At 39.3% G+C, this 72,089-nt stretch overlaps 1 protein-coding gene across 4 annotated transcripts; it reads left to right on the forward strand.

The window, feature by feature from the left end:
* Nucleotides 1-6,675: 6,675 nt before the first annotated feature.
* Nucleotides 6,676-55,225, forward strand: TECRL (trans-2,3-enoyl-CoA reductase like). 4 transcript variants are annotated; one of them, XM_089531250.1, is made up of 12 exons: nucleotides 6,676-7,000; nucleotides 12,441-12,492; nucleotides 20,605-20,649; nucleotides 24,085-24,188; nucleotides 29,580-29,695; nucleotides 40,138-40,243; nucleotides 45,853-45,925; nucleotides 46,318-46,361; nucleotides 48,311-48,368; nucleotides 49,548-49,633; nucleotides 51,420-51,465; nucleotides 53,331-55,225. In XM_089531250.1, the coding sequence occupies exons 1-12, from the start codon at nucleotides 6,749-6,751 to the stop codon at nucleotides 53,456-53,458; spliced, it is 1,110 nt and encodes a 369-aa protein (XP_089387376.1). In that variant the 5' UTR covers nucleotides 6,676-6,748; the 3' UTR covers nucleotides 53,459-55,225. The 4 variants fall into 4 exon arrangements, with proteins under 4 accessions (XP_089387376.1, XP_089387375.1, XP_089387378.1 ...); XM_089531249.1 differs by lacking the exon at nucleotides 48,311-48,368 and adding an exon at nucleotides 48,985-49,096; XM_089531252.1 differs by lacking the exon at nucleotides 48,311-48,368 and adding an exon at nucleotides 48,985-49,096 and having other exon boundaries at nucleotides 53,784-55,225.
* The last annotated feature ends 16,864 nt before the right edge of the window (nucleotides 55,226-72,089 follow it).

Genomic DNA, 72,089 nt, shown 5'->3' on the forward strand with positions numbered 1-72,089 from the left:
ATGTTCTCTCCCATCACATGTTTGTCACTGAAGAATTGTTATACTATGATGTGATAGCTCTAATTCAGGAAGGTTTGGAACATATAGCACATTGTCTGAACTATGTCATCCAGGTCAGATAGCCAGCCAGTCAGGAGTAGTTTCTAAACAGAAGATTGATAAACCTCCATCTTTGCAAGATTGTCAGGTTCCTGACAGTCCCCAGTACAAATTTGCAGGTTTGGCATTACATTGCTTCCCCCCCCCCCCCCCCAAAGAAAACAATATGTAACATTAAAACAGAATATATAAAACATGTTTGTATTACAAAATACATTGTACTGTCTATAAAATATGCAGTGAAATGGAAAACATGCATTACAGACTCAGAATTAGTGTACACACATACCTGCCCATCTCCCCTATTTCAAATGTTCATCTGTCATAAAGGAGTGGGGCTATAAAGAATGCAGAGTAGTTCTTCGAATTCTATCCCAGTATTCAGATCTGTAGTCCAAGCAGCCCTGTCAAGGGGCATTTTACCTCACCGGTAGCTGAACAATAGTCCTGCAAGGTAGAATTGCCATCACCCACTTTTGACTAACTCCAATTATTAGTTAGTCAGTCTGGGCCTAGGAATAGCCGGATTTTAACAGAAATTCTCAGAGACTCTGGTAATATGGATTAAAGCCCTGTGAGCTTTAATCATATGAATATCCATAATTCAATTGCAGTAACCAAGGAGTCAGAGTTGAATTTACAATTGGGCCATCCATGATAATGTACCCCCCCCCCCCAAAAAAAAAAACCCCTCTATTAGTCAGCATACTTATTTACAGGGGCAAGAAGAAAGAAAAAATATTGTGCTATCAGAGAACTGAAAAGATTTAGGGAATCATTCAGAGGCCCTTTCTTTCACACTGTACAGATATAGCATTATGTTGTTGTGTGCCTTCAAGTTGTTTCTGACTTATAACAACCATAAGGCAACCCTGTCACAGGGTTTTCTGGGGCTGAGACTGTGTCACTCTTGCCCAAGATCACCCAGTGAGTTTCCATGGCCTATCAGAGAATTGTACCCTGATCTCCAGAGTAACAGTTTAGTGTTCAAACCACTACACCATGCTAGATCTTTATAGTACTAAATTCCTCTTTAACTGCTATGGTTCCATCATATGGAATCCTGGGACTTGCAGACTGTCAAATCCCAATTTTTTCTTGTAGTGATTTCTTGCCATTACTCAGCAAGGAGTTCATGGTCCTTACTAATGAGCATGACCTTGATAACACAGGTATTTGAGCATTACATTGTCTTAGAATAGCTTCTCAGATGATATGCAGTGGGCCCTCTCCTTACGTGGGGGATCCGTTCCGGGAAAATCCGCCTATGCTCAAGCCCCATAGGAAATAATGGGGCTCATGCATGTGGCGGAGCAGCACGTGTGCACCATGGGTGAGCATGCCATTGTTTCCCTCGCCAAGTGGCTTCTGCTTAAACTTGAAGCTGCGTAAAATGAGTCCACGCAAGGTGCAGATGTACTGTATACACGTTGTTGTTGTTGTTGTTTAAATGGGTAAAAACCATGGTTTCCCTTTCCGAATCACTTCAGGGATTCAAATTAAGTGGGAACCACATTGGTTTAAACCAGATCGAGATAGTGGGAACAACTCCAATAATTGACCCTACAGAAATATTTAAACAGGGAACCTTCTTTTCTCCAGGCTAAAATCCCTCTGCTCACTAAGTTGTTCCTCATAGGGCATGGTATCCAGACCCTTCACCATTTTAGTCACCCTAAAATCACATTGGCCTTTTTAGCTGCCGCATAGCACTGTTGACTCATGTTCAACTTGTGGTCTACTTGGACTACTAGATCCCTTTCACATGTAGTCTCCGTAAGCCAGGTGTCCCCCATCTTATATCTATGCATTTTGTTTTTCTGCCCTTACATTTTCCTGTGTTAAATATCATTTTGTTTGCTATGGCCCAGCTTTCCAGTTTATTCAGGTCATTTTGAATTTTGATTCTGTCCTCTGAGGTGTTAGCTACTCCTCCTAATTTGGTGCCATCTGCAAATTTGATAAGTATGCCCCTTATTCTGTCATTCAAGTCATTGATAAAGATGTCGAGTAGCACTGGGCCCAGGACAGAACCCTGTGGGACCCCACTGGTCACTTCTCTCCAGGATGAAGCAGAACCATTGTTGAGGGCTGCTTTCTAGCTTCAGGTTCTACCCTGCTGCTTCTCTCACTAAATTCAGAAGCACATGGTGGAGTTGACTGTTTTCCAGGTTGTCACAACCATTTAGTCATGGTATATACAGTATGGTAAGATTATGTTGATCGTTTACATCAGCATAATAGTCCATTTTGTACCCATTGCCATACACTTTTTGTAGGGGTACATGGGGTGGACAGGGAAGAAGACAGATAAAAATGTCACTATTAAGAGTACACACTTTGAAACTACTGTCATATGCTCTACATTCGTCTATATCTGAATAATACTTAGAAATTCTGCTTCCTGAATTTTGACTGGAGAAAATTGCTGGGGATACTGGGATACCCTCATGTCAGTTGTACTGGCTCACATTTTGTTTCTGATTCAAGGTGCTGGTTATTCATGTTCAAGCCCTAAGAGGCTAGGAAGCAAAGTACTTGAAGGATTATCTTTCCCCATGTAGACCTGCCCACCCTTTAAGACAAAGTAGGCAGCCTGCAGTTCTTTATGTTGTGGGACTACACTAGCCCTTATCCCTTATTATTGGCTGTAATGGCTAGAGCTAATAGGACATGCTGTCCAACAACATATGAACACTCACAAGTTCCCCACTGCTGCTTTAAGAACACTGTACCCATTGCATTGTTGAGAGGCAAGTTAGTGACCCCATTTAACAGAACTTTCTCAATGGCAATGCCTTAAAAATCTTCAATGGTTGCTTCTCCCCCTCACCTTGTACATAGGAGTTCAAAATTGTGTGTGTGTGTGTGTGTGTGTGTGTGTGTGTGTGAGAGAGAGAGAGAGAGAGAGAGAGAGAGAGAGACTCAATTGAATGACTGAATTTAGAAAAGAAAGAGATTGTGAAGGAAAGATTTCAAATTGCATCTGCATGCACCCAGTCCAGTTAATGACTCCAGGGGCTATATTTCAATGACAAAGGAAAGGTGACTCAGCTGCATGCTGTATATTTAATATACACTGTAATATAAGCCTTGCACATTTATCAAGTCACATTGTGAACTGCAGTTGCAAGCAATAAGGTACTGATAAACATATCAACAGATTGTTTAAGGATCAGTGTAAACACTCAAATATATTCTTAGTCATGCCAGAAAGAGATCTGAGGGAAATGTTTATGGTCCATTTATTCAGGCGCAAGAACTCAACATAAACCCCATTGTCATTATTATTAACATATTAAAGAGCTATGTTGGAGCACCTAGGAGATTGGGGGTGCCTTATGGGATTTTTTGCCATTTTGCCCTTGAGAAGCAGATTGCACTACCTATCCCTATGAAAGTTCCCTTACTCTCAAAATTGGTGGCATGAGAACTATAAAGCTCTTTTTCATAGTTGTTGTGCTGTTCTGTTTGGACCATTTTCCTTTTACCCAAGCTGCCATTCAGCCCATTGTGAGGCCAATGACAGCTGTTTGGACTCACTGCTTCTGAAACTGGACATCTACTCTAATGCCTAAATATGGCTCAAGTGTTTATCTGTGGAATGACACATACTTTAAACCCAGTTGTAACAGATCCATTTCCCAGCACCAGAAGATTGCACTCATTCAGAGATTTCCCCTATCGAGGTTTCCATACAGAAGGAAGCATCTTGCTTCTAAGAAGACGCTTGGAATGTGTGGGCACATAGCGACTGGTGATCTCCCATTGACAGGAGCAGTGAATAACAAGGATCTTTCAAGCAGGCAAAAAGTGACAGAGATCAAAAACAGAACACCATTTGTCCTAAAGAAGGGGGGGGAAAGAAAGAAAAGAATGTATACTATTAAGCAGTAGGCAAAAGCAGATAGTGATGATCCGTAAACTTCTGATATTACCAGGATGAAAAAAATCCAAAGCTCAGTGGTGTAACTATGAAAGGGGAGGGCATTGCCATGCCAATTTTTTTTGTCTCCCCATAAAATGTTCCTTCAGTCCCCAAATTTGTAGTATTGCAGACAGTAATACATTGCGAATTATGAACAACTACATGTTATATTTGCTGTCTGCCCATTCCCTTGGTAACTGTGCCTGCCCCCTTTTTTTTTCTATGCCTAAACTATATTTCTAAATGCTCAGCTGAGGTTTTAGGTTATAGCAATACTAGAAATAGGAGAAATTATTCTATAATACTAGAGTTAAGGAAAATTTCCTTTGTGGAGGGGAGAAATTATTGTGGGAGAAAAAAATTATTTTGCTCTCTCCCAGCAGTACCCCTGTAAACTGACCATTTTCAGATGAAATGTATTTATTTCATATCATATCATTTCATTTATATGCTGCCTTTCTTCCCAGAGGGGCCCAAGGTGGCAAAACATTTAGAATAATACTGAGTTTGTTTTGTTTGTTTGTTTTCCATAGGGAAGAATGAGCAAAAAGGGGACCCCAGGATTCTTCCTATATTTGTGGGATGAAATTAAGGATTGACTAAATGTTCTGGAGCAAGGAGAAAATTATCAAACAAATGGTGTAGATGAAAATTAACCAGAAAACCAGAAAATTGTGAGTAAAACTTCAACCAAGTTATTTTTTTTTAAATGCTATATTGTTGAAATTATTAAGAAAGAAGGGCTGGAAGGAGTATGGTTCAAGTGTAATGAAGGAGACAATGCACCCATCAAGAGGAAAATGTTCCTCTCGTCTGTTCTAATTATTGAATCATGCTGGCTCTTAATGTAGTTTGTGTAGTTTGTGTGGAATTGTTTTTTTTTTAAAAGACAAAATAGGGAGTTACTCCAAAAATCGTAAAGATTGCCATGGGATTTCTGTAAGTTTTAGCTGTTGTTTTTCCACTGGTTACTTCTTTTGTATTATCTGTGTTGTATATGAATGTGGTTAATGTAAGATAAGTGTAGAATAAAATAAAATAAAAAAGTAATATGAAAATGTACTGATTTCCATTTGACAGACGTTTTTATACAGTATGTAATAAGCTCACCGTGGGTTTGGGCTCAGGCAATACATACTGAATAGTTCAAAGAAGGGACAATTTTGTTCATTGCCAAGTCAATGGAAATGGAACTATTGTTTACCAGAACTTGTTTCTAAAATCAGTGGAGTTACACTTATCCCTCCACATTCACTGGGGTTAGGGCACAGAGCCCCCGTGAATGTGGAAAAACCTCAAATAACAAAAAACACTATGGCCTGTTACAGACTGCCAAAATAAAGCTGCTTCGGGTCTCTTTGGAGGTATGCTATTTAAATGATGCATGCATCCTAAGAATATGGAAGCTGCACCAAAGCTGCACTCCAGGGCTTAGGAATGGAGTGTGGCTTTGGCGCGACCTCCGGACTCTTAGGACCCATGCATCATTTAAATAGCATACCTCCAAAGAGACCCGAAGCAGCTTTATTTTGGCAGTCTGTAACAGGCCTATGTTTGTTTTTACATGCAAGAACATCGCTCTAGGAATTCCTAAGTCTTCCAGTGCAACTGTCTGGTAAACATCTGTCAGACACAGATGCTGGCGAATCGTCAGGAAGAAACTCTTCTAGAACATGGCCACATAGCCCGAAAACCCCACAAAAACTGACCATAGAATTGCACTGGAGGAGCTACAAATGCCCAGCAGAGTGTTCTCTCTAGGAATCACTAGGTCCTTTAGTGCAACGTTTGGTTAAAGTAGACCATTGAGTTGAGCTGGATGACCTAGAAATTCCTAGAGAGAAGATATTAATAAAATCCATAAATAATCAAATACGCAAAAGTCAAAGCCGTAAATGTGGAGGGATGAGTGTATATGTTCGTTGAGTATTTTGGCTGTATTTTACTTTGAACCATCTATCTGTGATACAGATGACAGCAGGAGATGCAACTAATTCCACATTTTCCATGTTGTGTTTGGGTCAGTACTCAAGTGTGAAGCCTTGATCCTAAATGAAGTAAATCTGTCCCACCCTCACCTCTCTATGCATGTTTGTGTCTAAAGTTGGGAAGGAAGAAGCCTTTCCTCTTTTGCTATTAAATGACAGGATGATTCAATTAAAATAGAAAGCCACCTACCTAAACTAGAATGCAATTAAAATAGAAAGCCACCCACCTACACTTTTGACATGGCAGAATATTTGACAGTGTTTGGCATTACATGACTGATTAATTCACTGGCATCCTAAAATTAGTATAGACATCTCTGCATTGAGAAACAACTGCCACATGGGTGACATCTGACTTGCATTTTCATAATTGGATCTGTTTGCACAACCGGTTTCTATAGATAATGATGACATTTCGTTGCATATCACTTCCTGAGAGCGTTTTTTTTAAAGGGTCTGGCTTGCAAATATATGGGAACCAAGATAAGGAACTAAACAGGACATGTTGTTTCAAACACCACGTTTAAAATAAAAAAGGGTAATGCAGCACATCACAATAGTTGGCTAAATATAGACACGGATTAGAAAGCCATTGTTCCAATCCTGCTATATAAAACTTAGACTCTCCAAATGGAATGCCACTTGACCTTTCATGTTCCATCAGTCAGTGCTTGTATTTAACTGATGCAAAAACAACAGAGTGTCCCTTGGAGGTATCCAGTTTTGACATGACATGCCCCAGTGTTTTGTCCCAGCCATGTTCAGGAAACGTAAGACCAGCACTCTGGAACACAAGAGAGACTTCCATGGATCTGCATTGACTGTGCCCCATAATGACATGAGAACGTTCTTCAGCTTGTCTCAGCTTGTACTCTCTGCTGGCCATCTGAGACCACCACCCGTTCAAAGACATTCAAAGATCACTTACTTTGAAGTGGAGATTCTTGATGCCCAAAGCAAGAAACAGATCTGTGTAGTGGACAAGGTATGTGTTTGTGTGTGTGTGTGTGTGTGTGTGTGTGTGTGTACACACACACGAAAGAGAGAGGATGAAAGAGAGATTTTGTAGCATGCTTTGGAATTCATCATTGTGCATTGTTGTCAGTAAAATATAAATTCCATGCAAAGTATTCAGTTTTCTGCTGTTCTTTACAAATAAAAAAGTGTTTTCATTTGCAAGGAGAATTTCAAGTGCTTTTAACTTATTTGTGTTCATGGATTGGCAGAATTAAATACCATTTGTCTGTGGTGTGCAGCTCATATCTTAAAACTAACTCAATTTTAGGCAAGACAGTTCCCCTCGTGGCATTTTTGAAAAGTCCACTTCAATGTGACATTACAAATTTTAGACAGAGTTGGAAATCAAGATGACCTTAGTGTACAACCTTCTTTTGAAGTTGGGATGCATTTTACTATAAGCACTCAATGTTCTGTGTCTCCCCAGATGGGTTAATGTGGATTATAAACCATTTTTCCTGCAAAAAGCTGATCCTTGCTGGTGCTAAAAGCAGGAGGAACAAATTTGCACCCACAAAGTCACCCACTGCAGAAATTTACCATGCTATATTTGTCAATCAGGACTACTGTTTTGTATCTTATGATCTTATATGTAACATCTGAATCTATGGCAGCAATTTATACTGGACAGACAAATGCATTTTTATTTATTTCACTTTCATCATATGATTAATTACGACTGTAATCTGATGCCTCTTCATGGAATAGTACAGCTTAGTGTGTTCAGAGGGACTCCCAGGTACATGGGATTGCTGCCCACATAATTTACATTTGCTCTTTAATTATTTGATAGCTGTTTTTCTCCAGTTTGCAAATGTCTGCTTTGAACATTCTTATTCAAAGCCAGTGTTGTTTGAATGGGCTCACTGCCCCATGAATTTTGGCCAGCCATTTCTGAAGTTAATGGATAATAATAACACATTTGCATTGCACTTTCGAAAGTTCAACGGTGCTTCACATATGCTATCTCATTACAAAGACCAGAGTAGCTCAGCATTATTATCCTCTTGTCGAGAAGGTTGCCTGAGATCACCTTGTGAATTCATGACACAAGTGAAACTTGAACCTCCTAACATTTAGCTTGGCCATTCTGACACATTGATTCATAGGGTCAAAGAGCTGTGTACAATCATATATTACTCTGTATGTACATGGTTCAGGGTATCCTAGGGATATAAGACATCATTTATTTCATTCTTGTGTGTGAGAATGGGGGGTCTGGGTCATTGAAAAAGGAAATTAACCTGCTGAGAGTTACATAAAAAGCATGACAGCATATTGTGCAATCATATTTGTACACCATAAGATTTGCTTTTGGGACATTTCCAGAAAATTTCATGATGATCTTTTTTGGTGAAAGACATATTTTAACAAGACACAATGATAACAGAAAAATAATTGATAGAGACAGAGGCCTGTTACAGACTGCCAAAATAAAGCTGCTTCGGGTCTCTTTGGAGATACGCTATTTAAATGATGCATGGGTCCTAAGTCCGGAGGTCGCGCCAAAGCAACACTCCATTCCTAAGCACTGGAGTGCAGCTTTGGTGCAGCTTCCGGATTCTTAGGATGCATGCATCATTTAAATAGCATACCCCCAAAGAGACCCGAAGCAGCTTTTTTTTGGCAGTCTGTAACAGGCCAGAGAGAGCAATAGACACCAGCTACATAGTTACTTACACTTAACTAAATACATTCTCCTGGCCCAACCTCTCCCCTGGCCTGATGAAAACATTGGTCCAAAGCACATTGCAGAAATAACTCAGTTTGAGACCACTTTAACTGCCCTGGCTCAGTGCTAGGGAATCCTGGGAATTGTAGTTTATTGTGGCACCAGAGCTCTCTGACACAGAACGCTAAATGTCTCACAAAACTACAATTCCTGGAATTCCCTAGCATTAAGCCAGGACAGTTAAAGCAGTCTCAAACTGGATTATTTCTGCAATGTCTTTAGGACCATCATTGACCCATAATCTGATCAAAATGATAATCAAAGGACCATCATTCACCCATGATCTGGCAAAATGGACCTCCTTCTCCCCATGCAGCTAAAGTACCTTGGGGGATGGAGTTATCTTTGTGAAAATAATGTCACAATCATGACTAAGGCTGCATCTGCACTTCATAATTAATGCAGTTTGATGCTACATTAATTATCATGGTACCAATGCTATAGAATGTTGGGATTTGTAGCTTTGTAAGATGTTTACGCTTCTCTCTCAGAGAGCTCTGGTGCCACAACAAACTAAACATCTCAGGATCCCATAGGATGGAGCCATGGCAGTTAAAGCAGTGTCAAATGGCATTAATTCTGCAATGTGGCAGCAACCACAGCAGAGATTATGAATACAGAACCCCCCCCCCCCCCAAAACCTCACAACACCCTTTCTCGCCTTTTCTTTAGATCCCTATTATATCTATGCTATCTGCAGCTCTGTTGTAAAAATGCATCTATTTTTAAATGTAACTCAATCCGTATTGACTGGGCAGGCAGTGTGCCCCGATTTCACAGGAATGAAACATTATTAAAACATTCTTAAATTATCAGTTTTCATTTTTTTAAAAAACCCACATAGAATCATATAATTTAATGGCTGCAAAAATATGCTTGGAGCATTATGAACAAAGTCTGATAAAATTTTGAAGCCATCGAGGTAATGGTAGCAATGCTGATCCTGACAGATAAAAATAGAGAATATGCAGATACTACTATTTATGATAACCACTATCCTAATAATTGGTGCAACACTTTCAAACACACATTCTCTTGCTTAATTCCTTAAAAGGAAGGTTGGTGTTATTGCTGAAGATGAGGTGACTGGTGCTGGGATAGTGTGGCTTGCTTAAGGCCACTTTCATTAATGGCAGAGATGAAGCTCAATTTATTGATGGTTTTCACAGAATCACTTGATTGTCTATTGAGAGAAAGATAAATCTGATCCACTGTGCTCTTCTTCAGTTTTTAACAACATATATTGCCATATACATCTGAAATCTCTTGGACATCCTTTCATTATTCAGAATGAATATTTCCTATTGTCAGAAATGCAGCCACAGACTGGCAAACATTTCCAGATTGTCAGTGGGCTAACTAGAAAACCTGCTTTTATTTTCCCATTGTGAGAGAAAGGCGGGATATAAATCCTGGAAATAAAATAAGATAAATGTTATGTTGAGCATGCACTGACTTTGATATTTTGCTCTTCGATCTTGCATCTGAGAAAAGGAGAAATCATGAAGGACATATAAAAGTTGAGGACATATAAAAATCTGCTTTTTATTTCCATGGACTTTACTATTTCCCTGTCCAATCTCCTTGGCTATCCACAGAAATTATGCAAATAAAAATTAAATGCTTTATGTCCCTCCCTTTAAATGGTGCAATTGTTAATCTCATGGCTGTCACATAAAATTATGCTGTTTGATATCCTTAGTTGTGTTTATCTAATTTATCATTATCTGCTGATAAATTCACCCTAAATAAATCTTTGTGGTTATGAATGCTCCTACAGCCTAGGGGTTAAAAACAGCCCTTAATTGAAAGCTTTTTCCATTCAATTCAGCTCATGCCCACTTTATATAATAAAACAGAATGTATCAATAAAGTCTAAAAGTGCCCTGACTTGTAATGGCTAGTCCTGAATGAAGTACATCCATTGAATTGATTGTGGAATAAGAAATCGATAAATATGTAAATCCCTTTGATTCATTGGGGCTACTGTAATTGAGACTAACAATCAACAGAGAAAGAACAGAAAAAGAAACAGAAAAACACCTTTTATTTTTGGCAGTGTTCATGTTTAATCTCTTCTACATTTATTTTTTTAAAAAAACACTCAATACATCAGATATTGGGGTGACATAGGCCCCATACAGACAGGCCAAAATAAAGCTGCTTTGGGTCACTTTGGAGGTATGCTGTTTAAATGATGCATGTATACTAATAATCCGGAAGCTGTGCTCCAGTCCTTAGGACAGGATTATGGTTTATGGACACTTAGGACACATGCATCATTGAAACAGCATACCTCCAAAGTGACCTGAAGCAGCTTTATTTTGGCCTGTTTGTATGGGGCCATAGACACCAATATATTCATCATTGACAGTCAAGATATATTTGACAAAGTTCTGAGCTTAATATTTAATTGTATTTAGGTTTATTGCTTATTGTGGAGGATACAACTATATACTGTAGAGAATACAACTATTCTTACAGTAGTTGGAGTCTGTAAGAAGCCCCAGCATTCATGCTCATGGTATCTCACATAAACCACTACCTTACATGTGCACCTTTCCTTTCAGTAGAATGGCCCAAATCCAGTTTCTAATATCAACTACAGTCAACTCATTGCTACATAGTATGTCAATACCTACTTCTGATTTCCTGAATCTATTCTAGTTTGGACTAACAAACGTATTTAGGCCAAAATTTGCTAAAAGAGCAAACAAACACCTCAACATCAACATGAACATGGAACTTGGTAAGAAACCATTTTGAGGATTGTTAGTGCCACCAGTCACACTTGTGTCATTCAAATCATAATCAAACAACATTATCAACATTAATTTTCTAGTTCTCTAGTGCTGGAATCCAATTGCCAGTTTAATAACACCCTAGCATTAATTAAATAAGCATAATGCTGTATGGCATCAATAGGAGATTGAAACCCTACAAAATATTTTACAAAATCTTCATCACAAAATAATATATGGAGAGATAATTCAGTCAAGATTACATATGTTTGACTTCATTTAAGCATTTAAATGCTTAAATGCCTTCTATTAAAAGCAATTAGACTTAAACAAGCCAAGCTTTTTGCTGGACTCTGCCCATAGCTGAGAGTTGACATGATAGCCATCTTTAAATATCTGAAGGGTTATCATGCAGAAGATAGAGAGAGCATGTTTTCTGCTGCTTTAAATAGTTTTAAATAGCTAGATGGCCTTCTTTCAGGAATGCTGTAACTCATGGCAAGGGATGAACTAGATGGCCCTTGCAAGTCATTACAACTCCACGTTTCTGTGATTCTATGATTCTAAGTAGGCCAAACTGAGAAGGAAATGTTTTATCATTTTATGACTCTATGGCCTGTTACAGACAGCCAAAATAAAGCTGCTTCGAGTCACAGTGGAGGTATGGTGTTTCAATGATGCATGTGTCCTAAGAGTCCAGAAGTCGTACCAAAGCCATGCTCCAGCCCTAAGGACTGGAGTGTGGCTTTGGTGTGGCTTCTGGACTCTTAGGATGCATGCATCATTGAAACACCATACCTCCACTGTGACTCGAAGCAGCTTTATTTTGGCTGTCTGTAACAGGCCATTATGTAGTCAGTTAAAACTTCAAAGGCACAGCAGAGTTAAAATAGAAAATGTACAAATTCTTATCTTTCTTCCCTTTCCCTTTTCAGATACCACCTTCATCAACACTTCTTGATGTAAAACACAAGTTTCATAAAGTGTGTAAGTATCTGGCTGCATTTTGCATGGACAAGGAATGCTTGATCTGAGTCACATAAGGACTCAGAGCAACATAAGTGGAAGGAATACTGGCATGTAAGTGTATTAAACATTGAAAACGTTAGGAGATCAGGACAAATAGATCAGTAAGCATCCCACCCAAAAGATGGATATACATCAACACAATTCAGTCTTGCACACATTTTTATCCCAAGCTGGGCTCAGACAGAGTACGGGCATAAGCTGCTTAAAAATAGAAGTTTTCACATGCCTCTGTGTCCAGCTCAGAGGCATTGTGTACCTGATCTGGACTTTGCAAAGAATGGAGCTTTCCCATTCTTTGTGAAGTCCAGTAGAAGTCTGGATTGGGTATGCGATGCCTCCAAGCTGGGCACAGAGACATATAAAAATATCCCTTTTTAAGCAGTTTATGCCCCTACCAAGCCCATGCCCAGCCCAGCAGAAAAATATGTGTGATAATATCCACTGTCAGTCTGTGGCTGCTCCAGTTAAAAGACCTCAGGGAGCAAGGTTTGGAAAGATCTCTGTCTTAGGCCTGGTACAGACTGGTGCTATACACTCACCTGGGGCTGAAATTAGGGCTTGGGAGAGTGGATCCCTACCGTACTGTCCGGGTGTCATCTTGATGCATGCATGTCCAAATGGTGCATGTGCTGATGATGTGCCTCATGCACTGCATCCAAATGGCACGGCGCATAAAGAGCATCATCATGGCATGTGAGCATGCCAATGGCACCCATTCTGCAGTGCAAAAAGAAGCCCCTTCTTGCTGTGCACTGTGATCTGATATAGTCACTTGTAAATAAAGAGGAAAACCTTTTTAAAACTTCCTCAGACTAGAATGAGCAAAATGTCAGAAGAAAATGCTATTCATTAACATACAGACAGTGGATAAAACACAAAAACATGTGAAGTAGTAAATTCAAAGCAATAAAAAAACACAGCAAAAAGGAAACGAAAGGAAAAAAAATATTACAAACATATGCAATGCCAAAAGGTGTGCAACTTTGAGACTGAGAATACTGATCATATATACATGCAGTTTCTGAAAAAGACAGATTTTAACAGATACAAACTAGCCAAATCCTACTAATTTGAAGAAGAGATATTTGTTTGTTTTATAGTGTATAGGTAGTTTATGAGATTCAAACTCAATGGAATTAGAGATTCCTCCCCCCCTCCCCCTTTAATGGCTTCAATTGCCATGGATGATACTCTTGATTGTTGCTTTTCTCTTTTCTCCGGGAAAATAATTCAGATGAATTCTAAGAACATTTCCCCCCTAATCTGTGGGGCAACAAAATGTGTGCCTTCAACAAGTCATTTCCAACTACAGCAATCCTAAGGCAACCTTATCACAGGGTTTTCTTAGCAAGATTTGTTCAGAGGAAGTTTGCCATTGTCATCCAGTTGGCTTCATGATCAAGCAGGGAATTGAACCCTTCATCACAAGAGTCATAGTCCAATGCTCAAACTACTATGCCATGCTGGCTCTCAACAAAATGTAATAATAATAATAATAATAATAATAATAATAATAATTATTATTATTATTATTATTTGTATACCGCTATTCCTATACAGATCACAGCGGTTTCCAACATAGAAGTACAATAAAGACAATAATACAATAATATCACACAGTGTGCAAACCCATCCCCCATAGAATTAAAAAAAAAAACATATATGAACTAAAACCAAACTATATAACAACAATAACAACAGATTAAAACCAATTAAAAACCATGCAATAGCTGGATTGAACGATATACATCATTGAAGGGCAATTAAGATGACAATTAATGCTCATGGGGGAAAGCCTGGCGAAACAGGAAGGTCTTCAAATTCCTCTTAAACACATCTAGGGAGCTGACAGTGCGGAGCTCATTGGGCAAAGATTGTTTTGCCCAATGAGCCTTAAGATGTAGGATTGTCAAAAATGATAGCATTATTTTTCTTGAAGTTACTCAGAAGTGTTCTTGAGAATTCTCAGACACTTGATTCCTTTCCACCTTAAATGACATTTATGATGACTTTTGCTATTTAAAAGACATACAATCTAGATATTGAATGTCTTGATCTGTCTGCCATTCACAGAAACTGTCTGCCCTCTTTGACAGAGGAAAGACAGAAGGGGCAGGGAGGAGTTACACATTCTTCTCTTGAGGCAGCTTCTGCTCTTACATTTGCATCAAGAACTCTATAGTTCTAATTCCAGTCTCCAGTTTTGCATCCTGCTTCCATTTTCTGAGACAAGGATGTGAAATATAATGACCTTCCAGGGTCAACATTCTTTAGGTAAATAATATGCAAAGGTGTAATGTTAAAAATCACATTTCTAGTAATGTTAATCCATCTGTCAAAAAACTGTCTCCCAAAGTGACTGACAACAATTATAGGGCAATATGAGTAACTATTAAAATACAAGGCATCCTACTATTATGGGGCAAAGAGTTGTAAACAAACCAAAATAAGACACAGGCCCTTGGGCATGCATAGTAAAATAAGCAGATGGGCAAAGTTTAGAGGGGGGGGATCAGTTTGATAAAGCTAAACCAGGGGGAGGAGGTTGATGATATTTTTCACTGGCATTTATGTTCAGCCAGGAATATGCTGTGGCCACCTTCCTTGAATGTTTGTAGTTGGCACTGGGGTGTTTAACTTGCCCAGTAGCCCTTCATGACTTGGATGGTGATGGGACCAGACTGTGCTACCACTCACCTACACAATTACTGAGCCTCTCGCTTTAAGGAGGGGGAATTCACACTAGATAGAAAGTCATTATTATTTTGCCTTCTTGAAGATATACTTTTACAAAACAATGAAAACATCCGCCCTCTCAACTAGTCTATTTTAAAAGCTATAGCTCTGGAGAAGACATTTTAGAAAATAACAGGATTGTACACATACTAATCTCAAAAGAAAATGTAAAACATCTGTATCTACCAAGCCTGAGGTATAATAAATCCCCTTGTGCGTAACTGGTGTATGGTGAGGTGGTTACATTAGCTGATAATAATAAATCATTTAGGGTGGTGAGAATAAAAATAGATCATGAAGAGTGCTAGAAGGCTGTCTACAAATTGGATTGGGCTTTAAAATGGAAAATGAAGTGACTACAAATGTAAAGTGATACATTTGGCGGAAACCTCTGCCCCCAATTTCACATAACCATTGATGAGATGTGATCTGCCAGCAACTGACCAAGGTATCTGGGAGTTATGGTTGGTTGGTTGGTTGACTGATTGATTGATTTCAAGCAAAGAGCAATTGATACCTCTCAGAAGCCCTTTCTATGTGTTCACTCGCTGCCCCTCACTCCTGGAACCTTCTTCCCCCGCGAGCAAGAGCCATCACGTATTTAACCAGCTTCAAAACGGAGTTAAAGACCATCCTGTTCAGAGAAGTGTTCCCAGGCATTGCATAACTGTCACTTGCTATTTGATGTTCTTTTGTTGTCTGTTTTACTGAATCATTTCCTGTATTGCTATGTATTTTATATGTATTATCTTACTAGAGAGGTCCCCTTCCCCACCACCACTCCCTTCTCCTTTTGTGCTGTGTCTTTTTAGATTGTAAGCCTTAGGGCAGGGAACTGTCCAATTATAAAGATTGTATGTACAGTGCTGTGTAAATTTACAGCGCTTTATAAATAAAGGTTAATAATAATAATAATAATAATAATAATAATAATAATAATAAATTCAGTGTAGTTTACTTCTACAAATGTGTAAATAAGCTAGCTTGCATGCAGGCTTTGTTATTCCTGGGAGGACTGTTACAACTTTGTGCTTGGTCATGTAAGTACACTTCTGATCATTCCTGAGGGGGCTTAGCTAACTAAGAGTCCAATTTTAGCTGATCGTTTGGAGAAGGAGTGTCACCCCTGGCCTAATTTGAACCCCTCCTTTCATTCTGGGGTCTACAGTTACAGCTGTTAATTCTTTCCCTGATGGTTTAGACAAGGGAGGGATGAGATCAGTAGCCTTGATCCTTGAGATATGCATAAGCTCTAGCCCAATACTTTCCAATTGTGTTACAGTTGATCCAAACTTCCAAAATTAGAAACTGGAATGTTACAAACTGTGAAGCTGGGCACATGACTGAGAACAAAATATATTGTTTTGAATCAGTATGCTTCGATGCAAAATGTGGATACTCAGTATGCACTTTGCAAAAAAATTCACTCCAGATGTAATTATTTTGATTAAAGAAACTGTTTAAAGTTTGAAGTGTGAAGTTGTTAATCAGTTCCACAGGCTGAATGTTTTCTTAAAACAAAGCACAATTTAAGCCTACTATTAGATGGAAATATTTTAGCACTACTAAATATATCGGTCCAAATTAAATTAACAATAGTAGAAAGATTATGCTGTCTCATGCATGGCCTCCATCTGTGTTCCCTAGTTAGTACTATTATTTGTTTGAAACAACATCCAAAATGGCAGATTGGGGTTTAATAGTAGCACTTGCGTTCCAAATGAGCTACAAACCCCCAATTTGAAGTATGATTTCTGACTGGAGTTGTAGGCCAACTACTAATTATCATTTGCTAAATCTTCTGGTGTCACATCAAGCTACAATTATAACTAGCTGGGAGGGAAACTGCAATGAAAGAAGAAGGGGTGCCATAAAACTGAGACCTATATTCAGTCTTCCAAATTATGATTTCGGATATGGTCTGAATTAAGACATTGCTCAAGGTAAGTTTTACAATGGTTTTATAAGTCCTTGGCTGTCTAATTATATTTTGACTACTGGCCAAAATATAAACAATGGATTAGATCAAGACACAATCCTAATGGAGAAAGATAGTTAAGGAACAGCTGGGATGACACTAGATCATTTGAATCTGTGTTGAATAAAGATGCTAGCAATTTCCTAGGGCTATCTTCTCCCAGTATCACTTTATGTTAATATTGTGGCTGGGTTGAAGGGTATTTGGATTATAAAGGGTGGGCAAAAGTAGGGGGGGGGGTTCTCCCAGACCCCCTAGGCAGGCTGCATCTCCCCACTTAACAAACCCACACACTTCAATTTTCCCCATAGTACCTGACAACATAGTAGCTGAAAATGCCATTGCATCACTTCTTGTCACTATTTTGAGAAAGGCTATGGAGGAAAACAGCGATATTGGGGAGGAATGGGGTTGGGTGTTTAGGCTGGGGGTGCTTTTGTATGTTTTTATATATTTGGGGAATTTTATAATAATAAATTTTATTTATATACTGCTTTTCCACAGATCAAAGTGGTTAACAAAATACATAAACAAAACAAAAGAAATATGGTAATGAATATACACTAATAAGTCAGCCTTTACCTTAACTCAGTAATAATAAAATAAATAAAATCTTTATTTATATCCCGCCCTTCCAAAAAGATCAGGGCGGCTTACAAGTGCGAACAGGGCACAAATACAAGTTAAAAACATACATAACACAGCATCAATACAAGAATAACAATAAAAACAATAAAAAAGCCCCATTAGCCCATCCTCATGGCCACGGAAGAGGAGGGAGGCCCGCAGGATGTTTAGTCGGGGAATGCCTGCTTAAATAGGAAGGTCTTAAGATCCTTCCTAAATTGGGCCAGGGTAGTAGATGAGCGGAGCTCGGTGGGCAGCGTGTTCCAAAGGGCAGGGGCAGCTGTGGAAAAGGCTCTTCTAGAGGTAGAAGCTAGCCTAGCCCCTGGCACCTTCAGCAATTGCTGCCCAGATGTTCTGAGGGTGCGAGGCGGATTGTACGGGGAGAGGCGGTCCTTCAGGAATCCTGGGCCCAAGCCATTTAGGGCTTTATAGGTAATAACCAACGCCTTATATTGAGCTCGGAAGCGTATAGGCAGCCAGTGAAGATCTTTAAGTATAGGTGTTATATGGCTGGTCCTGGTCGCACCAGTGACCAGCCGGGCTGCCATATTCTGTACCAATTGGAGCTTCCGAGTTTGGTATAAGGGTTGCCCCATGTAGAGTACATTGCAGAAGTCTAATCTCGAAGTTACCAGGGCGTGTACAACAGTTTCTAGGTCCCTTCGGTCCAGGTATGGGCGCAGCTGGCGGATCAGCCAAAGCTGATGACAGGTGCTCTTGACCGTCGCATTCACCTGAGCAGTTAGATGAAGCGACGAATCAAGAAGCACTCCCAAACTGCGCACGGAGTCCTTCACAGGGAGCGTGACCCCGCTCAGGACAGGTGGAACCACCGCCATTCCCGGACCGGGGGAACCTATCACTAGTAGCTCCGTTTTCTCTGGATTTAGTTTGAGTCGGTTTTTCCTCATCCAGTCCATTACTGACTCCAGACAGGCCCTGAGAGGAGAGACGCCATCCCCGGTCACTGCATCAGTCGGAGACATAGAGAAGATAATCTGGGTGTCATCAGCGTACTGATAACCCCGCGCCCCATGTCTCCGGATGATCTCTCCCAGCGGTTTCATGTAAATGTTAAATAGCATGGGAGACAGAATGGCTCCTTGAGGGACCCCAGTTTTAAGGGCCCGCTCGCTGGAGCACACGTCTCCCAGCTGCACCATCTGGGACCTCCCAGAGAGGTAGGACCGGAACCACTGGAGCGCAGTGCCCCCGATCCCAACCTCCGCCAGGCGCCCCAGAAGGATACCATGGTCTATGGTATCGAAAGCCGCTGAGATGTCCAAGAGCACCAACAGGGACACGCTACCCCCGTCGATGCTCAGACGGAGATCATCGACCAAGGCGACCATGGCCGTCTCAACCCCGTGACCCGCCCGGAAGCCAGTTTGAAATGGATCCAGATAATCCAGATAATACTTCTCAAATAGTGGGGCGGGGCCCCCAGGGGGGGCACGAGGCTCCGTAAAGGGGGGCGCGAGGCTCAGGATACAGTGTTATGCAAAGGTGTAATTATAACAGTTTTATAGACAAATGATACTATTTACAGTCGTGCGGGGGGCGCGAAATGTTTTCTTCTTCCTGGGGGGGCATGACAGAAAATAATTGAGAAGCACTGCAATACAATAAGTTAAAACAACCCACATTAACAATAAATAAATTTCTACACCTCCAATCTGTCACACAACTATCTAACTACCTAATGCAATACTAACATGCCAAGATTTAACATTAAAACAATTGAAACAATCAAAGAGTCTACTAATTACATTCCCATCGTTTCTAAACACTCAAACTCTAGTAAATCCAGGGTGCACACCTCTCCTCCCTCATGTAGGTGTTAGCTCAGCTCCAAGGGCTGGGACACGGGCCAAAGTCCAAGGCAGGAGCAAGGGGGTCAGGTGAGCCGGCTTTATATATGTGCCCAAGTATACCATTTAAAACTGTTTGAGGGGAGTTGGCAGGCTTTGGGAAACTGGTGTGTGTGTCTTTCTCTTACTCTTGTTTTTCCCCTTTTCATCGGCTTATTTCACTTGATGCAAACTGAATTCAGTGTGCAAAAGTATTTGCCCTCGTTCTAGCAGGAGAAAGATGACAGGGCAGGGCAGAATTCGGTCCTTCCCAGTAGACCCATGCAAAAGCAAACTCCTGCTGTCACTCTCTTAACTTGTGGGTTCTATCTCATTAATAACATTTGTCATCTTGGCCACATTCTGGTGTTGGTTGTGACCACATGTGTCTCTGTTTTCATCTGTGAAATGTTGGAAGGTGACCTTCCCTTACCTCACCTTACCTTTTCTGTGCCTCTGTTTTGGATTTTGCAGATGTTAGCCAGCAGAGCAGTTATATCAGCAGAACATTCTGTCAGAAGATTTCTGCTTGAAGAGTTCAGCAGGCAGAAGAAGGAACAGCTTAATTCTAACCCCCTACAACCAGTTCATCTTTGAATTAGGATTGCATCATTAGTCATGCTAAGAGCAGACAGAGAGAAATCAGTAGGACATAAGGCAAAGTCAAGTCCCAGTGATTTCAGTTGCTGTGATTAAAGTAGATGGCCTGAAACCAATTCAGTACTTCTTATGTAATCATTGACTCTCCTGTAGAACCTTGCAATATATAAGGCAGACTCCAGACTGGTATGGCATGCTGTGCCAAACTATCAAGATTTTACATTTCCTTTTAACAATTCCTTGCAGTAACACATACATTTTCTCATTATTTGTGAGCAGGTCCACAGTGGTCCCCATCTCGCGTAGGCTTGCGACTAGAACGCAGTAAGTATTTATTTTCCTGCAAAGACATTGTAAAATACTTTTCCCAAAAAGGAAAGAGCCCCTCATTTCTATTTGTAAATGAGAGTGCAGCCTCTATCAACATCCCAGACCATGCATTTTAATGTATGTCTCTGAATACATACATATATAGTTTGAAACATTGAACATGCTGTTTTTCTTGTTTTGTGCCTTCAAGTTGTTTCTAATTTATGGCAATCCTAAAGCAAAATTATCATGGATTTTCTTCATTAGATTTGTTCAGAGGAACTTTACTGTTAACTTCCTCTGAGGCTGAGAGCATGTGACTTGCCCAAGGTCACCCAATGGTTTTCATGGCTGAGTTGGGAATTGACCCCTAGTCTCCAGAGTCATAGTCCAACACTTGAATCACTATGTCATGCTGAAGATGTTAGTCTATGTTTTTACCTCACTATTTTTCATCAAGAAGCAAAGGTGAGAATCACAGATACTAGTCTAATAAATGGTCACTTTTGTCAGATGGTCTCTCGGAAGGGAAGGTCATGATTTAGGGATGTAAAATTAGTCTCATTTTTCTTTTCCTTGGCAAAAAAATGGAGTGTTGACATGTCAAAAAATTCCCTTGAAAATCTGTCAACTGGCATGATTTATTTTGTTCAGTTTTTTGCATCTTTTTGGATTTTTTTGGTGAAAACTCTATAAAGGGGATTTTACAAAAAAGAAACATTGTTTTCCAGACAAACTATGATGTGTTTTCACAAAAACACAATAGCTGAGATCCTCTATCAAGAGATGTAGCAATTATGATGGAGCACCATCTTTGTAGCTACACCTCCCAATTGTTGTTGTGTGCCTTTAAGTCATTTCCAGCTTATAGCAATTCTAGGGCAACCCTAGCACAGGGTTTTCTTGGCAAGATTTGATAAGAGTGGGTTTTGCTACTACTTTTCTCTGAGGTTGTGAGGGTGTGACTTGCCCAAGTTCAACCGTTAGGTTTCTATGGCTGAGTGTGGATTCAAACTCTGTTCTCTAGAGACACCCAGGGTCATCCAATGCTCAAATTACTGCATCACACTAATAATAATAATAATAAATTTTATTTCTACCCCGCCCTTCCAAGAAATGATCCTGGCCTCCCAGTGTGATCCTCTAAAACCTTCCGTAGAAGCCAAAATATGCTAAAAGTACATATGAATGTGGCAACTGTTTATTGCAAAGTGTGTTACTCCTGGGGAAGGGCTGGAGGCTTCTTTTATCACCAGTTTGCTCCCCAGCATCTCAGAAATCCCTGTGTTGATAGTGATGCCTGGTTTCTTACCTGGGTTTTTGGGGACATGCTGAGTGAATTAATAAAGTTACAACATCATAAGTCTAGTTTAGGACATCACATGTACTGAAGATGATGTCAGCCTATGTTTTGCACAAAAGTAAATGTAAAAATAGGATTCTGAAATTTTACGAAAGGAAAAAAAAAAGAATCTAGTGCAGAGAAACATTTGATACTTTTCTTTCTTGCATATAAGAATGAAATAGATGAAGATCTAAAAGATAAGTAGAAGATAGTAATATTCAGATCCCTAAATGTCATCCTGGAAGGTCACCTGCGGGAACTGTGTTCTGAACTATGGGCCAGTTCTTTCACCTGCACGCACCCCAATGTGCAACATTGGTTTCTGGCAGACCAGAGGTGATGCGATGTCATTTGTTTTGTTTTGGAGTGAAAACTGCTCAGTTATTTTTAAAAAGAAAAGTGTGTGTGTGTTTTGTTGTTGTTTTTTTGGAAGGGTAAATCAAACCCAACACTGTCATTGTGAGACATTTTGTCTTGGGCTATTTGTGGACATTTTTTGCCAAGAAAAAAAATCAACTGTGGCTATATATTAGACTAGTATCTATGATTCGCACCTTTGCGTCTTGGTGAAAAATAGTTTAGGGGCTTTGAAGATGTACTGGGATGCATGAGAGACTGTTAAAAATGATAGGGTCACATGTGGCCAGTGGGCAGGTTTCTGCACATCTCTCCTGTTCTGGAGACTGCTGGTTATCTACAGCCTTCATGGCCAGATGGAAAAATGTAAAGTGTAGATTTGCTACAGAAGCAGCACAGTTACGGACACTACAGTGTTTTATGTTCTCCTGAACATTGACTTTGAGAATTCTTCAGAAACCTTGAAATCTGCACAGAGATGGATGAATTAGGAAGAAGACTCAAAGATCCCTGATTCTATTAATGCATGCCAGCAAGGCTGGCATTTCTCCTCTGCACTGAGCAAGAGGACTGGAACACCTGGCCCACACTGTCAGCATGAAATGTAAGCATGCTGATTGTTATGAGTTTTCTTTCCTTCCTGGTCAGACATTTTTAAAAAGAAGGGAAAAAAAACCATGGAAAATATTGTCTTTTCTCTGCCAGAATGTTCCATATTTATGCTGTCTGGCTAACCAGCAGAGAAACTCAGAGGGGTTTGGGTGTATGTGTACAATCAGGACAGGCAGATACACTTTGGATGTTGTATGTGTCTTGCTGCAATTTTACTTGCAGAAGCTAAACAGGATGTTTGCTAAGATGAGAAATATGCTGTGGATATGCTCAAGTTAGAATACAGCCACACAGGAAACAACAGAGAATATAACACAAACTGGGCCTGAGGATTTTCCACACAGAGATGTTTTTTACACAAAAGCAATGAGCATTCTGGTTTCATAACAGAGTGTGTCTATAGATCAAGACATTCTTTCTCCTATACTGGTCAAACACCGAATAAATTTTATTACAATTACATTCTTTCTCACTGAGGATGAGAAAATTTAAAAGAATTTCCATGTATTCTTTGCATTTCCCTGAGCTGCATACATATATACAGACTGATAGAAAGGTGTGCATGCACACACAGACAGAGACTACATGCAATCCTACATCTTAGTGTAGCTTTATATGTAAACTTCTGCATACTTCCTTACTTGTCAAACCCTATGAGAGGTCTTGCTGCTTTCACTTACAAGTAGTGAAAGTAATGGAGAAGGCAAAGCAGACCATGGAAAAGCAGCTGATATCAGCTCAGCCTGGTTTTGGGGGCAGGATTAAGGTGTGTTCTTAGATAGAGTGCACCTACCTTTTCCTTTTCTCAGGAGCAGCTAGATCTTCTTGGTCTAAATCACCTCTTCTCCCCTTCCTTCTGCTGAGAAGGAGAATCAGCCAAGCATGGGACCTGCTTGGACAGGCCACAAGGGCAAGAGAATAGCCCTCTGTGCCCCTTCCAAAAATGAACTTATGCCAGCCTTTATGTGTGATATTTCAATGGTACCATAATTTTTTGAGTAGCAAATTTAGCATTTTCCCAACTATGTGAGAAAAGATCATTTAACAGTTTCTTTCTGCCAAGCACGTAGTGCAGATTGTAGTACAAAAACATTGCTTTCTTCAGGTTACCTATTCTTGTTTCTTTGTTCTTCCAGATGGGCCCTATTTGAAAGACTCAGTCAACATAAAGAGGCTTGCAGCTTCTTCTATCATTACATTGTATTTTACAGACATGGGTCAGCAAGTGAGCTGGACAACAGTAAGTATGACATTGGTGAAACACAGAAACATATGTCACTTGGGATCATGTTAGTGATATGTACAGGTGTAAGTCCAACATATGCTTATGTTTTGGGGGGTATGGAAGGGAAGAATTTAGGCAATGACGGATTCATGCCCATGACTTCTTTGATTGAGTCTATCCATCTAGCTTGTGGTCTTCCTTTCTTTCTTCTGCCCAATACAATGGCTTGTATAATTCTAACTTTAGTTCTCAGTTGGATATCTTTATATTTTAGGATCTGTTCTAATTCTTTTATAGCTGCCTTCCCCATTCCTAGTTGTCTCCTCCCCTCCTCCTCCTCCTATCTCTCTCTTTCTCTGTATATACAGATGTACAATTCACTGATATGATCTAAAAATCCAAGTGAATTCATCATCTGATAAGCGGTATAGAAATGTACTTGCTATTGCTATCAACAAATCCCATATATTGGTTCTATTAGCACAAATAGCTTTCACATCATAGACAAAACAAAAGCCACTGGAGAGCAATTTCCCTCCCTCCCCTCATCACTCCTTTCTCCCTTATGGTATATATTGGAGTATATAAAGTATATATCCATATATCTTGGAGTACATCTTAAAAAATGACTGTTTTGATAAGATCTGCAGATAAAACAGGAGAATGAACCAAAGTTGTTGTCTGCACTGCATGAATAAAATGCACCTGTAGCATTCAACAGAATTTTCAGAAAATACCCATCGAAAATTATCAGTATATCTTTGGTAATTCCCTTTCTTCTTTATGTTTGTCTATATCTTGAATAAGAGGGGGACAAATGCTCCAAAATTTAGTGCTTTTGTGTATGTTTTCCACTGCTCTAGCCATACATGTTAACTTTTCCATCGATATAATCTCCCAGATTTTTTTTTCAGTAGTGGGAATTATGTGGCCCTCCAGGTATTCTTGTAATGCAAGAACCAGGATAGACAATGGTAAAGAAAGCTGAGAGTTACAGTCCAACAACATTGGAAAGCCTTTATAAAACAGATTGACTTTTTTTTTGGGGGGGGGGGGGGAGATGACCATTTTCTCCAAAGGCTTCTCAGGAAATCTGTTCTTGTAGTTAGATGTGAACCTTGGTTTCATGGCATCCACTTCTGTATTCCTGCAAGAGTGTCAGTGTAGGACTGTTCAATGCTGACAGCATCTCAAAAGAGTTAAAACCTGTAGACTTCAAGTTAAAGATGCTAAAAAGGTTTTCTATATTCGTAGTGGTTCATGTAGTAGGTGATCTGAAAGTTTTCATTAAATACCTGTAAGTATACTGTTGGCATCTGTATGGACAGCACATACCACCACACTTACGTATACCAGAGAGCCTTTATTTTGGCACAATCCAATGTCCTCCTCTTAGCTGTCCTTGAAAGCTGATATTAGCCATACCCTTTCTCAGACAGACTATGTGTCCGTGACACTGGTCAAATAGTGACAACAGAGCATGTATTGCTGCAGTGCCCATACTACAGGGACATCCTCCTTAGCCTTATATCACCTCTATTGCATAAATACCAAGGGCACACTGATCAATTTTACACTTCTCTGTTGCTTTCAGACATCAATTCTGATACAAGATATAAAGTTGCCAGATTCTGTGCAGCTATGGTTAAAATTCATCAGGCCATAACCTCCATAGTAGATTACTCTGAAGCTATGTAATCTGAAAGGATATTTTAGACCCAGAACAGACGGTCCTTTCTAATGCCCTCATCACATGTTAGGGTTGCCTGGGGGGCGGTGCGCTCACATGCCCCTCAACCCTCGCACATGATGAGGGCATAACAATGGTGGTGCCCTGTATACATGGGCGCCACCGTTGTTATGTAAGCACTGCACGATGTCCGCACCACACTGCGCTGCGCTTATGTAAGTGCTTAGTGAGCGATAATTCCCGCCTTCATCCTGTGTCCTGGGAGGCTGGAGCGATAAGATCCTTATGGTAAGTGGCTTTCAATATATGCTCCTGCTGTGGTGAGCACTATTAGGTTGAGATATACAAATATTTATAAGTGTACTCAAAATCAAGCACCAAAAATGGCCCAACACAGGGCAACTGTTGCATGAGTTTTTACACATTTCTTTCTGAGGATTTTTTCTCTCCTTATGGGTCTGTTATGCCCCCACCACCTAGCCATTTGTGCAAAAAATAAGCCCATTGTTTTCATGCAAAATAAGACTCCATGTGTTGAGCTTTGTTTTTTATAAAGGCTGAGCTGATGTATCAAGTATTGGGGAAAACCTGGGAAGCTATAGTGTGCATACTAAATTCCATCAAACTTTATGTTCAAATTTTCGTGACTGATTAATGCCTTAAAATCATCACCACCATAACTGGATTGAACTAGTTACAAAAGGTAATGGGAAAAGAGGGAGAAGGAGAGAGCACCAAAAGAATTATCCCTGCGACAGTCACAAAGTTGCCACAACCAGGTACTTTACTATTACTTAACACAGTAGTGAAAGAATAAAAAGGTGGTCATCATCATGGTTGTGAAGAATTACAGAATAAATTAAATTGAAAGGAAATTATGGATAGGATAGCATGATGAGTGACCCTTTTGCTCTTGTAACATCAGTGAAAGTTGGAGTGAAGCTCTGTAGTGTACAGACAAGGCTCTGAATGTTCCATGGGAGATTTGGGATAAATACTGTAATTAAGATCCTTAGTTTTGGAAAGCAATACACAAGCAAGATTTAGCAATGCCTTTGGGAAATGCTGGCATTGGACATTTATATGGCCAGGTTATTTTGGTGGCAAGGAGATAGTTGAAAAGTGCTTTTTGATATTGGTTAGAGAAGGAAAGAAATACATTTAAAAAGCCTGGAGAAACAATGAGAAAAACAGCTGCACTGTATATTATCTAAAGCCCTGGATTGCTTCCTGACCAATGCAATCAGAGCATGATGGGTATTCACAAAAGAGTCCAGACCAAACTGATACAAAATGTACTGAATGCTTAGTATGCTTCTGTATGTCATCTATTTATATGTGGCAGAAAGAAAGAAGGAAGGAATGTTTTCCTTAATTTCCAGTTCCATGAATACCAGAGATAATCTTCAGTTATAAGCATCATCTGGCTAAATCATTAGTCTAAAGGATTCACTTTACAGAGATGTTGTTCAATAAGCATTGATGACTATATGAAAAAAACACATCCTGGTTTCTGAGTTATCAAGGAGATTCTACTTAAATCATTCAGATGGCCCATTCTTCATCTTTCATTTATTTGATTTTTGGGGCCACCAAACATTGCTGAGTTTATTTTAAAGTTGATCATCAATAGTGCATAAAAATCTAATCTGGCTGACCTACCTAAGAAGCTTGAATAAACCTCATGAAATCTACTAGTCACAACTAACTTAGGTCCAAAATACATTACAGAAATAATCCAGTCGGAGACCTCTTTAACTGTCCTGTCTCAGTACTAGGGAATTCTGGGAATTGTAGTTTTGTGAGACAGCCTTCTCTGTCAGAGAGCTCTGGTGCCCCAATAAGCTACAACTCCCAGGATTCCCTAGAACTGAGCCAGCTCAGTTAAAGCACTCTCTAACTGGATTATTTCTGCAGTGTGCTTTGGATCTAAATTGAATTCAATGAGTTAGGTAGAACTATCACTTTCACTTAATAGTAAGGATGCAAATCTTTACTTATTTTATTTTCTATAAAAGCAAAGCTCAAAGCATAGAGTCTTCTCAGTGGTGGTGCCATTGCTATGGAAACTTGTCTCTTTTGTACAGCCTTCCTCAACCTTTTTGCCTTGGATGAACCCTTCTCTGGGACCCCCTGCATAAAAAATATTATAGTTATAGCTTCATAACACATCTTTTTAATGTCAAGATATCTCACAGAACCCCTAGTGAGATTGCAAGAAAGCCTACGGTTCCAGGGAATCCTGGTTAAGACACCCTGATCTAATCCATCAGGTCACCTTCATTGTAACATTTCCAAATGAAAAATAAAATAAAATAAAGCTTTACCAGAGAGAAAGGGAGTGATGAGAGGAATAGACCTGGTCATCTACATCTGCAACTAACAACAGCAGTATATATATCTATAGAGGGGGGGGGGGTCATCATGAATATAGAACTTCATAGCACATTTTGAAAGTAGAACCACTGAAAGAATAGAAACTTAATAGGTCAGTAAGAGAATGTCAAGAGTTACCATTAAGGCCAGCCTGGGGGTGGAGTGGGGGCATGGCATCCACATGACACATGCCCCAACTCTGCCTGCAAGCTGGCATTATGTCATGCACTGCACCACACAGCAGGCAGCATCAGGACACTCCTCTGGCACTGTGTCTAGATGACACAGCACCAAAGGAGTGCCAAAAAGCCATGGTGCCAGTGGTTATGGCACTCTTTCCATGGTGCAGAAAGGTGTCCTAGACTGTGGCCAGCACACCCACACTATGCCAATAAGAATGGCTTAGCACAGCAAGTGGAAGCAGACCACAGACCTTACAAGGAGTCAGCATTAGAGAGCAATCCGAAAGCCAAGCTGAAGTCAGGATACCAGAAGTCAGAGTAGTCAAATCAGTCCAGGGTCAAAGCAGCCAGAAGATAACAAGGGTCCAGTCCATTCCGAAGTCAAGGCAACAAGGAGTCAAGATACAAGCAGCCAGTGCCGGTAGCAATCACACCAAAGGATTGTGCAATAAACTCTGGCACTGAGTTGATGCCTCTCTGCACCTTATGTAAAGGAAACTCTCCCCTGTGCCACCTGAGGCTGGTTTGCTAATTGACTCTCTGCAATTCTCCTGGACCTGCGCCTGCAAGCACTCTCAGCCCTTCTTTGTTTATAGGTAGGCACATTCAGGCATGATTCCTCCCCAGAGTCACCACTAGGCTGTTGCACCACAGGAGGCATCTCACTAGCACTAGGACCTGGTTGAGCCTCCTCCTCTGGGGCTGGGGGAATCACAGCTGGGACCTGGCAGAGCAGGATTAGCACCTGGTGTAGCCTCAATTACCTCTGAGAGCTGCTCTTGGCTGGCCATGACAAAAGGAGACACTTTTTGCAGCTCCTTTTTGCACCACAGAAAGGCGACATTGGGGCTGTGACATGTGGTAGCCGTGCTCCTAATCTGGTGCTAAAAGTGGTGGTCTGTACAGCCTCTAACTACATAAGTACTGACTTGTAGGACTAACAACTGGATTTAAGCATAAATTGTGACATAATATCAGCAATACTTGTGAAAGCTTTTTTTCTTTCTAGTTCTTTTTTTTTAAATATTCTTAATTACAAATCTTGTTTATCTGAGTCTTATGCTGAAAGGTATCTGATGATTTTAAGTCTAATTCGGAATATAAAAACTGTACTTCTAAACTCCCCCCCCCCCCTTTTTTTTTTTTTTTTTCCTACAGGTTTTCCTAACTGAATATACTGGGCCTCTTCTAATCTATCTGCTCTTTTATATTCGTCTCTCAAGTATTTATGATGCAAAGGAGAGTGCAAGAAGTTTACGCCATCCTGTTGTTCAGTGAGTAAAAATAATCTATGCTTCAGTCTTTTGAACTGGCATTTCTTATTTGGCTGTTTGGAATTTCAAGCAGAATGGATCTGCAGGTATGGATTGGGTTACACCTACTTCTCATGCACCATTCCATGCTTCACAACACAACAATTGTGCAGTGGCTTCTATGAATAAAGCTAATCTATAGTAAGCTCTGACACATGAGCTGAAGCCTCAGTTTTTGTAAGATAGAGTTAAGTGATGTGCATGTGCATATAAGCCTAGTGCCACATAATGGCTGAGATTCTGATAGATGCTGGCAAACTCTCCACCAGCATATGTCTGCTTGACTTCCATGAGGTTGTTGCTAGTGACACAATATCAATCCTTTCACATCCCCACCATCTATCATACCTTTCTATCCATCAATACACTCCAAGAAGCGTCATTTTGAAGAGGAACTCTATTTTTTGCTGCAGTACCTTCTGTGCATAATTAAATCCAAAGATTCAGGCCCACTGAGACTAAAGTTGGTTTATCAGGAGCAGGTGTTTCATCATGGCTCTTGGTACTATAACTATATATTATATATGGAGGCCAAATGTTCATGCTGATTCATTCTGTCATGTTTTGATTCCAGTCACAGCTAAAACAATTTATGGCTAAACCCAGTTGGACGTGGCATCCAGATTGCTACAAATGATGACTTCCAGAAATAATGGTCAATGGAAAATAGAGTTGTGGTCAACTGAAGACTGTAGAGGCTAGATGCAAGAGTAGAGGCAGGGGAAACAGGTTGCCAATAGTAAGGCACAATAGTAAAATTTTTTGAAGGTGGCTAGGTGTTTCTGCTGCATGTGTGCTTCAGAGGTTTATAAATAAGTTAAAGCTACATTTATTATTTGCTCCATATCTTTTCAGCTCATGGAGCCTGGATTGAAAGAACAAATGTTAAGTATGAGTCATAATGGCCTATTACTATGATCATATTTACTTGCTATGTTTTGTGCCATTAGAGACTGTTTATAAGACCAGAACAAAAAAGCAATTCATTTGGTGTAAAAATTTCAGTCAGTGCTTTGACACATCTGCAGCAGTACAACATATAACATCAGGGGTAAGACTCCAAGCTTGTGAAGCTACAATGAGATATACTTAGATTTTTCCAAAAACTCTGCAACCCACCAGCCACAGAATAAAACATATCATTATTATTAAGCTTTATTTATATAGCGCTGTAAATTTACACAGCACTGTACATACAATCTTTTAATTAGACGGTTCCCTGCCTTCTGAGCCCAGGCATGTGTTTTGAGAACCACAATTAATAAGATCTCTCAGTCTGTTCACACAAAAATACATTCTTCATTTCACCTTCTCACCAAGTTCTTTTCATTGAGTTTTCCTAAGGCAGAGGAGCAAAAATGTCATTGAGGTTTTGTAATAGAAATTTCAGGATACTTAGATTTCTAGGTTTTTGCAGAGCAAAAGGATCAGCAAGAGGACCTAATAATTGAAAATCCATAAGTTTATTTCCATTTGTCGACAAAGGAAAACATTGAACTCAGTGGAATTCAAGTTCCAAAAGCTGAGAACCCCGAACAAGACAAAATGGCTCTTTTTATATTATTCAAGACAAAGAAGCTTCTTCTATACACCTGATTGGCTAATTACAATTTAAACATACAGAATTCTTACAATCAGAACAGAAATACATGCATACATTAAAACTGCATCATCACTCCTTACCCCCTCCTGTAGGAATTCAGTGGCTTTCCTCCTAACCTTGCTTCTGAATGTCCTTATCTCAGTAGTTTATGTTATGTCTTTTTACTGGTGCCAGCTTCCATCCAGGTCAAGATGCACTCCTTATTCCTTTGCTCTAGTTTCTCTAAACTCCAAGCCTTTATTTAAAAACTATCTCTCTGGCTGACAAAGGTGACTCCATCTTTCTATAGTTTTTTATTTCAACAAGGAATATTTCCACCACATTCCCCCCTTTTGATGTTTCATCAATATTCATATTGCATGATACTATCAACTATTAACTATGTTTATATGATACTAAACTCAGAACAAAACAAACCTGTCTAGCAGTTACCAAAATATTAGTATTCTTACCATCACCAGGCAATAACATCTTCCACTCGGTCCAATTTCAGAAAGACAGTGTATAGCATTAGTTAAACACACATATTCTCATTGCTTTTAACCCTTTGACACTTTTGATTCTCTGGAGTTTACTCTTGCCACCAAGCTAATCTTCTAATAGTGATGTATTGTGTATTTGTTTCATGATTCAATAGGAAAACTCCACTATAAAGAATATTGTATCTGCTGTCAGAATCACCTCTCATTGAGAAACTATAATTTTTAGCCTGGTTACAGACTCTTGCCAAGCAACTGTTACTGTGCTTCTCTGGACTACTCTCATAACAGAATAGGAATGCCCAGGGTGCCGCATGTTTCAGATGTTCCTCCACTCCAGGGGCATCTTCCATCTCACGTTTCCTCAGGGAGATCACTATGGAATAGCTCTTGTTGTGTAATGCCATTTAATCAGAATAGATCTGGCCTTCACACTTTAAGACTATCTCCAGATGTATAAAGGTCTCCCTCCTTTCAAAGAGCGTCCTGAGAAAAAACTTACCATGCTTGACTTGAATTTCATGCCAATTCCACAGTTAACAATAGGAATCCTGACGACAAACACAATTATGTCTTTGATCATGGAGCTTGATGAGCTTATTTCTTCTTTTCAATAGGATTGCTTTATTAACTTTATTGTGAAAATCATATGTTTATTGCTTATGTCAGGAACATATGTGCATGTATATGTAGGCTTATGTTTTGGGATGTGATTTGATTTGAGAATATGTATGATTGAACTTTATCACTTTTAGCATTAATCACTTATAAAAACCTCAGACAACAAACAGAAACATAAATAGAGAACACAAACAAGGAATATAGACAAGAAAAAGAGGCAATGTCTCTGGAAAAAAAATATTTTGATGGAGCTTCAGCTCAAACTTGATTGAAGTCCAAGGTGGTGCCCATTTCAGCTTCCGGGGTGTGAAAATGGGACATGCACCTGTATGTGTATTCTTTATTATTTTTGTGTAATCACTTATAACAAACATATAGGAAATCATAAAAGAGAAAAGGGAATGATAGAGAGCATTTGAAATCTTTCTTTCAGAGGAGCTGGCGTAGAGCACCTGAAGTCCTGGAAAGGTGCAGCCTAGCTTTTCTTGATTGATGGCAAAGTAGAGCCCACTCAGCTTCCGGTTGTAAGTGGGGCTTAAACTTCGTTCCTCTTATCTGTGCCCCCCCTTTTCCCAGGCAAAGGAAAAGCAAAAACTGAAAAATACTAATTGACAAGTTATTAGAATGTTATGAATACATTAAAGGTATACTTTAGCCACATTTCATTAACTCCCCTCTTATAGGCTTTGCTAAGATATTTCTCTTCTAGAATTTATATCTCACTGCTAACTCTAACTAACAACAGATCCCCTGGATCATTCTTAGCTCTTTATGCTTTAGGTTTTTATCTATGCCTGCATCTTTGGACCTTTTGAATGCTTTTTTTAAATACATATGTAACCTTAATTTTACAGACTGCATTTACATGTACATACTGAATATGAAACTTTAAAAATCTTCTATCTCATTTGAATCCACAACAGTTTGACAACAGAACAGGGAACAGGAAAAAACAAAACTATGATAGAGTGACTTCTTTACTTTTTACTCAGGACTCAAAAAATCAGTTGATGCTTTTTTTTAGTCACTCCTCTCAGGCCAAAATGATATATTCTAGCTTGGAATTAGGATACAATTTCACACATGCTGGCTTGAATTTAACTTGATTAATTTTGATTACGTCTGGCAGTGGAAACCAGAATTTGAATTTGTAAAGTGTTTCCAAATTTTCTCTTGCTACAATATAATAGAATACCAATCTCTTTAATACTTTCATATCCTTATTCCATTCCAGAACCAAATAATAATTCAACATAGGATCAACTGGCTCGCCATGTTATTTTTTCAAAATAACAAAAATTATAAATTTCAATGAGTGTGAATCAAATTGACAATCACTAATTAACCAGAATATAACAATTATATTCTGGATCTCTGGGTTCCAAAATCACAAAAAGAAACTTCGAGTGCTTTCAAAAATACATTTAGATATTATAAAAAAAAAAAATTCAAGCTAAAACAATATACAAAATCAAAAACCTCTTGGATGGGCCATTCTCAAAACTTTAGGCCAGGAATTTAAAACAAAAAACAATTATTGCAGTCAATAATCAGGAATCAAAACAAATCAAAATATTCAAGAGCAAAATTAAAAATTAAAACCAGGAACAAAGAATGATTTAAAACAAGCCAATTTAACATGACATTGGCAAGACTTTGCAGGCATCTTTGAGCTCAAAAATACAAAAGCTATGGCCTCAAAAATTAGCAGTTGAAATAAGTACAAAACAAGCACACAATATTCAGAAAAAGCGAAAATTCAATAGGCCAGGGAATAGGCCAGGAAACTCATGGATCACAACTTAAAACTCAAAAAATAAAAAAATAAACCAATTCTAACCAGGTTTGCATGACCTCAGGCATTCGAAAGAATTCAGGCCTAACAACACTAATCCTATCAACTTTAATTGGAAAAATAATTTAGCTGGATTGCCAATCAGAAGATTGCAGGTTTATAATTCAAAAACCCCAAAAGCACAATGCTCCAAAACAAAAATTTCTTTGGTCTTCACTTAAAAACAATTGCATTTAAAAAAACATATACAAATTCCCAAAGGGACAACTTAAACTTCATTTTAAAAAACCCATGAGAGCATCTTGAGGCCAGAAAATAAAAACAAAATATTGAATAAAAAGCTGCTTGCCTGTAAATTTAAAAAAATCTCAAAAACAAGCTTGCATCTCTCTGGTCAGATAGGATCCAGTCTGGCTGCTGCTATTCTCTATACACACACACTTTCTACTCAAAGGAAAACAAACCAGCTTAATGCAATCTCTTTTAACAAGCATCTTCATAGATCACCCTTAACAATACATTTACTATTTTTTCATCTAAGTCTAAAGCACAACCTCTATTCTTTTGCCTTTAAAAATAGTCTATAAAAATCTCAGCCAGAGGGGAAGAGAAAAAAAACAAGCTTTGAACTTACAACGCTTTGCTGCCCCATCTCTTTAGCCACAGCCAGGAAAAAACCTCTCACCTCTCGAAGATAATTCCCCAAACGTTTGGCCAAAACTCACCAAATGCTTAATTTTCAAAATTACTATTAAAACCAATCACCAAAATCACACCAAAAGCTCTGAAAAGTACCCATGTTGGTGTGAAAGCCACCAGATTGGCAACACGAAACTCCATTCCAGGTTTTCTTTCCAACATAGCTTCTACTTTTCTAGCCTTAGCCAAAGGAAAAGTTTTAAAATGCAAACCGTGGGCTTTCCCTAACCCCCCTTTCTCTCTCTAACTCCAGCCAGAACTCAAACCACTTGTCCTTCTGCACCAAACTCATTTCTAAATCTTTCTCAGCCACTTAAACATACTCAAACCTTCTGCAACATTCTTGAGCCTTCAATTTCAATTCAAACCTTGTTTATACTTTCCTCTGTAAACATTTTCCAACCATTTTCCAAACCATTATCAACTCGCTCCATAAGCTTTCTCCTTTCACACACCATCATTTTCACATCCTCATACCTTCAAACACTTTCTTTTATCTTTCTCACAATTTTCTCCACTCTGAGATCAACTTCCAACCACAGTCCAGTTCACAAAATCAGGCCACAGCTGAAGCTCACTAGCTAAGCTTAAAACTCACTATTTTATGATTACTATGCCATAACAACAACACCACTATAAAGCACTTATTTCTGCCCATCTTCTTAAAACTTTCACTGACAAAAGAATTTGCAATGTCTTTGGGAAGGCACAGGCTTAATATTCAATTTAGATATGCATTCAAATTTAGGGCAGAACTTTCCCAAAGGCACTGATCATTTAAAATCATGAAAACCTCAAGTTAAAACACCAATTTCCCCAAAATTTATCCACAATATACACAAAGGCAATTTCCAATGTTATAATTTAAGCAATTTCAATTTCCCAAACAACAAGTTTCTATCTCTGGGTTGCTCCTGGCCACTATCTAACACACAAAGCTAATTCAAAATACAACTTTTCTTGTCATGTGAGGGCCTTCTTCCCTGATTTGCACCTCTCTCTACAGAGTCTATCTCTATCCTTTCTATCTCTTCCACAATCTGGGCCAAATCAATCTGAACCTTGAACACAGCTTCTTTAATACCAGTTAATCTCTCATCCTTTCTAAACACCAATTCTCTGCAACTATTCAACCCAGGTGGGCTCTTCTCAACAGTCTTATACCAATAGAAAATATACAAATAATCATTGAGTAACCCTCTTTCTGGCTCCAATGTTTTAGAATACAACTGCAAGACAATGTCAATGTCTATACTACCCTCTCTTGGCCAATTTTGCAAAATCTGACTCCAAACATCTTTACACAAAAAGATTAACCGCTCCTTTTTCAAACGTTTCCCCATGCCTTTCCTAAAACATTCATCAAAATGACCAACCATGTAATCCAAAGGAGTTTTACCTTCCTCAGCCATCCTTAGACACAAAACAACAAAAGACCACAAGCACAATTTCAACAGGCGCAAACACTATAGTACACACTGGACAGATTGCAAAACCCACAAATCTCAGACACTACATACAGACAAATTCCACATGTTATATACCCACGTTTTACTCTTTACTGGAGCTCAACAGTCTTTACTGGAGCATCCACCACAACCAGACAGAATGAAACAAAATACCACAACCACAATTTATACTCACAATAGACCAATGCTCTCCTCCAACTCTCCACCAGCACCTAACTTCTAGCTATTTAAAACAAAATACCACAGAAGGGAAAGGTTTGCCACCACACAAAAGGTCAACAATGTATTGGCACTTGGAGATCAGTAGATTAACTACCCCCAGCACAACTGAGCAAGTGCTTTATACTTCCACACTGATCCCACACTTTGGCAATCAATACTTACACCACAATCTACCTCCTTTCAGTTCCCAGTTCCTTGCTTATGTTCCCTAGGGGCCCGGTTCCTGAGTTTTGGCAAGAAGGCTTCTCTGGGCAGAACCTTTGCTACTGGCTCAGCTAACACAGGGAGGGGGTCCTTTCTCCCACTCGCATCCAAAGATTTGGACCGGTCAACGAGGCTCCCTTTTTAGTGCACTTTTCCCTATATTTTATACTTTACCTGTTCCTGAAGAGATGATTCTTTTTCTTTTTTTCCCTTTTCCTTTTTCCCCCAGTGAATTTTCAAATTATTAAGTGGTCTCCTTGGCTAGACTCTGACTCCACCACTTGAGCCAATCCTTATCTTATCCCTCTTCAATCAAAAGGTATTGAAGTGCGCGCAGGGCATTGATAAGAATCTACTCAGTAGGTAGAAACATGTACAGCCAGGAAGGAGTTAATTTCTCCCACTCTTTGCCAATTCCTGCTTGCCTTGCCTCCTGGCTGGCTCGCCAAATATGTAATAGAAATTTCAGGATACTTAGATTTCTAGGTTTTTGCAGAGCAAAAGGATCAGCAAGAGGACCTAATAATTGAAAATCCATAAGTTTATTTCCATTTGTCGACAAAGGAAAACATTGAACTCAGTGGAATTCAAGTTCCAAAAGCTGAGAACCCCGAACAAGACAAAATGGCTCTTTTTATATTATTCAAGACAAAGAAGCTTCTTCTATACACCTGATTGGCTAATTACAATTTAAACATACAGAATTCTTACAATCAGAACAGAAATACATGCATACATTAAAACTGCATCATCACTCCTTACCCCCTCCTGTAGGAATTCAGTGGCTTTCCTCCTAACCTTGCTTCTGAATGTCCTTATCTCAGTAGTTTATGTTATGTCTTTTTACTGGTGCCAGCTTCCATCCAGGTCAAGATGCACTCCTTATTCCTTTGCTCTAGTTTCTCTAAACTCCAAGCCTTTATTTAAAAACTATCTCTCTGGCTGACAAAGGTGACTCCATCTTTCTATAGTTTTTTATTTCAACAAGGAATATTTCCACCACAGTTTATTGTGGAAACACTGGAATCTAAAATCCTTCCCAACTGACTTTAGTTGATCTATAGATATTCCAGATGGTCTAGAGAATTCAAGATTCGACCAATTTCAACTAATGCAATCATGTGAAATTAAGTGGGTAATTAATTAATTAACTGAATGGCAGGTGGCCATGAGAACTGGTCTAATGAGCTCCTGCATCTAAAAATTGTTTCACTTCCATGACCTCTCTTGATGTTGGGTTACTCCAGCATATGTTGGCCATTCTGCTGGAGTTTGGAAATGATTTTTCAAACTAAATTGATTAGCAAAATGGGGAAACATATGTTTCACCTTCTCTGGAACATTGCCATTAGAAATGTATAAATATATTTAAATTAATTTAGATTTGGTGGACCCTTGATATCCACTGTGGTTTGGTTCTAGGATCACTAAGAAAACCAAAATCCATGGATACGCAAGTCCCATTAAACACAATGACATAGTAAAATGGTGTCCCTTACTGAAAATGGCAAAACCAAGGTTTATTTTTTGGCATGTCTGTCTGTCTGTGTTATGCCCAAGATTGTAAGGGCAACCTGTTTATCCTGAGAGCGTGTAATGAAAACCTCTCCTTCCGTGGACCTATTCACAGCAAGGCTGAGAAAGACATTGAGACACCAAATTTGGTTTTAAACACCATGCATGTAACATTTATTGAATCACACAAGTAACACAAACATTGATTATCAAGAGCTCTTTCACTCACACATTCATACAATACTCACACACACGTTCCTTCCGCCGAACATTGATCAGTTGTTCTCGAAGGCTGGGGATGATACTGTTGCCGCGGTAGATGCCAACAAAATGGAGATGAAAGTCCAGGGTCTTTATACTTTTTCTTCTCTCTGGCTCTTGGCTGCTGAAGTCTTGCAATATTGCAGCCCATTACTCAACTTCTTCTTTTGGGAGGACAGACAGGTTGTTAGATCAGTCCGTGTTCAAAGCAACTCGTTCTGTTCAAAGTTCTCCATTGTCCTGTCAGTTCCTCATCCTGGAGACTCAGGAGATAAGGTTCTTCCCGGTCGTGGTTCGTCACACCTGGACGGCACCCCGCTTCAGCTTCCAAGTTTTCAGACTTTCCTTGCCTCGGTTGCCAAATACCTTCGTCACATCAATGCTTTGCGTGGAACCATCTTGTTTGTTCCTTTAGCTATGTATAAAGCACAATTCCTTGGTTCTTCGGTTCTTCAGCTCTGGGTTTAAGTCAGAACTCACTCATTCGTCTTACATCTGTCTGTCTGTCTGTCTATCTATCCTAACTAAACTAACTAAACCTATCTATCTATCTATCTATCTATCTATCTATCTATCTATCTATCTATCTATCTATCCTAACTAAACTAACTAAACTATCTATCTATCTAAACTAACTAACTATCTAACTAAACTAACTAACTAAACTAACTAACTAACTAACTAACTAAACTAAACTAACTAATATTTTCAAGCTGTGGGTGGTTGAATCTGTAGATAAAGAATCCATAAATATGGAAGGCTGTGTACTGTATGTGTTGTTTTAGAGTATTCAGTATGTTTCACCTGTACCTTATTTTTACAACAATCCTCATAGAATCATAGAGTTGGAGGAGACCACAAGGGCCATCCAGTCCAACCTCCTGTCATGCAGGAACTCTCAATCAAAGCATACCGGACAGATGGCCATCCAGCCTCTGTTTAAAGACTTCCAAGGAGGGAGACTCATCCTGTCAGTATTATACTAATCCTATATTGGCAGACCACAGATAGCTTGCTTTAGGCTAACTAATGGGTTCACAGATGAGATAAATCTCAGAATGAAATACTAACTAGCCAAAAATGGCTGGAGCTGCCCTGTATTCAAACCCCACTGTGCCTACATATGCTAGAAATTCCTTAGAATTGTCGTCTACCTTGTCTAATTTTATAGCAGTGTTGTAGCTGGAAAAGGTTTGGATCTGGCATAACTGAGCAATTCCCTCATCCCATCCTATCCCATCTCCCCCCAACAGCTGTTCTGTTGGCAGACCTTATCCAGAAGAGTAATTCTGCCAGCAGATTGCTCTGTCAACAAATCTCTCAAATTAGTTTACAGAGGAGAATTCTGTAAAAGGGCATTTCTGCTGGCAGACAAAGCTTATGTTTAATGCAACCCCTCTACAGAAGACACAATTAGAATTGCTACTGCTGACAATTTGTTACAGTATTGTATAACTTTGGATCATGGTTGCATCGCAAATTGTGGTGTGCTTTTTTTTTTAACTTTTGCTTTCTTTTCTATATCATTTCTGCAGTTTGGCCTGTGCTTGTCATTGTTTACATTATGTCAGACGTCTACTGGAGACACTCTTTGTGCATAAGATTTCAGAAGGACATACCCCCCTGAAGAATATGATCAAGGTGATTTTCTTATGTAATATATTATGCTATAGAACTGAGTGAACATAAAAGAAAGGAAACGATAGAAGGAATGAAGCTATTATTAATGCGTTTATTGCATTTATATCCTGCCCTTCCAAGCTGCTCAGATGGGATACATGGTCTTTTGACTCATTTAGGCCTTACATTTTAACCTTACATATGAGAATGACAGGTAGAGAGACTGAGAACGTGAAAGGTCCAAGAGTATCTACTGAGCTTGAGACCTAAGTGAAATTTGTTGTGAGTTATCCTGAGAACTTTGTTGTATAATGGCTTATTTATACTGGAAATAAATAGGCTAGTAGAAATAGATTTTGGATCTGTGTCTCTTCAGTCCCAGTCCAATATTAACTATTATAATATAATTGTTTTGGTTTTCAAAGACTCCTCAGTTCAAAACATCATGCAGCATTCAGCCTGCTAAGGACACATAACACATCACTCTCAAGAGAGGTAAAGAAATAGAGCTCCGTGTGCTTGACAGACCTACTAAGCAGGTTACGCTTGCCAACAATTTGACTAGACAGAAGTAACCTCTCCTGAATGTCACTCTGAGTGGCCTGCATTACAGTGATGATATGTTAAATAACAAAATAAGTGTCATCAGTACAGATGATGAATCTTCTAAAAATTGTATGCTATAGTTAGGCCTGTCCATGCCATCATATTTCCAGTTTCTTTGTATGGTTGTGGAAACTGGGCAGTGAAGAAAGCTGATAGGAAGAAAAACAAACTCATTTGAAATGTGGTGCTGGAGAAGATTTCTATTGATACTGTGGACTGCCAAACAGACAAATAAATGAGTATTAGAGGAAATCAAGCCTGAACTCCTCTCAGAAGCCATGATGACTAAACTGAGACTATAATACTTTGGACCCATAAGAATCACTAGAAAAGGCCATAATGTTAATGCAGACGGTAGTAGAAAAAACAGGGAGATTGCATTGTAGATGGATAGACTCAATCAAAGAAGCAACAGCTCCAAGTCTTCAAGACCTGAGCAGAGTTGTTGACGATAGCATGACTTGAAAGTATCTCAGTCATAGAGTTGCCATAAGTCAAAGTCAACTTGATGGTGGTTAACAACAACCGACAACCAGAAATATAGAAAATGTACCTCAGTTTTAGCAAGCATCTTTAAATTCAGGATAGAGACAGAGAACTGGAAAAGAAAGAGGAGCCAGGGCTATCTGTACCATTGGACAATATTAAACATGTTCTAAGAGCAATATTTTGTGTCAGCTGACTGTAGCGCTTAAAAAAATAATGAAAGTTGAAAAATAGTAAAAGAGCAGCTAACAGCAAATCATAGTTGTGGCCATTTGCCAACCTTTCATTTTTTTTACTGCTTAAAACACTTTCTGACACAAAATATTAAAGTCAACCCCATGAAATTGTTTTTATTTTTTACTTTCAATCATTAATCATTTATGTTGCATATTTACTTCATGGAATTCTGACCAGTATACCTACAAAGGTGATAACTCTCCTTATTAAAAGTAAAAGCTGTAGAGGATATTTAGTTTCAATAAAGATAAGAAATGTTCTTTTGCAACCATCATCTCAGTGTGTGCACTGAAAGTCTGATGTCCTAGGGTAGTTGAATGAACTGGAGTATATGCACCCAGGAAAAGCAAATGTGTTCATCCATATACTTTCACCTTAATGTTAAACTTCTTCAATTTTATGATAATCAAATTCTCATATTCCTCTTCTTAGTACTCATCATGCCCTCAGACATTTATTTACTTTATTTACTTAACATGACTTCTTTTTTGGGAGCTAAGGCGGTATCCAGACCGGTGGAAAGCGCAGGCCTGGATACGTACTAGGGTTGCCTTGGGGCGTCCTTTACAGACGCCCTGCAACCCTAGGACGTACTCGCACCGCGTCCAAATGACATGGTGCGGGTGTCACATCATGGCGCCGCTGTAGGGAGCTCCTTCCACCGCACGTATCACTGGTGCGACCTTTAAATAGCCGCACCAGCGATACAGAGAGAAAGGGGCTGAGCAGCCCCTTTCTCCATTTCCCCGCCACTGTCGGGGTGTCCTTGGGGCACCAAAGGGACGGTCTGTATCCCGCCTAAGATAGAAAAGAAATATTGGAAGATAGCTAGGATGTTGTTTGCAAAAAATTGGAAAAATGATAGGATACTGGAATTAAATGAATGGATACAAAAGATATTGGAGTTAAGAGAGATGGATAAGCTGACTGTGATGTTACAAAATAAAAAGTTAGAAGCAGAAAATTGGAAACCATTTGATGAATTTGTGAAGGTGCTTTGGAAATTAAAAAGTTAAAATAATAAATAAATAAAAATGGAACAAATTAAAGAGAGAACCACATATAATAAAAGGGAAAAAGTTGAAATTTGATTAGAATATGTAACAATATGATCATAAGGGCATGTGAGATATGAAGAGTAATAATACAGAAGAGTATACAATATTCTTTATTATTATTATATAAGAATATATCATCATCATCATCATTATTATTATTACTACAGTAGACTCTTATTTTTTCTAGTTGGATCTCTGTTAAAACTATCAGAATTTTTAGAACCAGGCTCACATGTACAGCCAGACTAACTGGGGCAATGTCCTATATCATAGTGTGGGTTTGTGTGAAGAGAGGCAGCATACAAGAAGCTGATATTTTTACCAGAAATGAGCAAGAGAGACAAGGAATGGATGCTACAGCTTATTCTTACAAAATGGCACAGGAGATTGTTGTGAAACTTGGCAACATAGGAGAGGTAGCTTGATGGTCTATTCTAATTTTGAGGCAAAAAGGATAAGACATGGCTTATTTTTATGGGAGTTTCTCTGAGCAATGATTCCAGCACTATAACATGTTTCTGTCAGGCTCTCCCCACTCCCGTTGGAGCTGCACTTCGTTGGCCAATTTTTCCAATAGTTTGTACCAAGTATTTTGGGAATCATTTCTATTATGTCAAGGCAGACAATTATTTACCTTAGTGGTAGTACTGCATGTTTGTTCTTTAATCTATCCCAGCCTATGGTAACTTTTACTGTCGGATGTGCTTTCTTGTTTAGAGTAATGAGATGAAACCCTGAGAGGAGATGATATGTATGATTACTAGTCCAGCTGGCTAGACTTTAATGCTACTCAGGTCAGACAAATTGTTTAGAGGAACTGGATGAACTCTGAAGGCATATTAATTCCTTCTGAGGAGGTAAAGCCTGGAAAATGCAGGGGCAACCAAGTGATAACTGCTGTCACTGCCTAAATGGCTATGTCATGGGGAGGGCGGGGGAAGGATTGTTTGTTCTCATAGCTAGCATAGAATAACACTGGCATCCTCAAGGACCTCTTGTAGGTCTTCTGGAAGTTCTGGAGGAGGATGTCATCATCATGCATTGGTTATTGGAATATAGCCAATGATATTCCTCTACTGGCTCCTGCCCATGATATCATTGGGGAAAAGGAAACGGGTGAATCTTGGGGATCAGACACTCTCCTTATTTGGAGAATATATTCAAAAACTGCACAGTTTTCAAAGGCATCCTGACAGTGGGGAGAAAAATGATTAAACCATTCATTCTATCATGATGGAATGAGAGAATGAGATACATTCCATGAAGGATATTTTTCTTTGTTTTATTTTTTGTTTCAAATGCATAGGAATGATACCAATTTAAAAATTACAAGTTTCCCGCCCAAATGATATGCCTATCCTATGTCACTGAGGTTTGTACTCTTAACAATAATTCTCAGATACCTAATGGCTGATTATATTTATTTATTTATTTATTTATTTATTTATTTATTTATTTAGGTATTTATATCCTGCCCTTCAGCCCTAATGACTCTCAGGGCGGCTTACATTTATTATTTTTTAACCAGACAGTTCCCTGCCCGCAGGCTTACAATCTAAAAGACACGACACACAAGGAGAAGGGAATGGTGAGGGGGGGTATGATGCATGGTATGATTGCTACTTCAGTCATTGGATTTCCCACATGTTCCATCCATCATATATGCTTCTGTAAGTGAAACATAACCTGTGAGAACATGAAGCCCATGTCCAGATGTAGAGGAGCTACAATTACCTCACACTTGTAATATTCTATGCTGTGTAAAAGCTGGAAAAGTTTCATTTCTTATATTACAAGTCCCATCATCCCTCCCATTTGCAAAACCACAGTTAGGGACTTTTTGTGTGCCCAAAGCAGAGTTTAGGAAAGGTTTCCCTAATGATATAACTAGAGGTCATCCTCAGAATTTCAGGACCTGGAATGCTCCTAGGTTGGCAACCTTCTTCTATTTCTTGTTTTTGAAATAGCCATTTTTGGAATCACAGGAACCTTAAGTACTGCTGCTAACACTGATACAGATTGAATTGTTAGGGATGATGGGAGTTGCAGCTCTTCTCCTGGCTTTCACTCTCACCCCCCTGGTCAGCGGAAGAACAACCAGTTTGACCAGTAGCTCTGAGAATTGGCTGAAGATGTTTTCCAATCTTCTCTGGAGTCTGCTGGTTCTCGTGCAGCTCTCAAGACACCAGTCAACACAGTAGTCTTCTATAAAAGATCTACTTTTATTCTAATATATACACTATGCACAAAACAATTCACTACTCACAAAACTCACACTACTATACTCCTCAATACCCACACTACTATACTCCTCAATACCCACAAAAATATTGCCATACATTATTGCTTATATAGGCATTTGTCTCTCCATTCATTATACAGTTGCCACCTCCTGGGCGTGTACATACATTATGATTGACATATCAAACTTGGCTCAATCTTTACCTCACATTGCATCATACATTGCTGTCCACTCAATGACTTTCAAGTGATATCAATTTGCACCTTTTCACTTTGTCCTTGCCACATGTGTCCTTGGCTTTTAGGACCTTCTAATTACATTATATGCAACACCTATGTGCCATTTCAATAGCTTTTGCTGTGTCATGTTACTTTCAAATACATTCATATACATATTATATTTCTTGTGACTATATATCCCATGTTGCTTTTTCCTGACGTGAATGTCCCTTATTCAGAATTCTGAAACCCAAAATATTCCAAAAACCAAAACTTCATGGGTGGTTGAGATAGTGATATCTTTGCTTTCTGATGGTTCAGTGTACACAACTTTGTTTCATGCACAAAATTGTTAAAAATATTGTATACAATTACTTTTATGTGTCTATGGTGTATATAAAACACAAATGAATTTTGTGTTTAGACTTGCACCTCATTTCCAAGATGTCTCATTATGTTATGTGCAAATACAACAGAATCCATTCCAAATCCAAAACTATCCAAAATCCATAACACTTCTGGTCTCAAGCAATTGGATAAGCAATACTCAACATGTAGCAAATAAAGATGCAGGGATATAAATCTTTATACATTTCATCCTCACATGCAGGAACAATTAATTTGACCATTTTTCTTCTCACTATGATGAAGTAGTCGAAAACTGCACAGGTTTATGGCTGTGGCTTATTTTGTACAAAAAATGGAGAGAAAGCGAGAAGGCCATATTTCCTGCACAAAAACAGTGGGTGAAATCCTATAGCTCTCTTTGTATTTTCTTTATAGGGCTGTGCCTTCTACTGGGGCTTCACTTCTTGGATTGCGTACTACATCAATCACCCACAGTACACTCCTCCATGTAAGTAGAATAAGAGCTGCACAGAAATTTCCAGTGAACTATTCAAGGGGAATGAAACCGGGGAGGTACTGAATAAAACCTCAAACCACGGTAGGCCGGCATTTAAGAAAAACATTATAGGGAAGAGGACTGCATTTTATAGAAGTTTGCAGCAGAGGCTTCTCAACTTTATTCTTTATTTACCAACAGTTTTAAACTACAGTGGGAATGCAGTATCATCTCTTGTATTTTCTTCTCTGGATACATCATCCCACAATGCAGCTGAGCAATGTTACAATGCAACTTCCTTCCAAGTTCATTGTTAGGGAAGAACATGACTGCCTCATTGAAGTGCTCTGACGTGGACTCAGATCATGCATAAGACTAATGTGTGATTTCATTGTGTTTTCTAGCATTTGGGAACAAACAAGTTACTTTTGCTGCTCTTGTGTTTCTGGTATGTATGGTTAGGGAGGTGGGAAAACAATAAATATTACTATGGAAAATACTCGTATATACTTGTCTATACATCGAGAAATTTATTCCCAAAAATTGACTCCAAAATCCCAGGTAGACTTATTTACAAGTCAGTATGATAATGTGATAGCAGCTCTTTCAGATTTCCCCATGCAGTCGGGAGAGCAGTTTATTTTTCTCTTCCATCAATCAGAAAGAGTTTGGATGACTGATTGCTTTTAAACAAACAAACAGAGTCTCTCTCTCGCCCGCACTGCCACTGAAGAGTGAAGGATGAAACAAAGGCTGAAACGCTGAAGCAAAAAACCTCAGAGTTTCTCTTGCCAGACGTACACATACACACACTGAAAGAGCCTCCAAGTTTTACTCTTGACTTACCCATGCATTATGGCAAAATCCATAATTTTGGCCCCAAAACCTGCCCTTGATTTATACATGAGTTTGATTTATAGTTGAGTATATACGGCATGTGGTGCATGAAATGTTGCATTTCCTCTCTCATGAGGGTAGATAAAATATATTCAAAGGTGGAGCTTATAGCATACATTTCTGGAGGTGAATGCAAAATTTCAGGCTCTTGTATGAAGTCAAAAAGTGGAAGAAACAAATTGAAATTCCATGGTTGGCTGATAGATTCAGCAGGAGATGCCTTCTCTCACCACATCAATGTGAAACAACCTCCTTGCTAACTCCATGAGTTGCCACTGTGGGATTCTGTTCCCTGTATCTGTCCTCTTTATCTTGGCCTAATAAACACCTCATAACTTGGGAAGGATTTGGTTAGCATTTCATCTGAATTTATCTTGGGTTTCCATATCTACACCATCTATATCTATATCTGTAAACATATAAAACATCTAATTATATCAATTAATTGGGGGGTTTAAGAAATTAAAGTTTTGAGTATGATTATAGAGTACTTTTCTATAAAAAGAAATAGAAGATAGAGGCTAGTGTACTACAGTATATAAGAACTACTACTCTTTAAGGTTGAGAAATTTCCATAAGCTTGGTCACTCAATTCAAGGATTATAAAGATCCCTTGCTTCTCAGACTTGGCTGCTTTTCTGAGCTTACAACAGTTTCTCAGAGTCTTAACTGTCAATCTTTGAATCCTTTTGCAAAGTACTGCCTCAATGTGACTAGTGACAAGAACTTGGGGAGTAAATTACACTTATCAAAATAGGAAGTGGAAGGCAGGGAATTTCAGTTTTTGTGAAACTGACAGCAAACCTTCAGGGGGAAGCAGTTCTGGATCTGGAATTCAGCTGAGCACATCCAGCTTTTACAGGAGTCCTATTTGTATGTCTAAAATATATAATTTCCATATTACCCTTAGACCATAGAACAAACCCTTCACATTGTAGAACCCACAATAACAAACACAACAACCAGCTAAAGATAACAATACACAAAGGGGCTTTGCTCCATTTGCTGTGACTATAAAGAGGGACAAATGTGGCAAGTTCATGACTCAAATACTTGCCTTGAAGTCTGCATCTATCTTGATGAGCCACATGTTCTGTAGATATAAATAGGAAGGCCTGATCTTAATGCTTGAATGCTAAACACATTAACATGAAAGTAAATGCTATTGAAATTTAAGGGATATCCTTCAAAGTACGTATTCCCAAGATTTGGGATGCAGACTAAAGAAACTGAAACAAGTGTTTGCGTACACCAGCTTGTTTATATTTTCTAGGCTATGCCTTTTGGAAGCACTAACTTTTCTTTGGTTGATATCCATGTTCTTACATGCCTTGGTGAGGGCCTCCCTGCCCTTATAAAAATGAAAAGCAGAATTTCTGTGGATTTTCATTTTTAAAAACTTTAATCTGCCCCCCCCTCCCCATTAGTGGGTTTTACCTGCCAAAATATGAGCGCACAAAGATGTCCCAATATCTTTTAAAAATGTGTGACGTTTTGCAGATGTGCGAAGCTGGGAGTCATTTTGTCAATGCAGCTTTAGTCCATCAAAATCAGTCAGGTATGTAGCTTGTCTTTCATTTGTTTACCGTTGACGTTTCCCCCTTAGCATTCTGTCTAGTTAGAGTAGAAAATTCTGACTGTAAAAGAAATGTCACCCTCTCACAGCTTTTATGCCTTTGATGTTTGTAACATAAACTACCTGCAAATAAACAGAGAAGAAGGAAGATACGGGCAGCTGCTGGCTAGTTGGTAGGGAGTTGCTTTTGGGCTACCAGCCAGTCAGGGCCACTGGCCACTGTCTGCCCTGCTCCCCAACTGCCTGATATGAAAAAGGAAAGAGGTAGAATGAGAAATATGGGAAAAAATGGCCCTAGTGGCCCTTGCATGTGGATAAAGAATGACATCTCCCTTCTCTCTTGCTGCCACTACCATCATTCTCTCTTTTCCTTTTTCATTGACAGGGAAAATGCTGAGATATACATGTGTGGCTCTTCAGTGCTATGGTGAGGGAGGGGGTGGTGGAGCATGGGGCAAGGGGAGCCATTTTGATTTCTTACCCCTTGGTTGTTGGCTCCTAAGCGATGGCATATGTCATTTGAAGGAGCCTTTCTCCCTATATGAGCCTGTTTGAGCTATCTTTGAGAAAGCCATTTCTCTGTGTCCCATTACCTTAGCAGGCACATCTGTTGGGAATAAGGGAGAGGGCCTTCTTGGTGGCTATTCCCAGCCTTTGGAACTCACTCCCTAGTGGCACTAGAATGGCTCCCTCCTTGCTCTACTCTGCTGGCAAGTCAAAACTTTCTTATTACATCAGGCTTTAGAAATTAACTGCAATGTAACAGAGATAAGCCCTACCTCTTACAGTGGGTTATGACTAGATATTCATGTCATTTATGTTTATCTTTACCTTTTATAAATGCTATAGTTATTTCAGATTCCAATATCCATACCATCCCATTTCAAACACTTGTAACTAGTAACTCACACTGAAAAAACTGAAGAGAATGCTTCACAAGCCTCTCTGTGGAACTTGTTGACCAAAATCCTTATTTAAGAGTGATGGAATTTAAATTTAGTTTGAAATTTATTTATATTTGTAGTGTAGACAATATCTGAGTACAAACATTATACAGAGCATAGTTTCCCCATGAATGATAACAAAAATTGATAGCAGAAAACTAGCAGCTTTGCGTAATCCCTGAAATGTTGTTATTTTCTTCTTCTTTTCTTCTTAAAGGAAAGTTAACCTCTTTTCCAAGTCCATCAATCAACCCGTTCACATGGCTGTTCACATTGGTTTCTTGTCCAAACTACACATATGAGGTATTCTTTTTCCTTCTTCCCACATCAGAAAAGCGAAGAGAGAGATACCAAGGTGCTAAATTATTGCAATGTCTTTTTTGAGAAGGGGCAGGCTATTAGACTTGAGCTCTCTAAAAGCTCTGAATTCAGCAGTTCAGAGATCTTGCAGTGAGCTTTGCTTTGATCTAGCAATGCACTTGCGGCTCTCAGAGGATCAGCCTTCAAAGAAAGCTGCTTTTAAATTAGTTTATTTAACAAAAGGGGATTTAGATCAGGGGTAATGTGTGTATTTTGCCTGCTTGGGACCATGATTAATTTGTAATCTCATCAAAGATACCAAACAGAATCACAATCTGGTTTCTTGGGTGAAGCTGGGAGGCAGCCCCCACCCCAATTTTATATAACAGAACCTTTCAGCTTTCTGATGCTGCCCCTTTAACACCAAGCCTCTTAGCATTCTCCTAACATTTCTTTATTGAATCCCCTTTCATCTCTATATTTGTAGGGTCCCTCCAGCCATTTTAATTGTGTTTTTAGAGTATGATTACTGTAAAGAAAGGAAGGAAACAGAAAGTGAGAAAAGGGAAGAAAAAATGGTGGGAAGAAGAGGAAATACATAGGATATGACCATGGGGTAGGCATATACATTGGTATAAACTGACCAGGAATACATTTTTTATGAAGTTGGCATCTATAAAATATACATTCATGTGTAGTTAAAGCAATACGATCTACAGATTATTGATTGATATATAGCCAATGTTTACCTTTCCATCCTTGGAGTATAAGTCTTTACTTACAGAGAATGTGCACAGGATCCAATATTTTTTGTTCTCAGTTAAATTCCACATCATAGGAATATAATTTAAAAGAAAATATGCAGCTACAAATGCTAAAGTTTTTTCCCCTAATACCAGTTTAATATCTTGTAACAAATCCACCCTCAAAATACTAACCACTGGACATGCCTACATCATTATTTTGGACTAGAAAGATGACCAGGATTCAATATACCCCAAAGATCTATTTTTGCTGCATCAAATGTAATCTTTAATGAGATTTTAGATATCGAAGCTAGACCAGGTTTCCATTTATTAATTTGCACAGGACAATCTAACTCTTTGTTCCACTCACTAACGTCATTCAGATCAAATATAATACAGGGATGGTTGGGACACTCAGAGCTGATAGGTCCTATATAGATATCACAAGGTGCTGCAATTGTAAATATTGTCACTTTGCACCACTGAGTAACTGATAAACAGAATACAATACTGAAAAGGGCATCATACTCATCATCATCATCTTGGTCTTGACGAATAAACTGCTCCACAATATAAATATAACAGCCAATTGATGTCTTCCATAGAAAATGAATCGTCTTACAATTTTCAAATTAGGATGGTCCCATAGAGTTAGGTTAGCATACCCATATGGATCAAATTTTGATTGATGAGAGAATAGATGCCAAGCTACCTTGGCTACAGAGATTAGAGGGGCCACCATCCCTATTTTCCTTAAATGAACAGAACTTAAAGTAGTCCAACAAGTCTCTGTATTCTTAGTAACAGGAGGTTTTTGATCCTTTTGCTTAGTCACTTGTCAAGACATCACTCTCTGAGGAAAGTGTGGGAATGGTAGGTTTAGTACTATTGGGAAATGAATCTGTCAAAGACCCTTGAAGAGCTGGGTTTGAGCCCAGTTGCAAGAGAAGCAGATTGATCAGACTGAAAGAAATGTTGGCAAAACATAGCAGAAGGGAACCATTTAGATTCAAAAGGGATGCCTGTTTTCTTCTTTGCAACAGATTGGCTCTTGGATAAGCTTCACAGTGATGACACAAACTCTTCCAGGTAAGAGCAAGCTTGTAGATAACTCAGCAAATTATTGCAATGGGTGGGAATCTTTAAAACTGCTGCTACCCCCTACCCTAAAAGACTTAATCAAAAATATTACCAGGATGCTTTAGAATTAATTTCTATTACTCTGAAAAAAGAACTTACAAACATTACTGTAGTTTTGTCATTCATTCATTCATTCATTCATTCATTCATTCATTCATTCATTCAATAATTCTTAGCTGACCTACTCTTAATTAAGCCTTGGTGGTGCCGTGGTTAAATGCCTGTACTGCAGCCACTCACTCAAAAACCACAAGGTTGTGAGTTCAGTCCTGGCTAGGGGCTTAGGGTTGACTCGGACTTGCATCCTTCCAAGGTCGCTAAAATGAGTACCCAAGCTTGTTGGGGGCAATTAGTTTACACATTGTAAACCACCTAGGGAGTGCTTAAGTGCACTGATAAGCGGTATAGAAATATACTTGCTGTTGCTATTGCTACATGTACAAAAGCACTCCTGGTCACTGCATGCAAGAGCAAAATAAACAAATATTTAGCTCCCATCTGTTGTTATCCTTTGATGTATACATGAAAAAAAAGTGTGTGTGTGTGTTTATGTGTATGTGTGTGTATATATACAATACTGAAATGAAATGAACAGAACATATTTTCAAATATTCTTTTTGTTGTTGCTGTTGTTTCCTATTACACAACAGAATGGGAGGGGGGGGGAATCCATCTTGAAACATTTATCCACATCCATTTCTTGAAATAAAATCACCCTCACTAAATGGCAAAGTAACTTAGTCCTATATTGCAGTTCAAAATGTCTACCTCCTTTTCTCCAGGAACCATATTAAGTTTTGGATAAATGTTCTTCATTTACATAGGCGAGTTACAGACCGCCCGTTTGGGGCGGCCTATAACTGGCCTTTTCCCTGCCAGATCGGGGCCTCAGCTGCCACAAAGGCAGCCTCTCAGGCCCTGATCCGCTGCTTTCCAGGTCGCGGGGAAGTGGCAAAAGGTTGTTTCCCCGCAGCCTGGAAAGGGGTGTCCTTGGGGCTTCATGCACCCGACGGCAGTGGGGATGCAGAGAAAGGGGCCACTAGGCCCCTTTCTCCCTTGCATCACTGGCACAGCCATGTACAGGCTGCACCAGTGACGGAAATCCGAAATGGAGCTCCTTCCAGGGCCACGGAAAGGGTGCCTCAGGTGTTCTCACGCGGCCCCACTACGTCACTTCCGCACTGCCCCATTTGGAGGCGGTGCGGTTGTGATGTAGTGATGGTGGCGCCCGTGTGCACATGGGTACCACCATTTTCTACGCGCAGAGCACGTATTAGCGTTAGGGGCGTCAGGAAGTGATGCCCCTTCCTAACCCTAATACGTGCTCTGCGCGTAGTTTGTGCGCGTATGTAACGCACCTTTGTTAATAACTTTAACTGAAGTATAGTAGAAGGATAGGTATGAACTTAACTTTCCTCCACTGGTGGGGGGGAGGGCTCAGACATGCTTAGTTTTCATTAAGTAACGTACAATGCACTTGAATGTTGTCCAGTGTCCAAAGTGCAATTTGGAGATGGGTGGAATCCTTAGGTTTTGCTTTACATTTTGACAAATAACTGTGCCCAAACCCAGAACTAGGTGAGACCTATTTTGTAGAAGATCCTTTTATTTGGCTCTAACACATAATAGTGTTATAGATTGTTGACAAATTTTAATGAACACTCTAGTTCCTCCAGTACAGAAGACTCATTGCTCAGTGGTTAGCTCTAGACTTCCCACCAGGACTCCCAGGAGGGTGGTGGTGAAAAAGCTGTCCAAGCATGTTGCAGCTGATACTCAAGAGTCCTGAAGTCTTATTTCCAACTCCTTTCCAGCTGGCGTATTTGCATTTCTGATGGCAATCCAATTGGCACAGTGGGCTCGAAAGAAGCACCAGTTCTATCTGAAGAGGTGTCCTACATGTCGGTGGAGGAAAGCAGCTATGATTCCATTTATACTGTAAATGCAAACAGAAATGGTCTGTGATTGTCCTGCATGGACTATGAAAGCAAAGTGATTACAGCAACCTATAGAAGAGCAATATATTTAGAGTGTTGTTTTCAAATGCACTAACATTTAGGCAGGCTTTTTAAAAAATGAAAATATGAAAGTCAAGGTCCAGACAGCTATTTTAGGTAAGTGCGGGGCTATAGCTAAGCAAGGGAGCACATGCTTTACTGTGCCAGAAGCCATAGGTTCCAAGAGGTCACAGGTTGAATCCTTAATATCTATAGCTCCATAGGACCATTGGCAGTAGGTGCTAACTAATAGTCTTCTGCTGGTTGTAGGTCTCAGAGAGCCACTGCTGGTCAGAGCATGTATCCTGGATTCAATATAGCGGCGGCAGCGGCGGCGGCGGCAGCCGTGGTGATGATGATGATGATTATTATTAATGTTTATTTATATAGCACCATAGATGTGCATGGCACTTTACAGCCATCATCAAAACAACATACATCTTGCCAGTGGTGTACAATCTAAAAGTCATAAAATATAAAACTATACAAAATTAAAGAGGTTATGCAATTAAAACACAAAACTGTAAATTAATAATAATAATAAATAAATAATAAAAATTTATTTATATCCTGCCCCTTTGAGGTCAAACAAATACTACATATAGTGAAATCTAAATTATAAACAATATTAAACTAGAGTACCGAATGCTTCTGAGAGCAAGAAAGTCTTTAATCCGAATTTAAAGCTAGATAGAGAAGAGATACTCTGCAGATGTTTAGGGAGGCGGTTCCAGGAGTATGGTGTGGCAAGTGAAAAAGGATGAACCTGAGCCAAGAAAGAAGAAATCCTTGGCTGGGTAAGGAGCCCTGATCTCCTGGACCACAAATCTCAAACAGGGTGGTAAAATGAAATAAAGACTGACAGATAAGGGGGTGAGATGGGGAGCTAGGTTGTGTAAAGCTTTAAATGTTAAGAGAAGTTGGTACATGTCAGTAACCAAACCAACACTGGAATTTGATGCCCATTTGGGTGTAAGCCCCATTAAACGCAATGGAATATAACATTAGGCTCATGCCTTGGGTCAGGCTGCATTTAGCTTTAATTTACATAAAGCAACCACTCCAGGGTTGACCAAAGTGTTAAAGAAATTATTTTCCCTCCCCTCCAAAATGCCTTCTAAGGGATGCAAAGCAATGGATGCAAGCTACAAGAAAAAAGATTCCACTTCAACATTAGGGGGAACTTCCTGACAGTAACGACTGTTCGACAGTGGATCAAATTCCCTTGGAGTGTGATGGAGTCTCCCTCCTTGGAAGTCTTGAAGCAGAGGCTGGATGACCATCTCTCAGGGATGCTTTGATTGAGAGTTCCTGCATGGCAGGAGGTTGGACTGAATGTCCCTTGTGGTCTCTTCCAACTCTTCAATTCTATGATTTTATGATTCTATGAAAAATGGCAAAGGAAGGCCCCCACCTATGGTGAAAATATCCCCTATGTCTCTTAGAGGGCACTTAGGGGGGCAAAATTATTTTTCATTTTTTTGTGAGTGCTAGTTCAGTATGTGGGGTAGGGGAGGGTACAGTCCTCTAATGTTTTCTGGAAGACCTAACCTTCCACAGTTACCCATACAGAAAAAAAAATTAATGCCCTAAAAATAACAGTTTACATTTCACTAGCAAAAACAAACCCTTAACATTGTTTACAGTGATGAAAATAATAATTGAAAGCTTTTGCTTGAATGGATTATGGATATATATATATATATATATATATATATATATATATATATATAGGGGTCCTGGAGTTAATTGCCTCCTGTTTAGGTAACCACTGAATTAATTAGTAGAAAAACTATTGTCTAAACAAATAAATAATAGTAATTAAGATGAAATGTTTCTTCTGTTACTCAGGTATTATGGAAATATCCTGTTTTAGTTGATACACATGCAATCTGTATATGTTCTGTAGTCTGTATGAATCTGTTTAGACAGTTTATTGAGAATTGATTTAACACAGAACAATTAGATGAATGATGTTCAATCACTTTCACTGTTCGCTTTCCTATAGTACCTATTAATAAAACTGTATGTTTATTATTTCAAATAAAAATATTTTTGGAACACAGCATGTGTCGGACGTTTTTAAACATAGAAAGCTCCCCTCATTTTTTGCCAGGTAATACACAGGCACATCCCAATCTAAAACTAGAAAAGCATGTGGGGAAGAAGTCATTTTTATGTGTAAATGCGCAGGGAGATGTATAATTGGAAATACATCCCTAGCAATGTGCATCCAGGCCCACTGTTCTGCATCCTGATGATCCCCCTGATGCACATCTTTTTGTCACCTTCCTTTCCTAACTGTTGTCATGAGTTCATCGACATGAAGGTCAAGAAAAAACATTACTTCAAGAGATATCTGCATTTCAGGAAAAATATTGATAATGGAAATGGATATTACCAGTTCTGAAAAATTTGGCCTAAATGTTTTACACTGTGTGAAGCCAAAGGAAATGATCAAACTATAGACTTGAAATTATATAAAAGTCTTGTAGAGCATTACAAAGAGAATGAATACTATAGATTTTTATTGTTATAAAAACAATGCAAATATTTTGTTATACCATAGCAATGAAAATACTGGTTTAATAATTTTTCTTTTTTTAAAAAAAGTCATGCTACAATGTGGGGATGATTGTTTTGTGAGAGGGAGTTATGTATATTTAATAGTGGTTGCAAATGAAATGACACTAGCAAAATGCCATACTGGTGGGAAGGATTTTTTTTTTTTTAATGTCACCATTACTATGCACCTTGGGCCTGGGTTTGGTTTGATAAGCAATGCTGCAGGTTATCCCACCACTGCTTCAGGAGGAATGTCAGGATTCTTTCCTGCCTTTCAGTGCTGTGATCACTCTGAGGCATCCCCAGCATTAATTCAGAGTGAAGTACAGTGGGCACGGGTTCATGGGTCACAACAGTGATTGCAACTCACCCATAATGCCTTGCTCTGTCCATTGACTTCACTTGGAAATGTGATATTACTTTTGTAGGGGGTGTAAACATTAATCAAACACTTCCTAGAGGTGTGAGGCATAGAAAAAGTTGGGAACCACTGATTTAGATAAAGTAATTTGTGTCTTACAGCATCTTTAGAGGGATGCACCGGCTGGCTTCCTGTTGCAGCATTTGTCACAGGAGGAGAGTGTGACTACGAAGGGTCTTTGGGTTTGCTAGATCCCAATGCTTCACTGTTAGGAGCTATTAGAGTAAATCATCAAGCCAGCTGCTTTGAAGGGTCATGCCAGATGCTTCCCAAGTACAACATTTCTTATAACAGCAAAGCTGCTGTTTGATGTCTTAGGCTGAGGACCTTTAGAGTAGTAGTGGCCAATTGCAGCAGATAGTGTTGTGACAAATCATTTTTCTTCTTCTCTCCCATCGAAAACTAGATGAGAATTTTTTTAAAAAAATATTATTTTCAAAAGTCACTCTCAAAAGGTTATTTTTTTCTCTCCCTGTCGAGAAGTATTTTTCACAGATTTCTTGAATGAAAAAAAAAAGACAAGGGAGGCGAACATTTACACTAATTACCTGGCATTTGAAACTCAATTAGCATGTCAAAAGAAAGTTTGGCAGAGGTTTAAAGAATATTCCTTTGCTAGAAAAACTCAATTATGAATGGTAGCTTTGCTTATGCAAAACACTCAAATCCTGGCCATTGAATTAGAAACCAAAATTCTTACTCATTGATCGAGAAGTGCTCATAATTTCTTCTCTTTAAAAAGGTTTCGAAATCTTCGAATAACAGATATTTCTTCTGTTTATTGAATTTTAACAAATATTTGTTACATCACTAGCACCAGGCCTGTGGGCTATTTCTATCCCCAGTACCTTCTGAGGGCACATGGATTAATAAAAACACCCCCCCCCCAAATGCAGAGTGACCCAAATTTCATTACTTGTTCTCAAAAATGAATATTTTCTTGAAGTTAAATTTTACAGGGAAGACTGGAGATTCTAGAGATGTTAAAACCTGCAGAAGATACTTTTGGGATCCAGGGCATGCTTTGCTCACTCCTGCCTTAGACTGAAGCATCAAGCCAGCCTCTCTGGGGAGACTCCTTGACTGCTTTCTTGCTGCAGCATTTGCCACAGGAGAAAAATGGCTGGCAGAGCTTTCTGGAAGTCTTTTCCAGGAACAAGGCAATAGACACATTAAGGAAAAATTAGGGGCATTAGCACTCTCAGTGCTAACTGATGCAGTAAAATCCTTGGGAGTGATAGTGCCAATTACCCCTATCATTTCTCCAGTGGCATCCCCACCCCTGGTGTCACCTGGTGTGTGTGTGTAGGGGGGGGGGGCTTCTGGATGGGGCGGTGGTGGCCAAAAAGACATGTTTGTCTTTCTCTTTCTCCATGACAGTGGCCTGCTCATCAAGAGGAAGCCTCCATGATGGTGAAGCATGGAGGGACACACTCACCACATTTCACCCTACAAAGAGGGCTCATCTGGGTGTCACCCCTCTTCTGAGGTATCACCTGGTGCAGACTGCATCTCCTAGGTATTCCACTGCACTTCTCCATTCAATAGATTTTCAAAAGTTTCAATAAGATTGACAGTCATAGCTACAGGAACTTCCTCCTAGAACTTGTCACAAGCATCTTTTAATATCTTAAGAGCACACCATCCCAATAGGTTCTCTACCACTATATATGGCCTTTTTATTTTTCCCCCTCAGTCTTGCTTCAAAGCATATTGTTTTTTGTTTTTAATCTATTTTTCTATTTTAATATAGACAGCAAAAAAGTGGTTCAAACACTTATTTTAGATTTCCAAGAATTTTAGTGGCAACTAAAAACAAACATTTGTGAACAGCACCCTCTAGTGTATAAAATATACCATAGAAAGAAGGCAGGAGAGGGGGAAAAAGAAAGAAAGAAATGTAATAGTAGCTTTAAGACTAACTGGTTTTTATTTTTGCATGAGTGTTTGTGGATATAAACCCACTTATTCAGAACCAGTACTAAGTTCTTTTAAAGCCTCAGGTATAAAGTATATTTGTACAGTCATGAAAGTGGGATAAAATGTAAAAGGATTCAGAAAGATGCAAATCATGACCCTTGTCCTAAATTTCCAAAGGACTGCATAAGGTAATACAGTCCAGATTTTTATAGTGGGCAGTTAACGTTGAGGGGTGAAAGCAATACTATTTACCAAAAGCCAATTTCCCAGGTTTCAAAATTCCCTCTGACAGATTCCTTTCGTTATATTTGTAGTAGCAAGGACTCTTGTATTAATGTATGTAGTATGCTACGAAGCCATTGTCTTTGTGCATACCTCTGCTAATGGATTAAATTTGTGAATATAATGCAACTCATCAGTTCCTTTATAATTTCTTTATTCAAGGACCACAACCTGTAAATCCCTTACTGTATGTCCAGGAAGGTTGAAATGTTTTTTTCAAATGGCTTTTGGGTTTTGCCATTTCTAAAGTCAGATTTGTAGAGATTGGACCTTACCGCATTGCCCCCTGGGATGTGATGGGGAGGCGTGATAAAAGGGAGTGGGATGAGAACAGAATGGGTGCTGTCACCTATTTTACTGCATAGCAGAATGCTGCCACCATCACCCAAACTTCCCATTGTGTTCCAGATCCATCCCACAGGAGGTGATTTTCAGGAAGTGTTTAGAAGCGTTCCTGAAAATCACCTCATCTGGGACAGATCCAAAATGCAATGGGCACTTCCCGCAGTGCTGGCAGTGTTCTGCTGTGCAGTAGAATGGGTGATAGCACCCATTCTGTTCTCATCCCGCTCCCTTTCATCATGCCCCCATCACATCCCAGGTGGGCAATGCGGTAAGGTCATCTGTCCTGTTTGCCCAATATAGAGTTTAGAGTGGCATAGGATGACATATATTAAATTGGATGAAGAGCATGTGTTGTGAATGATGTTATTGTTCCTTGTAATGTTGCTTCTGTAGTAGATGTGGGGACAGAGCTGGCATCTGGGTTTGGGGCAGGGTCTTGTCCCCATATTACCAACCATGCAAAGTATCCTGTTGTAAGAGAGCAGTTGTTTAAGATTTGCAGGCCAATAAAGGGTTTGTGAGAGGGCTGTGTTATTCTCCAGAACTGGTTGCAGCTTGGTGATATCGTGTTTGAGTAGTCTCAGCTAGGGACTGTAGGTGATCATTGTGGAGTGGGGGTCTGTCACTTTGTGTTTTTGGTCTGTCTGATGGTTCCTGGATATTAATCTTACCTTGTCAGTATTTTTCCTCACCTTCTGAGGTGGGTATTGTAGGCGCCTTACAGACGGGCCTAAGCGGCGCCGTCATTGCACCAGGAATACGCGTGAGGGGCGGTGCTTCCGGACGCGCCTTGCCCCTCGCGCGTATTCCGTACGGCCAGATGGCGGCGCCCTATACAGACAGGCACGGCCATCTTGACGTAACGGACACGCAGCGTCCAGGCGTCTAAACCCGGAAGAGACATCGCGAGTGCGCGCTTTGGCACTTGCGACGTCTCTTCCGGGTTGCCGGAAGGAGCGTGATTTTCGCGCTCCTTTTTTACAGCGCGGGGGAGTCGCGCAGTTTGGCTGCAGCGACTTCCCCACGCTGCAACCGGCAGCGGCTCAAGACCGCCCCTTTTGGGCGGTCTGTAACGGGCCGTAGTTTCCAAAATGCCTGTCATAAATCTAAGAGTTTTGAATCTCTGTCTTGTGGCTCTGAGAAGATATGATTGTATCAGAGGGCTTGGCTGTAAACAATAGTAGTGTTTTCTGGGTAGATATGTAAGTATGTGTAGTAAATGGCTGGTTTTTGATAGAGTCGGGGGGAGAACATTTTTGATTTTTTTTTAAAAAAGAGGGCTGTTTACAAAATTAAGGTGCTTTACAGACCGCCCAAAAGGGCAGTCTGCCAGCGCCGGTGTTTGCTGTGCCCGGGAACCGCAACAGACAAACTGCATGATTCCCTGGCACAGCAAAAAGAACCCGCAAAAAGCGGATTCTTTTTGCGGTGCGGTAATGACGCCTCAAGGCACCAATGGCGCACTTGTGGCATCATTTACGCGTAGTGATGTGCGGATGCTAAGCGTCCGCTATGTCAAAATGGCGATGTCCATGTAGAATGGGTGCTGCCATTTTGTACGTGCTTGGCACGTACTAGGGTTAGGGCGTCCTTTCCGGACGCCCTTTCGTAACCCTAGTACATGCCGAGCACGTACTATTGGCATGTCTGGAACGCGCTTAAATTTCTTCTCCACCTTGTTTATCAAGTATATTCCAGTATTAAAGTTGTCATTTTCTACCTCATTCATAAACATCCAGTTCTCTCTTGGCCTGGCTCCTATTGGTAATTCCAGTTAGAGTAGAATGACTGAAGCAGTTGTAGAAAAGTGAGTGAAAAGATAAATCCCATTGATTCAATGGATATATTCTAGATGTAATAACCAGTAGGATTCAGACCTCCATTTCCATAATGCCTTAAGATGTCAACAACCATGCTTCGTTGTGGAAGGAAGATTTGAAACAACAGCATCAACAACAGAGCATGGATGGCCATGTGTTGAGAGTGCTTTGGTGGCAAGGGGTTGGACTAGATTGTCCTTGTAGTTTTTTTCTATTCTGTGGCCCGGAACAGACGGGCCTTTCGTGATGCCCTCGTCACATGCTAGTGTTGCCTCGGGGCGGCTCACCCACATGCCTCTCAACTCTAGCACGTGATGAGGGCATAACAATGGTGGCACCCTGTATACATTGGCACCACCATTGTTACGTAAGCGCCGCGCTGCGTCTGCACAGTGCTGTGTGGTGCCACCGCTGCAGCATAAAAGGAATCTACTTTTCACACATTCTTTTTCCGCCAGCCGGAAGCACAGCTGGAGCACAGCTTTGGTGCAGAACTGGAGTGCAGCTTCGGCGCAGCTTCTGGCCTCTTAAGATGTGTGTGTCATTTAAACAGCATACCTCCAAAGTGACCCAAAGCAGCTCTATTTTGGCCTGTCTGTTCAGGCCCTCTATGATCTTGTTTACTAGAAAATTCTACCACAATAATAGTGAGATTCAAATTATTACTGATAATGTTGTTGTTGTTGTTGTGTGCCTTTCAGTCATTTCTAACTTCTGGGGACTCTAAGGCGACCCTATAAAAGGGCTTTTCTGGCAAGTTTCTTCAGAAGGGTTTTGCCATTGCCATCCCATGAGGTTGAGAGAATGTGACTTGCCCAAGGTCACTCAGCGGGTTTCATGGCTCAGGAGGGATTTGAACCCGGGTCCCCAGAGTCATAGTCTAACACTCAAATCACTACGCCTCACCGGCTCCATTTACAAAAAAAAATTTACTCTTTAGTTTCACAATAGTCCAGCACTGCAGGTGTCACTCTGCTTCATATAATGAGCACGAAGACATCTAATTGCATGAGAGTTAAGTCATGGCATATGAGAAGTTTTCATTATCATTCTTCTGAACCCATACTCAAGGAAGAAGTCTTAACAGTATAAAAAGTTCATTCCATTTCTCTTTCAACAATATGCTATTTCCAATGTCATTTATTATGATCTCCTAATTGCTTTCCTGCTGCGGAACAAATTTGTTAATAATGTGTATCATCGTATTGACTAAACCAGGGATTCTCAAACTTTTTACACTCACAATTGACTTCAGAGATCTATAAAAGATGAGCTCCCAGTCACAAACTGATGGTAGATGGGCATGAAATTTGAAACAATCAGTTGACAATTGCTTATTTAATATTGACTAATCCTATTTTGTTGTTCTTGTTAACTAATCTTGATCTCAACCCATCACAACCTGTGGATGAGACATTTCAAGACTCCTTGTCCTCCACTGCTCTGCTCAGTTCCTGCAAACTCATACTCATTGCCTCCTCAGTATAGTCCATCCATCTGCCATGTGGCATTCCTCTCTTACTGCTTCCACCTTTCCCAGTATTATTGTTGTTTTTCCCCCAATGAGTCATGCTTTCTCATGATGTGTCCAAGGTGCAGCAGCTTACGTTTTGTCATCTTGGCTTCCAAGGAGATTTCTGGCTTGATCTGTGCTAGGATGTCATATTGAGGAGGGAATAAGCTTGTTTTCTGCTGCTCCAGAGAACAGGACCCGGAGCAATGGATGCAAGCTACAGGAAAAGAGATTCCATCTCAACATTAGGAGGAACTTCCTGACAATAAGGGCTGTTCGACAGTGGAACACACTCCCTCGGAGTGTAGTAGAGTCAACTTCCTTAGAGGTCTTTAAACAGAGGCTGGATGGCCATCTGTCGGGGATGCTTTGATTGAGAGTTCCTTCACAGCAGGGAGTTGGACTATGATTCTAGGATTCTAGGACCCATTTCTTTGTTGTTTTGGCTGTCCATGGAATCCTCAGCACTCTTCTCTGACACCACATCTCAAATGAAATGATTTTCTTCCTGTCTTCTTTCTTAACTGTCCAACTCTCACAATGTAAACTGCTGCTTATGAAAAACTACTCGGAAAATTACATCCAGTTCGAAATAGGGCTGATAGCCTATGAAATGGCAGTAGTAACTGGGAACTTACCTTACATTTAATGCCTTGCATAATTTGGTATATGGGTATCTGAAAGGACACTTGCTCCCATTGCAACCTGCGATCAATTTTGTAGTCCTTCTTCCAGGTAAACCCCACCTTACCAGGTATCCCAAGTGAATGGTAAATAGGGAGCGGAATCGTTTAGTTGTGATGCTCTTTTTATGGAACGTGGTCCCAGGGGAGGCTTACATGGGTTCCTATGCATGCCCTTCAGTATCAGTTGAAACCTCTTTGCTCAATGCTTTTTTCATTTTAATTTGTGTGATGCTGTTTGCTCTTTCAGTTTGTGTAATTTTGGCATTGCTTGCACTGTATTGATTTTATTGTTATATTTTAATTCTACTAGTACCTATTAAAACTGATGTATTAATAAGGGGAAATAATGATCTCAATATACTAAGCATTAAGTAAGGCTGCAGTTCTGTACACTATGTGCAATACTGTAGTATATACTGAGAGAATATACCTCGACATTCCTTGGAGACCTCACTGGAATTTACTTAAGAAAAAAAGATACATCTTCTTCATGAGTTCAGAAGAATCCTGTATATGTCCAAGGTGCATATAATTAATGAAGTAAGGAAGTGAAACATTTGCTAGGTTAAAAGGCAAAATGAATAATTAATCTGCCTCTATGGAGTGTTTTGGAAACTGACAGCCACTAGATGTCACTGTTTGAATGTAAATTTTTTTAGGACTAGGTTATCCTGCAAGATTTGAAGGTGGAAGATGAACTTTAATAAATTATTGGAAAATACTGAAGGGATGTAGGGAAACCTGAAAATTCTGAGATGCAGATCACTTAAGATGTTTATCATTCATACAATAACAATGCACGAATAAACTATTTGGAGCCTGAGTAGTTTGAAAGAAGGTGTTTTATTATAAGAATACAACATCTTCTGGAGTGAACTTAATTTTCTGGTAGGCTTTAAAACAAATAGCAGCAATATTTTATATAAATGATACCTGAAAAGCACTGTCAGCTTTATGTCACAAAGTAGTACTTGCCTTATTAGCAAGTAGATAAAGACAGGATCAGTAGCTGAAAGACAGGGAGGGAATAGATTTGTGTGCATCACTTTGTCTGCCCAGCACCCTTTCAACTTCATTGTTCACAACTGCAGTGGAGTATAGTCCCCTTGAACCAATTTTGTTTGATTTTACATAAAAAAAATGTGAAGTGTAATACTGCTCCCTATAAAAGCAAAAATAAACATGACAACACCAATAATAATAAATAAATAATAAATTTTTTATTTTTATACCGCCCTTCCATAGATCAGGGCGGTTCACAGCAAATATCAATAAAACAATTAAGAATACATAAAAACATAATAATAATAATAATAATAATAATAATAGGGCCAGCATAGTGTAGTGGTTTGAGCATTGGACTAAGGTACTGGGAGACCAGGGTTCAAATCCCAACTCGACCATGGAAACACACTGGGTAACCCTGGGCAAGTCACACACACTCAGCCTCAGAGGTTGGCAATGACAAACCCTCTCTGAAGAAACTTGCCCCAAAGACCCTAAAACAAAACAAAATATGAGAGATTTGTCATAAGGTCACCATAGGTTGGACACAACTCGAAGGCACACAACAACAACAGTCTTTTGTACCTGGAAGTTGAGGGACAGGAACAACTAGTCCTTCACCTCGTGCCGAAAATGTCTTAGGCCAGCCTTGTCACAAAGCCAAACAGGATGGGTTCAAAGTGAATCTCATTTGGAGAATCTTGGCCACTGCTCTAGCAGAAGTCCTATCTTGTGTGGCCATCTATAACATTGCAGGTGATATTGGGATACAGAAAAGAGTTTCTGATAATCCTCAGATCTAATGCATAAAGATTCCCCGCAACATGTTACAGCCTGAATGAAACTGGAATTCAATTAACTTACATAAGAGATTTGGAAATTTGTTAGCATTTTACTTTTGGGCAGTTCGCCTAAGTATTTCCAGACCAGTAATGTGAATGAAAACAACTCTTATAATTATTTAAAATAGAAATTTTAAAGTCTTGTAATTTGATAACTTCTGCTTACATCTTTTCCCAGTCAGTGAATGGGCATCCCATTGGGTTTTCCCTTAATTCTTGGTATTTCTTTTGTCTAAGGATTTTACCACATAAGGCTAAAAGATGGAATTTTAACAAGATAATGGTGTCTTTCATGGTACTTATCATATGATTTCATGGCTGCTCTGAATTCCATTTGTTCTTGTGGTGCACGTTTTCATTGACAAGCAAAACCCATCATTATCTCTAAATGTTAGTATTATAGTGCAGCTGCACAGGTGTGAAAAAGTCTTTTTGCTTCATTTCTGGCATTACAGCAAGGGTAGGATGGGGATGGATTCTGTGCTTGCCACTTTTTAATTTTTTAAAAAAAATCTTTGGCGTGTTTGCATACTTTCAGCAAACAAATAAAATACATTAAAACAGCAATAATTTTTAATAATTTTAAAATTGTTTTTGCTGCAATTACATAAACACAGCAAAATTAGAAATAAATAAAGAGATTGCCGTACACAAAATCTGTGCTGGGATAGATGTGGGTTGTAACCGTTGAATTATGAATCTTATCACACTGCCCAGTGCCGGGCAGCAGATAGCCTGTATCCAACTTGGGTTTCTCTGGCAGCTTTTCAAGAATGGGATTTTCCCATTCTTGAAAAGCTGCCGGAGAAACCCGGGTTGGAAAGGGGATGCCTACTGCCCAGGCACTGGGCAGTGCAATAAGATCCATCAGTCATGGTTACAACTCGTGTCTATCCTGGTGCAGATTTCACATGCAATAATCTCATGAATCAACAGGCACAGAGTTAGGCCCGTTACAGACGAGCAAAAAGTATGTACTAGGTACGTACTAGGGTTAGGAAAGGGTGTCTTTTCTGGACACCCTAACCCTAGTACATACCTAGTACGTACAAAATGGCAGCGCCCATTCTACATGGGTGCTGCCATTGGGACGTCACAACCGCGCCGCCTCTGAACGGAGCAGTGCAGAAGTGACGTCCTGGTGCCGCGCAAGGGCGCCTGGGGCACCCTTTCCACGGCGCTGGAAGGAGCTCGGAAACGGAGCTCCTTCCAGGTTTGTGTCACTGGCGCTTCCCTTATGAGATGTCTGTAATAGTTTTATAGTCTGTAAACCGTTTTGATCTATGGAAAAACGGTATACAAATACAATTATTATTATTATTATTATTATTATTATTATTATTATTATGCAGCGGATCAGTTTTCTGTTTTTGACCCTGTTGCATAAGGGAAAAACTGTGTAAACTCAAGCCCCATTAAAAACAATGGGGCTCGTTCTTATGGTGCACACACTTGGTGTGCCACAGCATGCGCGCCATGGGCACACGCCCCATTGCTTCCTCCAGGGCGCAGGAGATGTCTTTCCAGAATATGACGCACCCACGTATGATGCAGGCACACTGTAAAAGAAACAAAAACCTTTGTTGTCACTTTGATAACAAACAAATAACCTTTATTTGATTAATTTAGTCATTCATTCATTCATCCATTCATATATTCATTTAGTTAAAGCAGGCCTTTCCACCTGCTCCCATGGACCTTGGTGGACCACACTCTCCCTCCACCTTACCCCTTCCCAAATCCAGCAAACCTTGGAGTGGGTGAAAGCATCCAAGAATGGCAAACCATGCCACAGAAACCATGGAAGTGTCTGTATGTTGTTCCCTAGAGTTATGTTTGAGTCTAGACCATGACTTTCTTTGGGCTCATCCCCACTATGATTTACAGTGAATTGCTGATCGGGTTGTATGTGCCTCATTCCCACTTGAAACTAGTTTTGAATCTTCTGAGATCAGCTTCAGTCGTGATGAAGAGAGGCAAACACAAAAAACCACTCTTTCCTGACACTAGTTCTTTGCCGGTTCTTTTGAAAAGAATCAATTCCAAAGTGTGTTCAACAAGTGGGAACAAGTGAATTGCATCGCATCATTCTGGAGGGGAGGGACTATGGCCGAGGGGGTTGGCAGAGGGATGTTTTTACCATCCCTCTTCAATTTTGGGGAAATCAATCCCCCAGCTCAACAAATCTGGCTGTTTAATTTGCATACTATGCAATTTATAATTATGAAGAATATTAATTTACATTCTGATTTAATATATTAATAATTGCATTTTTTGCCACTACATTTCAGCTTTGACAAATTTTTAGTAACTGTAATATTTGAAGTGCTGAACATGGAGCAGAGAAACCCAAATCCTTGCTTGGTTATGAAATTTACCATATAATCTCACAGCATGATTATCTATCAGCAAATCAATTTTACGAGGTTGTTTTGGCGATTAACAGCAAGACAGGGGCCAAGTAAACCTAAGTCCAAGTAAACCTAAAATGCATTATTTGTGTGGTCATGATGTTGACAACAACAACAATTTGTCATCAATGGAGACTTCTAAAGCTGTAGAGGTTTTTGTTTTCTTTTTGCTATCATGTTTTTTCAAAAATAAAAAGTAATGTCTGGTGAGAGTAACTGCTATCTGATTCATAGAAAACAGTGCAGAGGTAATACAAACCACATCTGCTTTCCTTGTACTTTGCGTCAGATTGTACCTAATTCTCTTGTTCCACAAACCCTCCTACTATATGTCTCTTTTACCTGTTCAATAAGCTAGAATGTCATCATTAAGGTTTCTATGTAATGAAATTATTTATTAAGTGAACCATAGGGCTGTACCCAAATGGCAGTTTTGGGGACAAAAGCCATGTCATAACACCAGGGTGCAGCCCGAATGAAGCTTCGATTTAGTAGTGGTAAGATGCTCTTTTCAGCACTGCAATAATTCCCATAGATTTTACATCAATGGTTTATTCCTTAGATTTTTGCAGAACTATTTCTCATATTTATTTTAAGTCTCTCAGGTTGAGGGAATAACAAATTCCTCAGAATGTACATGTTTCTCCAGCAGTGGCATCACTAGAGTTGGTGTCATCTGGTGCGGGAACCCATGGTATCATCGCCTCCTCCCATACCACACCATACAGAATCCTTAATAAAAAATTTTTGTACTAATGTTACTCATAAATCACATTTACCAAATAATAAAATTATAACTTTAAATTGCAATATAATCTTCCCTCCCAACATCATAACATTGATAGTTTAGTATCTTTTAAAGCAATTATTTTATCATTATATTCTTCTTATTCCTAATTGTTTCCACACTGATCCTCTTTTTCCCAGTTCATATTTACTAGTTTTGAAATTGTCCGGACAGTTTTTCCATATATCACAAAACTAAAATTAATCATATCTTAGAAGTTCAGCTCTTATCATAAACTATATAATAAATTCTTTACAATATAATATGGGAATATTATAATTTTAAGTAGTCCATTTATTTCTACAGAGCCTTTGTAGCTCTTTCCATTCGTTATTCCAGCGTTCAGTTTTCCAGTTAATATCATTGTGATCATGGTGTCTCCCCTGCCAGGTAAGTATCATTGTCATTCTCTCCAGCTCTATCATATCCAGAGATTTTGTGATCCAATCATTTATGTTTGGTACACTTCCTTCCTCCCATTTCTGTGCATATACTAGTCTGGCTGCTGTGATAACATGTAAAATAAATTTTAGACGTTTCCTTTCATTTTCCCCTTCAATAATATTTAACAAAAAGAGTTAGAATAGTAAAGAATAGTAAAGTATGTCAGGGGTTGCCAACTGTGGCAGATCTGGGGGGCACTTGCATATTCTGGGATCCTGTCTAGGCCACACTGACTACAAAACAAAAACAAAGCTGGAAATACACTTGCTCTCAATAATGGGTAATTTTTGAATTATACAGTATAGGAAGGCCTTGCAACCTATTTAACAGGTTAATTGTTGCTCCAGGAGGAGTACTTTACCCTAATTTTAGCCAGAAAAAAGACGAATTTGGGGATACTGAAGGTGTGAAGGGCCACAAAACATCCTTTTGGGGCCACACTTGCTGTAGGTTTTGCAAAGTTATCCCTAATTATCTGATAGTACCCCAAGAATGCTAACATTATGGGCTTGAAAATTTTTCATGCAAGATTTTGCTATCAGTCTTCCACAGGGGATTTATTGGCACTTGTTACATCACACTTTAGGCATGTGTCAAATCATACAGGAATTCATATTTCTTCTGATTAACCTGTATTCCCTTGCACAACTGGATTTCTTCAGAGATGTGTGCTTGTGCCAACAAATCTGCAAACGATGCCCAGGTTTATCTTCCAGCCACAATATGAAGCATATAGGTATCTTGTTAACCTTTAATTGGTTATTTATTAATACCTGCCAGGTTGGCCATTACCCATTTTTGGAAAGATTTATAAGTGTTACCTGTAATGGCCTGGTGTGGTGATTAGCTTGTTTGAAAAATTAATTAAGAGAGGTAAATGGGGGAAAATACCATACCATACCATACCATAACCTTTATTAGGCATCTCAATAAAAAAAAAACATCATACAAAGTTAAAATTTTAAACTAAAATTATTAACATAAATACTATAAAATTCCGTCCGTATAACATGTAATTCTATGGATTACAGTTGTTCAATTTATACCAAATTTTTGTTGCCTCCATTAGAAAATTTGCCATCACTCGTGTAATCTGCTCATTACAATCCTCCAATAAATGCACTAAAGTTATATCCATTACACAGAAGTTCATTTCCATTAGTTTCTTTATCAAATTCTTTCTCGGTTTTTGATATAATGGGCAAAGAAAAACAATATGTTGGAGGGTGTCTGGAACTGCCTCACATATACAAAGACGATTGACAAATGGAATTTTCATATATCTCCCCTTAGTAACACATGACGGATGGATGTTCAGCCTTGCAAAAAGGAAGGCTTTCCTCTCAGCCTGAAGGGACAACGATTGAAAATATTTTGGTATCTCACCACAACAGGGGGGAATGCCAAATACAAAAGGGGAGCATACTCTGGGAGAGGTAGAATAAATTTCCTTATGTTCCCAACTCAGCAAACAATCCTTAATTGTCTTGAAGCACTCGTGCTCCGTCAAAAGGAGTAAAGAGTCCAGATTTAAACCCTTTAATTTTAGATTGACTTCAAAGGCTTTTGACCAACTAGTATAATAATTATCAGATAAAAGAAACCCAATTAAACTAGATCTATTTGGTCTATAATGAATTTTAAGCCAATATTTATATGCCATCAACCAGGCAGTGGTCTCAAGTGTAACCAAACCAAGCTCGTCATATAGCGTTAAATAATGAACACATGGCGGAATAGATAGCAATTTCCTACAAAACCGAGATTGTAAATTTTCAACCTCCTTATTGAAAGCTGTTACCCATACAGATATACTATATAATATTTGAGGTCTAATTTTGGTTTTATAGATTTTCAAGGCTGCAAGGACATCTTGATTTCCCTTCTTATAATAAAAGGATTGTAACATTGCCAACGCTCTTTTCCCAGAATGTATAACCTTTTCTCTCTGCTTTACCCAAAGACCATTGTAATGGAATAGAACTCCCAAATATGTATACATTTTTACCTGTTCTATAGATTGATTATTCATCTTCCATTTGGGAAAATAGTATGATTTGAAATTGTTTGATTGACTACATCATGTGGCAGGGGGGATAATGCTGGACTACCAAAGGTGCTCAAGTTTTTTTTATTAACTACTATCCATTTTAATATGGAATGTAGCATTGTGTACCACTGTTTCTTAGAGGAGAGGCAAATGTTGTTGATAGTGTTATAATATAAAATCAATACTTTAACAAATCACATGAAATGCAATATGTACGGGTGAGGAAAAATGCCTTTCTCCTATCATGACTCAAGGGACCGATTCTACAGTCGTTCCTTCTTATACATGGATTTTTTATACACAGATTCAAGCATCCACGGTTTGAAAATGTTCAAAAAAAGTATAAATTTCAAATATCAAACCTTGATTTTCCATTTTTTTAAAATAAGGGACACCATTTTGCTCTGCCATTATATTTAATGGGACTTGAACATCCATGGATTTTGTTATCCACAGGGGATCATGGAACCAAACCCAGTGTATAACAAGGGTCCACTGTACAAACTTTCTGTGGATGCAGTCCTGTATGGCTCAGTTATCTTTCTGACGTACTGTACAGCCTCTGAAGCAGCCCATCTGCACAGTCGTCGCCTGCTTCATGAGGAATGAAACCTCATCGCCAGTCATGAAATAATTATTGCAGCACTGAGGCCTCTGGGGGACCACGCCAGATCTCAGTACTTAGTGCTTAATGCTATAGAGAGCACCCATAAGGGAAACTTACACATGTGTATGTCCATAATAGGATGCCAACCTACATATATCATCTAGTGTAACTACACTGTTCTCTGTGCACTAGCTTGGTTTTAAATAAGTTTTAGCCTAACAATTCCAATCAGTATAGTGTCTTATTTATGATTTAAGTTTATTTCTGTTGTAATTATTATTCTGAAATGGGAACACGTCCTTCTCTATTTTTTCTGGAAAAGTATGGGGTGGATCATATAAATATTTGTTGATTCTGTTGCTCAGCAGCCTTTAAGCATGGGATATTATAGAACCTGTAGCCTGTAGGCTTTACCAACCTTGACTGTGGCACTTTTCTACAGCATATCCCCTTACCATACTGGAAAGGGAGTTTGAAACCTATGTAGCTGATCAGATTTTGCTGTGTGACAATGACACCAAGGGCCATTAAAACCTGTTAAGAGCAACACAGGGTAAAGTCTAGTGCTGCATAAAAGACTTCCAGCTTAGCCTTAGTTTTGTTCTCATTTTATACAGGTTGACTGGTATAACCGCCCCCTTCCACACACATACATTTCTTTTAAATCCTTTTGTTGATTGCTGGAAGTGGAGCCTTAGACTGCTTCATGAAGAGCGGTAGTTCAAATTTGAATCCTATATGCTACCTGCTGGGATTAGCACATCCCTAGACTTAATATTGCTATTTTTGCTCAATTGCTTTTCGCGTGTGCACTTTGTGGAAATAGTTGCAAAGTGATTTTAAATATTTAAGAACCAGAATAACAGCATGTTGCTCTC

This window comes from Sceloporus occidentalis, unplaced genomic scaffold (assembly GCF_023333645.1).
Source record: "Sceloporus occidentalis isolate IW3139 unplaced genomic scaffold, rSceOcc1.0.p SCAF_7, whole genome shotgun sequence".
In the NCBI taxonomy this organism is placed as follows: domain Eukaryota; kingdom Metazoa; phylum Chordata; class Lepidosauria; order Squamata; family Phrynosomatidae; genus Sceloporus; species Sceloporus occidentalis.

Excerpts from the sequence above, each read along its gene's own strand:
- TECRL (XM_089531249.1), top strand. The coding sequence starts at position 6,749 with ATGCCCCAGTGTTTTGTCCCAGCCATGTTCAGGAAACGTAAGACCAGC. Across the intron at positions 29,696-40,137 it reads TTACGCCATCCTGTTGTTCA|TTTGGCCTGTGCTTGTCATT; the intron begins GTGAGTAAAAAT and ends TCATTTCTGCAG. Across the intron at positions 40,244-45,852 it reads CCCTGAAGAATATGATCAAG|GGCTGTGCCTTCTACTGGGG; the intron begins GTGATTTTCTTA and ends TTTTCTTTATAG.